Genomic DNA, 71108 nt, shown 5'->3' with positions numbered 1-71108 from the left:
AAATGGAGATGCTGGCCCTCTGCACTGACAGCTTTTTCACACTCTTGCTCTGGGATCTGAGAACACACTTAAGGGCTGCTGCACCAAGGGAAGAACGACGTTGGTGCTGAAGGTGTCCCCATCACTCCCTCCCCATTCTCTTGGCACCCAAAGGGGTCTTCTGGTCATGCTGGTCTCTTTACCCTGACTTCCTCCTAGGATGCACATGAGGCTCATTAGAAAGGTAGGAGGTATTCCAAGAGTTTCTGCATCCTCTTTCCAGTGGGAAGCAGAGGGCCTGAAGTCTGCTACATCCCAGCTGTGTGTCCTTGGGCAAATTACCTAGCCTCTCTGATTCTGTGTTTTCCACTATCAGTGTGGGTCAAAGGCCTTTGCTGAAGTTGGTTGTGAGTGCTGAATGCATTATTGCATGGGGATGTATCAGAGTGTTTATCAGGCCCCAGGGCTGGGTTGGGATAAAGCAGACTAGTAGCTAACCGTATTTCAGTAACTCATAGGGAAGTGGAGAAGGTTAAAGGGAGCAAATGAAGGCCCCAGAGAATTCTAAGAGCTCTTAGGGAGCAAAGAAATACAAATAAAACCACAAGGGCTTACCACGGATGTTTTATCAGATTGGTCAGAGTCTGATACACAGAAATTGCTATTCACAGCCAGGGAGAGATGATGACCCAAGTGGTCTGGAAACAGTTGTGTGTGACCTAATGAACGAGGACAGCGACTTCCCTCAAAGCCAGCCATGCCATGCCCACACTCACCAGCATACGAGAAGCTTACAATCAGCTGTCTCAGCAGATGCTTCTATTTAGAAGGAAATGAAAAAGCTATCCAGAAAGCATCAGCTTCATTCAAAGGTGCCACGTCTTCATTCACAGCGCCTAGAGTGCTGTTAATGTAATAGGGAGCTACGTACAGAGCCTGTGACCAACAAGGTGAGCCCGGGGCAACAGCACAAAGTAGGAGGTGGCGTGAAGGGAGTCAGTTAAGGGAATTATGTCTCAGGAAGTCCCTTGCCCTGTCCCCTTCCTGCATCCTCTGTCCGTCCCTTTTCTCTGCTTCCTGGCCACCATGCCAGAACTACTCTGTTCTTTGGGACGCTTCCCATCATAATGGACTGATGTCTCTGCACCAGCCTCCCCCCCCCCCCCGATAAATTTTCCTGCCAGATCTCTAGAACAACTATATTTAAAATTAAAGACAAAGATTAAAGGTACCACACACCTTTAATCCCAGCACTCAGAGGGCAGAGGCAGGCAGATCTCTTAGTTCCAGGACAGCCTGGTCTACAGAGTGAGTTCCAGGACAGTCAGGGCTACACAGAAAAAAAAAAAACTTTATCAAAAAACTAATGATAATGATGATGACAAAGGGACATTGAAAGTACTACAGAGGAAAAATAATTTTCCTTCAAAGAGGGCATAATATGACTAACATCTGACTAACACAGAAATAAAGAAGATAGGAAGCGGGCTGGAGAGATGGCTCAGTAGTTAAGAGCACCGACTGCTCTTCCAGAGGTCCTGAGTTCAATTCCCAGCAACCACATGGAGGCTCACAACCATCTGTAATGGGATCTGATGCCCTCTTCTAGGATGTCTGAAGACAGCTACAGTGTATTCACATATACTAGATAAATGAATAAACGAATAAATAAATGGATAAATATCTTTAAAAAAAGAAGATAGGAAGCAATAGAATAAAAGCTTTAAAGGCTGAAAATTTTTAATTTAAATGTATAATTTTATATCTAACAAAATATCCTTTAAGGTCTTGCAGAGACGCACACCATTATATAAAGGAGCAACAAACAAGATAATAGAAAACACAGAGCAGTAGTTTTTCTTTTTCTTTTTTAAAAGATGGGAGGTATTGTTTGTTCCATAGCCCAGGATGGCCCACGTCCTGTGCAGCCAGGCCTGCAGGCTTTCCCCAACAGCCTCTGAGAGTAGCAGCCATGTTCAAGAGTGGAGCATATAAAAAGGGAAGAGGGAACAAGAGTACATGAAAACAAAAATCAAAACGACAGAGAACACCAAGGCACTTGCTTTCACAGGCTTAATCCCAAGCACAGGAGCACTTCCATTAACTGTAAATGAATTAGGCTGGAAGGTAAACCAACCACGATGTCAACCATCCACATGAAAAAAGAGTGCATCTTTTACACAAGTGAAGTGCAAAGGTCCTAACAGAAAGCTCCCGTTCAGATATAATGATGCAAAAGTGGTTAACGCTGTCTTCACGCCATTTATGTCAATACAGAACATAGCTTTGGGCGTCTATTTTATGCCATTTACAAAAGAAAGGACAATTTTATCTGACTATTTAATAGGTTCAGAAAATATATTTAATGGATTGAGAGATCCATTCGTGGTTTTGAGAGCCCATCAAAAAAATAAAATCCCTCTATTGCAGGGACAGAGGAATGTCCTTTACTCTGATAAGGGCGCACACACAAACAGTCTGAACAGCAAGCAGTGTCCTTAATGGCCAAATTACCCAAGGTATTTTTTTCTTGAGTTAGAATCTTGCAATGTTCCTAAAATAGCCTCAAGCTCTCTATCCCCCTGCCTCAGCCTCTTGAGTGCTGAGATTACAGAGGTGTGCCAACATGCCCAACTCAAATATTGACCATGTTTCCACCCTGAAGATAGGAAAAAAAAATCCAAGAACTTCTATTTTGATAACGGTTCTATTCAACACAGCTTAGTAGCAACAAAAGCCTCATGAGGATTAGAAAACTAAGTGTCTGCGATGACATAAAGACCAAGCCCTAGAAAAGTCCAAGACATGCCAGAAATAGAGCCCATCACAACATGACAAAGGCACACATGAAAGCTCACACTAAAACAAACAAGCTTACTCTGAGATCGGAAACAAGGCAAGGACTCACGCTTGCCATTTCTGTTTAACTGGAAGTCTTAGCCGGGACAGTTAGGAACGAGGAGAAATAAGGGGCACATAAAAAGAAAGAAGCAAAGTTATCTCTGTTTGCAGATAATATGTAAAGAAAATCCTGAAGATTCCACACTGAGAAAAGTTAAATTGAAGACAAGAATCCCATAAGATTGAAGAATACAATATTAAGATATAAATATTGGTTGTATTTTATATCCACAAACATTAATCAAGTGGGAAGTTAAGGGGCTGGAAAGATGGCTCAGTGGCGAAGAGCATTTGCTGCCTTCCCAGACCCTACATTCTCAGCACCCACAGCAGAGGGCTCACAACCACCTGCAGCTCCAGGGACCCAGGGACCCAATGCCTCTGGACTCCTTAGACTCCTGAACGCGTGTGCACCTGTCCACATGCAGACACAGGCCTGTACATAATTAAAGATAATAAAACCTTAAAATAAGTCGGGCGTGGTGGCGCACACCTTTAATCCCAGCACTTGGGAGGCAGAGGCAGATGGATTTCTGAGTTCGAGGCCAGCCTGATCTACAGAGTGAGTTCCAGGACAGCAGGGCTACACAGAGAAACCCTGTCTTGAAAACAAAACAAAACAAAACAACCCCCCCCCAAAAAAACCTTAAAATAAAAACAAATAAGACACTTCCATTTATAGTAGCATCAAAACAATAAAACACTTTACTTGGAGAAATGTAACACACTGAAAGAAATTGAGAAAGACACTAAATAAAAGATATCCTTTTGTGGGATGAAAGGCAACAGAGTAACTAACTATAAAGTTAAGTAATTTTTTCCCACAACACCAATAGTGCTTTGTGTAGGAATAGCAAATGTCATCCTAGAATTCAAACAGGGTCTTGAAGGATCTTGAAAAGGATCCTGAAAAGCCGGCAATCCAGAGAAGAGGAAGAAAAGCTCTCTAGCTCTTTCTGGGTTTTAAATTACAGTGATCAATGGGCTAGAGAGGGAGCTCAGAGGTTAAGAACACTGGCTGTTCTTCACAGGACCCTCATGGGGTCTCACAACCCTCTGCGACTCTAGTCACATGGGATCCTATGTCCTCTTCTGGATTCCACAGACACTCCACTCTCATGCATCGAAATGCATGCAGGCAAACACCCATATACATAAAATAAAAGTAAATAAGTCTTTGAGAAAACCTAAGTCACGATTGTAATTGGTTCTGGGATAAATACAAACATGGAGCGCAATGGTAAAGAATAAAGGTCCCTCAAACAAGCCCGCAGGAGATGATCAAATAGTCTGTGAGGTCACCAGGACCACCCTAGCAGAAGGACTGGACTTCAAGAAGCAATGTACATGAATGTAATCCCAGCATTTTGGAGGTGGACGTGGGAGCATCAGGAGTTGCAGGTCATCCTAGGCTACCGAGCATGTTTGAAGTCAGCTTGGGACAAATAAAGAAGATAATCAAAGAAATGACCCTGGGGAGAGGTACAGCGTCGTGTGTCAGGATTGGGCTGGTCTTCTATCTTAACCACTCTCAGGAATGAACTTGAGATGGCTAGAGGCCTAAAACTATAGATGTCCCAGGGAGAGAGCACAGGCAACCAAAACAAGACCAGACAAACTTCAATCATCTAGAGAGGAATGCCCCCCCACCCCCAACTAGATGGCAGACAAGCACGTAGGACCCAGCATATAAAAAAGAACACTGCAACTCAGTAACTGCATCCTGAATGGCCCCATGTTAAAACGGACTAGTGCCCTTTCTCCAAATGAGCTTACAATGGCCAGCAGACACAAAGACGCATCTCAGTATCACTGTTTATCGGGAAATCAGAATCGAAGCCCTAAGAAAGAGTTACCTTACACCAGACACAATGACCACTGTCTAAAACTAGAATAAAGTGACACATATTGGTGAAGATGTGGCGAGGTTGCAAGGCTTCTCTATATTCAGTAGGGTCATACAAGGGTGAAAAATGCAATTAAAATTATAAATAGCAGGTATATATTCAAAGTAGGTTAAAGCGACAATTCAGTGATGTGTTTTCACACTCCTGTTTACTGCCCTGAAATTTACAATAAACAACATGTGTAAGCAATTAGTCCATTCACCGACAAAATGTGCTCTAAGCACAAATGGAAGGCTATTCAGCCTTTTTAGAAAGAAGGAACTCCTGTCATATGTTGCAATGTGGGTGAAACTTGAAGTCATTATGCTAAGACGTGAAATAAAACAGTCACAGGAAGGCAACTGCTGCCTGGATCCACTCCATCTCAGAAACAGGGAGCTGACTGCAAAGGAGAAATGAGGCGTTACTGTTTGAACGATCTGGAACTTCACTCCAGCAGCGTGGAGGAGGGCTAGAACTCTGCTGCTTGCTGTGTCTGTCTGGAGCAGCACTGTGCTGACCTAAGATGGTGACAGCAGAGGGGTGGCAGACAGCTCATTCAGTAAGGTGCCTGCTGCCCAAGCATGGGGACTTGCATTGAGGAATGGATACAAAAAGTGTGGTACATTTACACAATGGAGTACTACTCAGCTATTAAAAAGAATGAATTTATGAAATTCCTAGCCAAATGGATGGACCTGGAGGGCATCATCCTGAGTGAGGTAACACAATCACAAAAGAACTCAAATGATATGTACTCACTGATAAGTGAATATTAGCCCAGAAACTTAGTATACCCGAGATATAAGATACAATTTGCAAAACACATGAAACTGAAGAAGAAAGAAGACCAAAGTGTGGACACTTTGCCCCTTCTTAGAATTGGAAACAATCACCCATGGAAGGAGTTACAGAGACAAAGTTTGGAGCTGAGACAAAAGGATGGACCATCTAGAGACTGCCATATCCAGAGATCCATCCCATAATTAGCCTCTAAACGATGACACCATTGCATACACTAGCAAGATTTTGCTGAAAGGACCCTGATATAGCTGTCTCTTGTGAAACTAGGCCGAGGCCTAGCAAACACATAAGTAGATGCTCACAGTCAGCTATTGGATGGAGCACAGCGCCCCCAATGGAGGAGCTAGAGAAAGTATCCAAGGAGCTAAAGAGATCTGCAACCCTGTAGGTGCAACAACATTATGAACTAACCAGTACCCCGGAGCTCTTGACTCTAGCTGCATATGTATCAAAAGATGGCCTAGTCGGCCATCACTGGAAAGAGAGGCCCATTGGACACGCAAACTTTATATGCCCCAGTACAGGGGAACGCCAGGGCCAGAAAATGGGAATGGGTGGGTAGGGAAGTGGGGGGGAGGGTATGGGGGACTTTTGGGATAGCATTGGAAATGTAATTGAGGAAAATACGTAATAATAATAATAAAAAAGAAACCCCACCCCCATGGCGAAGCTGCACGAGGCAATGCATGCTCCCAGCGCTGGGAAGGCTGAAGCAGGAAGAGCCCGCCAGCCAACCAGTCTAGCCAAACCAGGGAGTTCCATGTTCAATTCTTAAAACGTAAGGTGGAGAGTGATTGAAGAGGAAACCAAGGGTGACCTCTGGCCTTCACGAATGCATGCACAACACACACAGACACACACACAGAGACAAACACAAAGATATACACATATACAGACACACAGATATACACACACATACACACACAGAGACACACAGTCACAGGCACACACAGACACACACAGACACACACACACTGAACCCCAAGCCTGGAACTCTGCTTAGTACCACAACTCTTTCATATATATATATATATATATATATATATATATATATATATATATATAAAAATTATAGGTATTTTCCTCATTTACATTTCCAATGCTATCCCAAAAGTCCCCCACTCCCCTACCCACTCACTCCCACTTTTTGGCCCTGGCATTCCCCTGTACTGGGGCATATAAAGTTTGCAAGTCCAATGGGCCTTTCTTTCCAGTGATGGCCGACTAGTCCATCTTTTGATACAACTTTTTTTTTAAACAAGAAATTAAAATCATCATAAAAGCAAAGGCAAGCTATGTAGACTCTCACCTGTGACCCAGCTTTCAGGAGGCAGAGGCAGGAGGATGCCATGTATTTCAGGCCAATCTGGAAGGTTATTGACCCAGACAACATTTAAAAACAAAGAAAAAAGGGAGAGAGAGAGAGAGAGAGAGAGAGAGAACACCTCTGAACATCAACCTGCAGTCCTGGCCCTCAGGTCAGCCTGTGGTCATTATGTGACTTTATTTAACATTTAAAGGAGAAAAAGAAAAGACAGATGGAAGGAAGGGGAGGAGAGAGGGAAGAGAGCAGCTTGGCTGGACGTGGTGAAGTGATGAACTACTTTTATAGTCAGCTATTTCTTCTTACATCTGGAACTTCAGCTTGTGAAGTATGGTACTAATGATAAAATGTACAAAAGCCTATTCCCATATACCAAGGGGAATATGAAACTGCCATTTAGGCTGGTGGGATGGCTCAACAGGTAAGGTATTTGCTGCCAAGCCGGACCACCTGAGTTTGATCCCTGAGAGCCTGGGCTGACTAGTTTGGGGCTTTTGGTTGATATTTTTGTCGACTTGACACTAGCTAGTTTTATCTGACTAGTGTCTCAATGACCTCAATTAAGAAGATGCCTCTATCCAGATTGCCTGTAGGCAAGTCTGCAGGGTGGCATGTTCTTGACTGGTGGGTAATGTGGGTGGGCCCAGGCACAGTGAGGGAGGCACCCCTGGACAGGTAGTCCTAGGTGGTACGAGAAAGCAAACTGAGCAAGCCAGGAGGATCAAGCCAGTAAGCAGCATTCCTTAATGGCTTCTTCCTGGGTTCCTACTCTGGCTTCCCTCATTTTGGGAGCATGACCTAAGACATATAAGCTAAAACAAACCCCTTCCTCCCCAAGTTGCTCTTGATAGTGGTTTCTTGTCCCAGCAATAGAAATCCTAAGACAGAAATTGGTACCTGGTTATAGGTTATTGCTGTTATTTATCGAAGTTATTTATCTATCTATTTATCTATTTATTTATGTATTTATTTATGTATTTATGTATGTATGTATGTATGTATTTATTTATTTGTCTATCTATTTATGGCACGGAGGGAGGATTGTGGAAAAACTCTTGAACGTTGGGCTGGAAAAGCCATTGATTGGCCAGAGCTTAATGAGTTATGGGAACGTGGAAGATAGTGGAGGCTTGCCTTGTGGAGCTCAAAAGGAAGTCTGAGAGTCCCTGAAAGACTCAGCTGAAGCATTTCAATATTTTCAATGAAGAATCTGTGGTTCTGGTCAGCTGGGGATTGCCTGTGATTAAGAAGATATAGCAGGCAGGTAGTGGTGGCGCACGCCTTTAATCTCAGTGCTTGGGAGGCAGAGGCAGGCAGAGTTCAAGGCCAACCTGGTCTGCTGAGTGAGTTCCAGGACAGCCAAGACTACCCAGAGAGACCATGTCTCAAAATGAGCGAACAAAAACTAAACAGAAAGAAAAGAAGACACCAGAGTCATTGAAGTGAAATCTTGTAGGAAATGTTTCCCCAGAGTCTGTACACAGATGCCTAAGTCTGAAACCTCAGGCTGGCAGCTGAAGTTGGTAATGTGTATGAGTTCTCCTGGTGATATTGGATCTGAAGGTATGTGGAGGTCATGGAGAGAAGCTGAGGTATGGGGCCTTGTGGCAGGATCAAAATCCCTGAAGAAAGCTAGAAGACACTATTGGTGAAAGTGCAGACCAGTTAGAGTGGAGACCCCAACATTTTTGAGATGCCAGGACCATGGGATGCCTACCAAGGACAGCAGCAGCTACCAGTTGGATCAAAGCCAGTAAGCTGCACTCCTCCATGGCCTCTACATCAGTTCCTGCCTCCAGGGTCCTGCCTTGAGTTCCTCTAACTTCCCTGGATGATAAACTACAAGCTATAAGGTAAAATAAATCCTTTCCCTGGGCTGGAGAGATAGCTCAGTACTTAAGAGCACTGGCTGCTCTTCCAGAGGTCCTGAGTTCAATTCCCAGCAACCATATGGTGGTTCACAACCATCTATAATGTGGCCTGATGCCCTCTTCTGGTGTCTAAAGAGAGTGACAGTGTACTAATATACATAAAATAAATGAATCTTTAAAAATACATAAATAAATAAATCCTCTCTCCTACAAGTTGCTCTTGTTTCATCTCAGCTAGAGCCCCTAAGACAGACTAACAAGGTACGAGAGAATCAACTGTTTAAAGTTGCCTCTGTCCTTCACATACACCATATGTTACACATACAGCCTCAAATAGGTAAATAAAAATGTAATAAAAACTTCAAAATGATGTAACTTATATTAGCAACAAAAGGACAGTCACCCAAGAATGGCTCAAAGGGTGTCAGAATCACAAAGATGACTAAGAGAAATAAAAAATAAGTGGCCAGATAGACCATGTTCATGGATGATGAGAGGTTCCAAGGAAGTTTCAGTATGCACAGTCTCCAGCTGCTTTCCTGGGATTATTTCAGTATTTGTGGCATCATTTAAAGAAGTGATGAACATAAAGAATTGCTACAAGGAAACCAAACTGTTGGATGGGAAAGAAAGAGATGCTACAAAGTAGCTAGCTTATAACTGCTGGTCTGTCAACAAAATCGCCCTTGCATTTGGGGGGTGAGGGAGGAGGCCTGGCATTTAAAATGATGGCAGAGCTGCCATGGGGCTTTATGCTACCTATAAGACCTATACTTGGGGAAACTGAGGCAGGAGAATAGGAATTTCTAGGTTAGCCTGAGCTACATAATAAGACTACCATTTCAAAACAGTAGCAAAGGCAGGTGTGGTGGCACTGCTTTTAATACCAGTACCAGGGAGGCAGAGGCAGGAGAATCTCTGTGAGTTCAAGGCTAGTCTGGTCTATGTGGCAAACTCCAGGACAATGAGGGTTACAGTGAGAGGTTCTGTCTCAAACAAAGGAACAAATTAAAAAAAAAAAACAAAACCAAAAACAACAACAAAAACAACAACAACAAAACCCAACAAAGGTGGCATAATCATACAAATAACGTAACCCTTGATCCCTACTTCACACAGTCAAATTCAAATCAAATCAAATTCAAATCAAATCGAAGTCAATTCCTGGGCCCGGGGCCATAGTTCAAGAGTAGAGAACTTGCCTGGCATGCGCGAAGCCCCTACCTTCAATCACTCAGTCCTGTCAGAAAATAAAAATCAATTTAGGACATACTATAAAAAAAGTAAAATAATAAATGATCCCGAAGAAAAGTGAGATGATGTTCTCCTGACCTTGTCGCCAGCCACACTTCCTGAACATACTTCTAACTCAGGAATGAAAGGGGAAAAAAGGGATATAGTGGATTTCATTAAGAAATTTTGTCCATCAAGAGGAGAGATGAAATGGCTCATGGAGTACAGTGCTTGCTAAACAAGTGCAAGGACCAGAGTTCAGGTCCCCAGCATCCATCTAGGAGCCAGCAATGGTACTGTGCATTGCAACCCTGTGTTGGGAGGCATAGAGTGGCTGCCAGCCCAGGCCCCATGGTGAGCTCCCGGTTCAGTGAGAGACCCTGTCTCACAAACAAGATGGAGAGTAATGGAGGAAGACACTCAGCAGTGAGTGACCTCTGGTCTCCACACGTGCATAGCACGCTGTTCAACACACAAGACAGAAAAGACAATTCTGAATGCAGGGAAGTCCTTGTTAGGGTTTCTCTACACAGAGTAGAGGCATGAACTGATGTGGCTTCTTTGAAATGTGCCACATGGGTCCCAGCACCTCTACCTCAAGGTTCTATGACAAGGAGCAACGTCCCCTTGTGGATCTAACCAGACCTATCCAAGTGTATTCACAGGATACATTCTACCTATCTCCTTGGGCAACCATGCATTCTTGGCTTTCCCACCTTGCCCCCACTAATGATCAAGGAGTGGAATCTACTTGATCCATCCAGGCTATGGTCACCTCAGTATAGGCCAGGTGGGAGCCACAGGGTTGAAAGTGAAAGACTGTGGAGCTTTTGAAAGTAAAATGTCCCTCTCCTAACGGGACAGACAAGAAATGAGGCAGGCACAGAGGGACTCCCCACAAGAGCCTCGCACAAGAGCCAGCAGGTCACCAGAAGGAGAAGTGTATCTGCTCAGGGACTTCCCAAGGGGGAACCAGAAGGGAGGGCTTCTAGGTCCCCCAGGCGTGAACTGTCCCACCTGCTGATGTTCTTCATGGGCTTTGACCTCTGGCTTTATCCTCCAGCCCTCTCCCTCCACATCATTCCAACAGTCCCACCTCGACTTGCTGAGAAAAGCCTAGTGCCCATCCCCATTTGCTCCTTCCCTGCTTGCTCTGGCTCCAGACACACCAGACATTCACAGTGGCTTTGTGGAACAGTTTGCCTTCACCTGACTTCCATCCCTCACACCTGGTCTTTCAGCCATGGGAACTTTCTGTGCTCCTTAGCTGACTGTCAGCCTCCTACTGGGTCTTCAAACTGAAGTTCAAGTGTCAAGGCTGTCTTTGATCTCTCCAAGGAGGGTGAGTCACATCTTCCTTTGGGGTCTGTCCCTCCACCACAGCCCATACATAGCTCCGGATGTTTCCATTCACCTTCTAAACAACAGCCCTGAAGGAACCACAGGGGCTCGGCTCCTGCTGAGCCCCCTGTGGTAAGTACTGCCTCCCATACAGCAGGCTGCAGACACATATTGCACAAATGACTAAATGACAAGGACCCTTTCTTTGGTGGTGAATCCATGCATCCTGTGCACTTCAGAGTTAAGTCTGGCTCTCTTTGGTTCTTGTTTCTTAAATTCAGATACTGTAGGATAAGACCATCAGTGCTCCAATGTTCCCTATCTCAGGACCTTAACATGCGCAGTTGTTCTGCCAAAACTCTCCCCAGAGTTCAACTTCAGTGTCACCTTCCAGAGAGACTGTCCATTTCATCTGAAGTGGGTCCACTCTGTGGTCTCTATCTTGTCTTTCTCACCCATCATTGGGCATATTAGGTCCCATTAGGTTGATAAATCACCAGCTTTGTTCACCGTAGCATCCCTGGTGACTGCAATGGGTACAGAATGCATTGCTAATGAGGGGACCAATGAATGAGGGAACCAGCCACTGAGCAGTCCCTGGAGACTCAGGTTTCCCATCAGCTTTGTCACTATCCCCAGGGGGCACCCTCCCCACACTCTTGGAGCAATCCCTGCTCCAAGGGTCTGCTTGAAAGGACTGTCCTCAGATTAATGACATGAGAGGGCATGCTCAGAGATAGTACACTGCAGGTTCTCAGCTGAGCAGTGTCTAAGTGGATAAATGAGACTAGCAGGCCTGGGACAGAAGGTGAATGTTCTAACTCTTGCTGGTCAAGGGTGTCTTTCTGCTCAACTCTACCTATCTGCTCAGCTGCTGTGTGCAAAGAGCAGGGTGGTAGGTGCAGGCACACTGCAGCTGTGTGCTTCCTGGTGCCTTGTGGTGATTTGGGTTACAGCTGAGGACATTAGACTCATGGTTTAGTGGGATGACGGCTAGACATGAAGAAAGTTCTGTCCCAGTATCTGTGTATATGCAGTCTCCATGAGCCAGAACCTTCTTTCTCCTGAACACCTCCACAGGAACAGCCCATCCCACTTGTGCAAACTCTAGCATGTTCACATTCTTGCCTAAGTGTGCAGCCTCTCTCTAGGGCTCTCAAACAAGGGCTGTTTTGAAGAATGGCTGTTTGAAGCTACAGCAGAAAGTTGGGGCCAAGGCAGCAAAAACCCAACACCACCCCCACCCCCCACCCTGTTCTCATCAGCCCACCCTGGCCTAATCTGAAGCATGAACCTTTAATCAGCACTGGAGAAAATGGGAGACTCCAGTCTTGGTTATCACACCAGACCTACTTAGCAGATCAAGAAACAGAGACCCAGAGAGGCCCAGGGCCACATCGATGGCTGCTCACTCAATGAAGAAGGTTGAGGTTTGAGGGGCAGCCAGGCCACATGCCTGCACTTGCCCCTCCTCCTGGGGACAGTTCTAGTGCTTTGATCCTCCCTGGGGACCCTAGGGACAGCAGGCCGAGGTCTTGGTACAGATGTCCTTAAGGGGCCCCAGCCAGGGAATATTCTCAGGTTGGTTCAGAAGTTCCAGGTTTACTCAGCGCTCATGTTTGAGTTGTCAAGAAAAGTCCCTTGGTCCCGCGGGCTAGGCTGGTGGGGGAGGGGAGGTGACACCTGCAAACTGCAGGCTGTGGGTGGGGCCTCTCCCAGCTCCTCCCTCCCCCCTTCATGTTTCTGGGGCTGTAGACCAGTTTTTGAAGCAAAGACTGCCAAGGTGAGACCACCTCTCTCAGGGCCTCCTTCTCTTCCCCTTCTAAGTGGCTCTCTGGGTGGCCCCTGAAAACCACTTTTTCTCTCTGAATCTCTGCATCCTCATCTGCAAGGGATGCAGCGCTGCCATCAGAGCCATTGCGGGACAGTGGCACACGCCTGTAATCCCAGTCCTCAAGAGGCTGAGGCAGGAGAATCACAGATTTGAGGCAGATTGGGTTGCATGGAGAGAGCTCCCTCTCAAACTGTCAGCAGCAGCAAACCCAACACCCAGAATTAAAAAAAAACAACAACAACAACAAAAAGACAGCTGCTACCCCTGCCTAGCCATGTGTGTGTCCCTGCAACCCTCCCCCAGTTGAAGACACTGACTGGCTATGGCTGCTCCTCGCCCCCATGCACAAAAGCCCACTCCTGGCTTTGGGAGAAAGCACACCCCATCTTCTTATGCCTATCTGATGCTGCTTGGCCCTAGAAGTGAGGAAATCACTTCCCCAGCAGGTAGCCTGCCTGTCTCTCTTCCATCTTCCACATGCTCTCCTTTCTGTCTCCCCTGCCAGTCAGGGATTCTATCGTTCTCTCTCTGAGGTCCACTGAAGAGTGGACACCGGGCCCTAGGGCAGGGCTACTGCAGAAAACACCCCACTGTGGGGATCACGTGGCTAAGTGCTGTCTGAGAAATGTCCTTAGACAATGTTCCAAGGCTGTGAGTTTTCCTATGGGACGGCATCCTGCCATATAGACTGGGTTCCAATTTCTGTTCTGACTCTCTTCATCACTCTTAACCAAAAGGCAGGTTTGTCCCCCACAGGGTCCACCCAGTATTGACATCTATGCACCGAGCTGCATGGGGCCATTGGCCTCACCTGGACTCTGAGGGTTCTGGGAGGTCCCCAAGTTCTCACAATTCACGACAGATAGGGCTGTTCTAGCCTTCCCTGTATTCTTGGTGGCTCTCAGTGGTTAGCCCTTCTCCTCCATGGGGCAGGGTACCTGGGTGTAGGAGCCCCTGAAGTCAATCTTGACATTCTGATGTCCTGGAGTTCTCATAAACAGCCTCACAAAGATAGAGCCACCTTGATCCCCATTTTACAGATGGAGAAAGTGAGGACCCAGGAGGCTCAAAGAAGCAGAGAGGCTTGCCCTGGTTCGCTGCTAGACTCGGAAATGCTACCATGTGCTCTAACTGCCTCAGAGAGCACAGACATTCTCTTAGGAACTACTCGTGACCCTCTAATGCATCTATGACCTGCTCTGGTCCTCTTGACACGTCCTAAGCACAGACATTATTTCCTATGCTATTAACCCATGTGCCGCCTTCTCCTATTCTGTTCTCTAGACTAGACTTCCAACAACCTCCGGGCTCCCCTCTCTTCTCATGGAAGAGGTGTTACCTCTTATCATCTGACCCAGGCCCTGGATTTGGGTGGTGACACCTGGTTGGACTGCCCACCTTGCCATATCATGACAAGACCCATAAGGAATGTCACTCTTCCCCTGTGGAGTCAGATTTCCTTCTCTGTGAAGTAGGCACCCCACCTGCCTGGAAGGATAGATGGAGTTAAAGTAATAAACTATACTGGCCGGTAGTACCTGATTTCCTCCCTACAAAACGGCCCCCTGGAAGCTTCCCAATGCCCCTGGCTACTGCCTATCACTGCCTGGCAGACTGTCTACCATCCAGAGTCTCTCTTTTTTTTTCTCCTCACCACTTCTTGCAGGCAGTTTTGCATAGGCAAGGGATTATGCTAGCCATGCTCCTGCCTCCATAACCCTCCAACATTCAGCAAGGGCATTCCTAGTCATTTTTAGTCAGTTGAACAAGGAACTCCAGCCCTGACTCTGCCCACACTAACTGCGTAGTGTTCTTTGCCTGTGTCCCACCACAGTGTTATGCAAAAGACAGAAAAAAGGCCCCCAGACTCAGGGAGAACAAGAACTAGAGTCTACTTACCTACTCCTTCAGGGTCTTTCTCAGAAAGCCATTCTTTAGGCTGGGGCACTTGGGTGGTCTCCTGGGCGTGGGAGTCACAGCGGGACTCGGAGTGGTGGTGGTGGGAGGTGAAGGTTTGAGGTGGGCAGGAGTTCAGTCAGGTGCAAGTCCAGAATCAGGGGAGTCACTGCTGAGATAGTCCTGAGGCTGAGGACCAGCCGGGCATCTGGGCAGAGCCTACACAGAGGAAGACAGTAGGGCTGGGGCAGCCAGACAGAGACAGGGCACGCCTGGGGCACGGGCTGAGGCCAGTTGGCTGCCCCAGGGATGGGCAGACTTGCGGTCAGACAAGCAAGTGACCGTGAGGCACACCACAGGAGAAGTGGGCAGACAGCTGTGTGCGACTGAAACACAGGGCCACCAGCGGAGGCTTCGGTGTCTATCTGAGGCCAGGCAAGGGGTGGGGAGGGGATGTGGTAAACAGTGCCCCGCCCAACCCAGCCAGATCCTCCAGAAGGGGCAAGAAAAACTAAGATGCCTGCAAGCAGGCACCCACGGCTCCCCAAAGGTCACCCTTAACACGATATTTGGGGTCTGACATCTTGCAGACAGATGACATCATCCCAAAGGCCTCACAGTCGTGTCCCAAGAGGCAGGCAGTGAAGTGGGACTTGCCACTTCTTGAAGATGTAGAAACCGAGACAGAGATGTGACAGTAGCACATCCCACCTGAAGCCCTTGGTATTTACCCTGAGCCCCTCAGCACAGATGGGACAGACTGAAGGTGGACGCCTACCTCATGACTGCTCTTTTACAGGTGTCTAACTGGTCCATTTTGTCTGTCCCTTGCCTGCCCCAGGGTCCTGATTCAGAATGACCCAGACACTCAGACTTTCTGCCTTAAGCACTGCTCATGACCATCCATTCCCCAGTCCCCAGCCTCAGCATTGTGGGAAGGAGGACATGCGCTGCTACCCTGGAGGAGAGAACCCTGCTGCTCCTGAGAGCCTTGCTGTGCCCCTTGTCCAGCCAGGAGGGCAAGGCAGCCACACACAGATAGAAATCCAAACAAATAGAGAAAATAAACTCTTTCTTTCTTTCTTTCTTTCTTTCTTTCTTTCTTTCTTTCTTTCTTTCTTTCTGTCTGTCTGTCTGTCTGTCTGTCTTTCTTTCTTTCTTTCTTTTTTTCTTTCTCTCTCTCTCTTTCTTTCTTTCTTTCCTCCCTTCTTTCTCTCTCTTCCTTCCTTTCTCCTCCCTCCCTCCCTTCCTTCCTTCCTTCCTTCCTTCCTTCCTTCCTTCCTTCCTTCCTTCCTTCCTCATAAAAAGGGCTTTATTATTGAAAGTTCAAATTAATTCTAAACAGTGAGGTTTCCATTCATTTTCTGACCATGCTGAGGCTATCACCATTCCTGTCAAACCATGGGTGACCTCCTGCCTCTGCCTCTTCCCTCGACAGTCCAAGGGTGGTCCCCATAGTTTAGGGCAGCTTTTAGAATCCCTTAAAATCTGCCTCCGAGACTCATCTCTTCAGAACTCACAAGCAGGTTCATAAGATCATGTCTATCCTGTGCAAACCGACACTCTAGCCGTCACTCAGACCTCATGCCTGCACCCGTGAGGCCAATGTTTAGTCAACCTTTGAGGCGAAACAACTTGTTGAAGACTCCATTGATGAGCAGTGAACTAGTCCAATCCCGTGCTCTGCCCAGGACCACTCTTGAGACAGTGCGTAGGTTCTCCTGCAGCTGTAGCATTTACCTTCTCAAGGTACTCCCACAGACCTAAAAGCAAGCTTTGTCTATGTTTCAACAATTTAAGCATAACATGAGCAGCAAGCCCTCATCCATGGTCAGCACAGGAGACGGCCAGTCCCATGAGTTCCTCCGATCATCAAATTGCTCACTTCCCACTTCTGGAGAGGGCATGACTTCAGTGCCCTTCCTGTCACGAACCTTCTAAGACTTCTACAGGGCTTACACATCTCCCAGCTGGGGACCCAGGGGAGAGACTTTCCCTTTGCCAGCCTCAGAGTCCTCTGCCCTGGGAGAAAAGGTAGGGGCTAAGAGGGATCCACAGCTGCTCTTGGGAACCAGGAAAGCATGGAGTCAGTGAGTGCTCCCATTCCTGAAACACAGCGCAGCTGGTGTGTGCACAGCAGTCCTCTCTGACCCGTGCAGTAGAAAAGAAACTCTTAAGACTGTTTTTTTGTTTTGTTTTTGTTTTTGTTTTTGTCTTGAAGCAAGTGAGAGGTACAGAAAAGGGGTGACAAATAGACTTTTGGAAGCCAGAAGACAAAAGCCAGGCAGCTCCTGCCCAGCAGCCCCAGAGAGAGGAAGTCAGAGCCATCTCCTTCTCACATTGCTCAGGTGCTCCGATGGCACTTGCCCACAGACCCTGAGTGACAGACAAGCCTGTTCCCATTTCACAGATGAAGAGATTGAGGCTCAGGGGAGCAAACTAGCTCCTGGGCTATGAGGCATTAGAGCTGATATTTGAACCTAAGAGGAGTGAGGTCAGACCAGAGTTGTTTGAGCTGTCTCCATGGTCGTGATGGGCTCAGATGTACACGCCGGCCGCCTTCGCCCTGACCAGTGTTTTCTGACCAGTGTTTTTGGAAAGGCTTGGGAGCAGCCCACATGACTGACTGGTTTAAGAGAAAGCCTCCCATTTTTTGTGGCTGTCTGGATCTTTCCTTTTCAAAGCTGTGTTTGGGGAACTTCCTACAGGGTCCCTCATGGTTGATCCATGAGTGTCTGCCCTGCAGACTGGTGGCTGTTGGTGTCTGCTCCAGGCTTGCCTGAGACCTCAGGATGAAGCTGGCTTTTCTTTCTCCTCCCCTGCCCTCTGCTCCGCTTTCCTTCCCACCAGCTCCCCACCCCCAACCGTCCTTCCTCCTGCTTTTTCCCCTTTATCTGATTTCCTTTCTTTTTCTCCTCTCTTGGTCTTCACAGTGAACCTTCTAAGGTCTTTCTTAGCCTGGAGTTTAAGAAAGCTCAAAGGCAGGATGGCAGAGGAGAAGTTGCTGATCTGCAGAGTTCCTGGTGTCAGTGAACTGTGCTGTCACAGAGACACTCGCCCCCTCCTCCTTCCGGAGGGCTGACCACTGAATCTTGCCACCAGCGTTTTCATGTTCCCTGTGTTGCAGATGAGTGAAGGAAGTTACAGAACTTGCCTAAGGTCACACCTTAGCCAATGGCAGAACTGGGATTTGAACTCCAGAGCCATGCTCCATCCAACTCACCGTTTCTGAGTGTGAATTAGCAGGAGGCAGCTCGGCATCCCACTCCCTCCCTCCCCACCCTTCCCTACCCCCTCTCCACACCCTCCCCACTCCCTCTCCACACCCTGCCCATCCCCTGTCCACTCATTCACTCCTCTGCAGACTCAGCCAGCCCCTTCTTCCTTCCCTCCATCCTTTCCCGTGAAGTGGGCCCTTGGGTACATCCTAATGAAGTGCCTTAGAAAGGTGTACAAAGGACAGCCCTCGTGGAGCCCATCTCTGGTAGAGAAGACAGACAGACTGACAGCATGACGTCATCACGTGAGGCAGGATGCACACGTGTGAAGATGGGAAAGAACAGAGAGCGTGGGGGATCATACAGCATGCTCACCTCTGGGCGCGGATTTGATTTGGATGAAACATGAGAATTCCTAGGGAGTTGGCAGAGGAGAAACTCCGATCTGATTTACATCAGCAAAAGAATAGCATTGAGATCTCAGCACTCGGAATACTGATGCAGGAGGACACCAAGTTCAAGACCACCCTGGCTACAAACTAAGATACTGACTCAAGGCAGGGGGCAGTGCCCTGGGGGACAGGGGGTGGGGAATACAGCCAGGGCTGCTTAGTCCTCTGGACTTAAGTGGATGATAAGGCGCTGATCCTGCCCAGCTGGGTGAAGGAGTATTGACCTCCAAAGTAGACGTGTGCTAAGGGGAGGGTCCCTCCTGCTCTGTAAAAGTCACCAAGAGTAGCTGTTAGCCCTGGAGAGATCTGTGAGGCCCTCGTGCCCTTCCTCAGCACTCCAAATAGCAGAGCTGGCCAAGTGGGGGAAGTGGCCACTGCGCTCTTCTGCCCAGGGGTCTTCTGAGAAGACATAACAGGATAAGCCCTCTCTAACCTACTTCCTCTTTTTAATTTTTTTAAAATTTATTTAAAGAACTCACTCACTGAGGAGGGATTTGCTTAACATATATTTTGGGCACTGTAAGTGTACGATTTGGTGGTTTTTTTTTTTTTTTTTTAGTAAACTTGATGAATTGGACACCCATGACTGCTGCTAAGTGGCTGGGACATTCCATCACCTAAATAGAACCCCTGTGTTTGATGTGGACCCCATGTGAGCTCACAGGTGCACCTGATATATCTGCCATACCTCCCAGCTCATTTTTCTTTTCTGGGAATGTCACATCTAGCCTCTTCCACTCTGCATAAGGTGGGACTTGGCTGTGTTGTAGTATGTGTTGGCACCTCATTCCTTTTCCCTGCTGAATAGTATTCCGCAACACAGACGTACTACACCAAGCATACATGGGTGGACATTTGGATGGATGGTGGTCTTTCCCACACACACCACCCCAATTTTGGATGATATAGCCTTCGTGCAAACAAGAATCCTCAGGCAGCCAGGTGGTGGTGGTGGCACACGCCTTTAATCCCAGCACTTGGGAGGCAGAGGCAGGGGGATTTCTGAGTTCGAGGCCAGCCTGGTCTACAGAGTGAGTTCCAGGACAGCCAGGGCTACACAGAGAAACCCTGTCTTGAAAAAAAGAAAAAAAAAAAAAGAATCCTCAGGCCTCCGGTGGGTATACCTGGGGCTAAACTGCCAGGCTGTGTCACAACTCTGTGTTTAACTTAGCTGGCCAGCCATCCCACAGTGGCTGCATTGTGTTAGGTACCTGTCAGCAAGCTAGAAGGGCTCACTCTGCCATGCCACTTGCTGATCCTGATGTTTTTCCTCCTTTTCCTGTGTGCATGCCATGTGTGTATGGGTGTGTGAAGGCCTTAGATGGTGTTAAAAGTCTTCCTCAATCACTCCACCTTGGGAGGGAGGGGGAAATCACCCCACCTTATTTATCAAGCCTGGGTCTCAACCCAGGGCTTGCCTCTGTGGCTCGTCATACTAGTCATACTAGTTAGCTTGCTCCGAGATCTGTCTCCTACTTCTGAGCCTGGAATAACAGGGAGCCCCCATGCCCACCTGCCATTTACACAGGGTCTAGGGTGCTGAACCCCAGTTCTCTTGCTTTTACAACAAGTACTTGGTGTTCCGACTGAAAATCAGCTGCCCACAGGCATGAAATTCCAGCTGCCATCAGATCTCTCCAGGTCTATCCCATACTGGCGACATGCAGTTTGAACACTGAAGACCTGTGGTAGGTCCTGAAACTGGGAGTTTATGTTCTCCAACTTTGTTATTTTCCCAGAGAAGATTTCAGCCATCCTTGCCCACTTGCAAACACAGCTTCTTCATTAAAAATAAAAGGGGGCATCAAGATTTGAGAGGCATTACATTCAGTCCATAGATTGCTTCTAGAAAGGCTGAAATCTTAGCAATGTTAACTGTATGAGTCCATGGGCGTGGGATGTCCTGCGGCTTACCCAAGTCTCCTTTAATACTTTCAGGGTGTCCTGCAGGGTTTGGAACACACCCGGCATTGCCTTGGTTCTCTCTATTGCTAAACCTTTACCTTTGAGGCTATGGCCTGCCGTGCTCACATGAGTGCACATGGACAGAAGCACACTGACACCTGCACACCACTGCTCTGCTAAACCAGTCATTGTGTCTAGTGATTGCTCCACAGATGTCTAGACTTGATGTATTTAGGATCATGGCATTGTTAACAAAGGTAGTATTACCTTTGGGGATTTTTTTTGGGGGGGTGTTGTTTTTTGTTTTTGTTTTTTGTTTTTAATTTATTTCTTTTTCCTGCTGAATTGTCTGGTTAAAAGTTTTGGTGCAAGGTTGAATAGAGGTGGTAAAGTGGGCGACCTTGCTCCTGACCTTAGGGGAAACTTTCAGGTTTTTTTTTTTGGGGGGGGGTTGTGAATGTGATCTTAGCTGTGAGTCTTTTGCTTATGGCCTTTACCAGGCTGAGGGAAGTCCCTTGCATTCCTACTTTGCATTAGGACAGATGCCCACGGGTTCCGTTCCGCTAGGTTCTATCAATGAGAGCGTGGATGGCAGTGATTAGCATTATTCTGAGCTACCCTTGCATTCCAGAGAGAACTCTACACAATGAGACATTGTCATCACTAGCAAACTCTTGATAGGACAGTGGGGAAAGAGGGGAGATTTGGGGGCTGAAGGTTGCAGTAGCTTCGGTCTACTTGGTCTGTTACTTTGGGGCCATCGTAAGACTGAGCATCATGGCAGAGAGGGGGTTATAGAACAAGCTGCTTGCTCTTGTGGGCCAGGAAGCAGAGGGAGACAGAAAGGGATGAGAGAGTGGGTAGATTCCTCAAGGCATACTCCTAGCGATCCACTTAGTCCAAGCAGACTCCACATGCAGGTGTCTACCACTTCCCCACAGTTCCATCCGATTATGAGTTCATGAGTGGGCGCTCTGTTGATGAGCTCAGAGCCTTCGTGAGCCAGTTGCTGTACAAAGCCAGGCAGCTTGCAACCAAGACCCACACCCTAACCACAGCAGCCGTGGGTTATACAGTCTGTTTAACGCAAGACTTCTTCTTTTTTTTCCCAGCACTTTGTTGTGGATTTTATGTCTGTGTTCATGAGGACGTTATCCTGTAGTTTTTTCGTGTTTTTGTTGTCGATGTTGTTTTTTAAATTTCCCCCATGGTGTCCTTGCCTGGAGTTAGCATCAGAGTGCGTTAGGAATCATTTTTCCTCTTCTCTGTAGAACAGTTTGAGGAGGAATAAGGGTAATGCTTTCAGGGTTTGGCAGAATCCCCATCGAAGTTCAGCTCCCTGTGTGTTCTTCGGTCCACTAAGGGGTTCTTTTTCTTTTTGACTCAGTTTTGGTGATGGGCGCTCACCGAAGTTTTATGTGCAAGAGGGGGCACTATTTCTTTTTCCATCTTTGATCTTATTTTAAGTTTCTGTCTCTTTTGCTTCGTCTAACTAAAGGTTTGTTATGTTTTCCTGATTTTTGTTCAAAGAAATAACTTGGTTTTGTTAATCCTCTCTGCTGTTTTTCCAGTTTTTATTTGTGTCCATTCTAGCAAGCATTAGTTAATCTCTTATGCAACCATTGGGTTTCAATTTCTTTTTCTAGTTCCTTAAGGAGTCCAGTTAGGAAGCTGAAAGGTGACTCAGCATTTAGGAGGGTGCACTGTTCTTGCAGAGTAGGGTTCAGTCCCAGTGGCCGTGTCAGACAGCTTGGAACTGCCTATAATTTCAGCAGCTGAGTAATCTGACATCCAGGCCCTCTTCAGGCAGCTGCACAAATGTATTCACACAATTAAAAAATTAAAATAAAAGGCCACGACTCCAGTGTTTGAGGCCCCGACAATCATGTAAAAGGATAGAGTTAGGTTCTTTATCTAAGTTGTTATTTGAATGAGTATATTTGCAGTTATCATTCTCTTGGGTTTTCAATATGTCCCTGAAAGTTTTGGTCTGGGGAGATTCTGGCTTTTCAGCGCCATGACAAAACAGCAGAGAGCTCAATATAAAAAGAAGAAAGGTTTATTTTGACTCAAGGTTTCAGAATTCTCACCATCCAGTTGCTTTTGAATTTTAGCAGGGGAATGTGTCATGAAAGAAGAGTGTGAAGGAAGAAACATGCTTTATCTCATTGTGGCCAAGAAGAGAAGCTAGAATTCTAATATCTCCCTCAAGAGTACACACCTTCAATGGCTTAAATGCCTCCTACTAGGTCCCACCTCCTAAAAGCTCTGCCACCTTGCAGCAGCATCAGAGGGTGAAGGTCAAGCCTTGAGTAGATGGGCCTTGGGGACATTCAAATCCTAACATTGGTTCGTTCTTGCTTGCTTTCTGATCTCTTTTGTGAGTTCTGCTGTGACCTGCTGGCTGATTAGGAGTGTGACTTTTAACTTCCATACAGCTGTATACTTGCCATTGATATCCAGATTTCTTTTCACTGTAGTCAGAAAAGACAGTGTAATCTCTCTCTCTCTCTCTCTCTCTCTCTCTCTCTCTCTCTCTCTCTCTCTCTTTCTCTCTCTCTCTCTCTCTCTCCCTCTCTCTCTCTCTCCCTCCTTTTTTTCCTTTTTCTGGACAGGGTTTTTCTTTGTAGTCCTGAGTCCTAGCTGTCCTGTAACTTGCTATATAGATCAGGCTAGCCTCTAACTCACAGAGGTCTACCTGCCTCTGCCTCCCCATTGCTGGAAGTAAAGTGGGTACCACCACACCTGGAAATTTCACTCTTCTTAAGTCCATTGTCTTAGTTACTTTTCTATTGCTGTGAAGAGACATGACTAGTTGCATGACCAAGGCAACTAGTAGAAGAGTGCATTGAAGCCGAAAGTTCCAGAGATTGAGTCCATAAGTACATCGGTGGGGAGCATGGCAGGAATAGGTGTGGAACCTGAGCAGCAGCTGAGAGCTCACATCTGATCAGAAAACACAGGCAGAGAGAGAGAGAGAGAGAGAGAGAGAGAGAGAGAGAGAGAGAGAGAGAGAGAGAGAGAGAGAGAGCTAACTGAGAACAGCATCGGCTTTTGAAACCCCACAGCCCACCTACCAGTGATAGGCCACACCTCCTAATTCCTCTGATCCTCCGCAAACAGTTCTACTCCCTGGTGACTCTATAGTTGGAAGAATGGCACTGAAGCTGCAAAGTATTATGATATAACACCTTGGGTTCCAATATTGGGTGAGTATGCATATGGATATTATACATTCACCATGAGTTTACATGTAACCTGTTTATCTTTTGAATTTTTTTTTCTTAAGCCTGTACATAGTATAACTACTCAGTGCTCTTGGGTTTTCTTTGCATAACATGTCCCCTTAAATTCTTTCACTTTAAACTATATGCATCTTGTAGACAACATATAGCTGGGTCATGCTTTTTGTTGTTCTTGTGTTTTTTTGTTTGTTTGTTTTTTTTTTTTTTTTTTTGAGGCAGGGTTCTCTTGTGGCTGTGATTGTTCTGGATTCTGTAGACCAGGCTGGCCTCAAACTCAGAGATCCATCTGCCTCTGCCTTCCAAGTGCTGGGATTAAAGGTGTGTGCTGCCACGTCCAGCTTGCGCATTTGTCTTTTAAATTGTATGGGAAACAAAGACTGTTGAGAAAAAACACAAAGTCTGCTGTAGTTGATCACACCTATAGCACTTGGGAAGCTGAGGCAGAAGGATTGTCCTAAGTTCAAGGACAGCCTGGGTGATGAATGAGTTCTAGACCAGAGTGAGCTGGAGGGAGCCTTCCATGGTGTTTGTGTAAGTTATATCTGTCTTCTGGCTTTCTTAAGGTTCAGATCTACTACTCTACTTCAACTTTAATTCTGGATGAATTTACCAACCAGTCATCAAACAGACCAGCATCTAGGAGTGCCGGCTCACTGGAGAGTCTACTGTGGGGAGAGGGTTTCAAAGCTCTGATGCACTTGTATCATCTTCTCAAATCACATCCATGTTGTTTCAGAGTCTGATATAAGCCGGGTATGAGGGAGGACAGCAGGATGAAAGAGAAGGGAGGTGGTGAGGATGGGGGTCTGGGGCGACCTGGAAAGAATGATACAGAGGGCAAGAGGGCAGAGGCTGAGTCCAGACTCAGCTCCTGAACAAGCCCCAGGCATGTGTGACTGCAATGGCCAATTCTGGGAATGATGAGGGCCTAGTGTGGGCGGACCTGCGGCTATGAGAATGAGAGGAAGTGGTAGAGCTGGGAGGGGCCTCCCACAGGGGTGGGACTCAGTAGTCATGTATGATGACTCCAGTGAGGAGGAGGAAGACCTGGGCTGAGGACTTGAGGCTCTTGGAGATCATCAGGCCAAGAGGGCCAGGGCTGATGAAAGGGAGAGGAGCCACAAAAGAATGCCAAGCTCCAGAAACCAGCCTGTGCTGTGGGCTAAAACTGTTACTACGGCTGCTCACCACCTCCTGGCCACAGACTTGCTTCCTTTTTAAAATGGCTGAAGTCCTCAGTGATCCTTGAGAGGACCTGCTGGAGGTTGTGGGGCTCAGCCTCTGTACTCTTGGTAATGCCATGTGGATAGGCCATTCCACCTAGGCAGGTCTGCCAACCAACCTTCACCATGAAGCTATCCTGGGCATCCTCAGGTCTAGCCTTCCTTGGCCATGCTCCCACCATTGGCTGTGAGAAACAGAAGTGTCTCCAAATATCTTAAGGTCCCCTGGACACCCAAATATCCCCCAGGCTAAAGACCACAGATTCTGGTGAGACTCACCCAGGGTAAGCATGCCGGTGTTAGAACAGCTAGAAGGCTGGAGGAGCAATGGAGGTGGGGCTAGGGTTCTGTGCACAGGGACCAGTACTTTACCTGCTCCTGGGGTCAGGCTCAAGGGTACCGAGGGGAGGGGTGGAACTGGCCCCAGAATGCTCGTGGCACTATCTTTGACACCTGCTTTCTGTCACCACAATAGCCTCACTTGTTAAGAATTACTGCTGTTTCTATGTATCTATAACACGTCCCCCAAAACCACAGCCACCACCTGAGCTAAGCCACCAGGATGCCTGCCAAGGTGACAAAAATGGACTCTCTTTGACCTCTGGGCCTCTTCTACCAAAATGTACTGTTCTCACTGCAGCTAGTGTTGTTTCTACAGAAGATGTGGGATCAGTGCTTGTCTGTGGCTGAGCTTCCAAAGCTTGCTCTGCATCTGCACACTGAGCATACATCCCTCTGGGGATCCCAGCCCCTCACCTTCTCTCTCCTCTCCTTGTCCATGCTTCTCTAGGCTCCTACACAAGGCTGCTGTGGTCCCTCCCCCTCGACACTGGGTGTTTGTGAGGCTTGTTCCTGTACTTCATTCATCCTGTGGTCAAAAGTCCCTTCGTTATCACGGTCCTCCCAGCTACCACCTGAGATCTAGGTGTTTCTCCAGCTCCTCTTCTGCCAGACCTGACTGGCGCCAAGGTCATGCAAGCCACACTGTGTGTCCCTGTGGTATCCTTGACTGCACTTGACTCCACTTCATTCGAACAGGGGCATTTTTCCTGTCCCATGTGGCAGTGCACCCATAGTGGCGCCTGGTACCAAAGTAGTTCCCAGCCCCATGTGTGGCCACCAGCTCCTTGCTACTAATCCCCTTGGCGTTCTGTGTCCTCATAGGTACTCAGCTTCCTCGGCCTCTGCCCAGAGGATGACCCTGCCATCTCCTGGAAGATGATTTCCTCTTTGTGTTTCCACTTAGATACCTACCACCTCCCCTGGGAAGTTCTCCTGCTCACCACATAAGGACGTTTATCCTCCTCCATGCTTACACTGCCCCATCTTGTTATGAACGTACCAAGCTCTCCTTGCTCATCCCTCTTGACCTCAAGGTCCAGTGGGCAGTGACCAGCCTCAGAGCCCAGGGCACAGAGCTAAGTCAGGAGAGTTGCAAGAATCAATGGAGGGTTAATACCCGTGGGTTCCTTTCTCAGCATCTTGGCTCCTTTTCAATTTACAAATGTTCCTGGCTCTTCCAGTTTTATCACCATTAGTGAAAGAACAGGCTCAACAATGGGCACCCCCAGCACCTCCCCACATGGACTCAGCTCAGAGTCTCCTACTTTGGGGAGATGGAGTCAGATGTTTAAAAAAAAATAGGAGGATGAGGAGACAAGGAAGAAAGAAAAACTTGTATGCTCCGCAAATAAGCACTGACTGCTTAAGCCCAATGGCTTGGTGACTTGAGTTTATGCCCAGAACCCACTGGGGAAGAGCGGAACTGACTCCAGGAAGCCATCCTTTGACCTCTGCCACTATGCAGTGGCACGTGATCATAATAAAGAAAAATTCATTAAAAAACTTTTTTTTTAGCTAGTTTTCAAAATGTGTATATGATGTGTGCAACACCCAAGTGACAGGGGCAGAGAGCATGCATTGAGCACTTACTGTATACCCGGTGCTAGTATCTTATTTATCCCCTCTGCAAACAGCTGTGAAAGGCAGAAACATCTTTGTAACAACAATGGACTCACCTCACAGATGAAGAGACTGAAGCATGGAGAATTTAATTGGCCTATGTTACCCACATACAAAGTTATGAAGCAGGGATTTGGGGCCTCTCATTTGGCTTCCAAGTTATATCTGCTAGCCACTACATTGTCACCATAGTAGGACAAACCTCCATCCCCCCAGTGGCAATGGTCTCAGACTCCTCCCTAACAAAGAGATGAGTAGTAGAGAAGAGAGATCCATCAGTGTTAAGGAGGAGCAGGTAAGAGGGGGACCAAGAAAGGACACAATGCAGGATAGTCAGCAGTTTCACTCTGCCCAGACAGAGTAAGCTAGTCCTTCATAATTCCTGCTTCATTTAAGGCCTATCAGATGATTCTGGGCCAGAAGGCTGTAGACATGAGGAATATAGGGGATTGTCCAGAAAGTCAGCTGTCTCTTCAAATTGTTTGAGTTTTAGAAGCTATGTTTTTGTGCTTCCTATGTATTCAGGTAATATTTAATTCGTTCTTGGATCTCTGACGGGGTTAAAGACTAGTTATAGTCTCATAATCAAATTTAAGTTGTTTAGAATTAAAGAAGATGATCTAGATTTGAAAGGATGTTTTTTCAGATGGTAATGGAAGTTAAAATCAAAACATAATTCAGGTATAGAATTATATACTCTCTAAGTTAGGATAGTTGATAGAGTAATTTATTAATGTCAACAAAATTGGTGGACTGGGTGTTATTAGTGTAGATCATGCCTTATCATTTACATAACTGTTATAATTATGTTCATTGTATATCTGAGAGAAAAGGCCCTTTTAATGGACAAAAAGGGGGAAATGTAGCTGCTTCTGTTATCAGGCTAATTAAGTTTCTCCAAAACCTGTTTGCAGTGTTCCACATGTAACACTGAGGTACCCTGCCCCTAGTGGGTTTTGATTGATAAATAAGGTTGCTGGTGGCCAATGACCGGGCAGGAAGACAGAGGCAGGACTTTTAGGATTTCTGGACAAGGGAATGAGGAAGAGTAGGAAGAGGGACAGCTGCCATGCCAGGGAAAGAAAGGAGACATCACACCTGAAAGGTGCAAAGGTCAGAGAGCATAGACATCATAAAGGTGCCGGGGACCAATGCCCATGAGGGCTACAGGTCTGGGTCTGGGGCAGCAAAGATGGAATAGGGATTTTGGTAAGTAATAACTCAGGGATATTGGAGGGGGCTGGATCAGCCATGTGGAGGTTAGGAAGTGGTCCAGCCATTGGCTGTTTAAGGCAACTTTTTTACCAATCAACTGGGAACAGTGTCCCTCAGTCTTACATGGGGGATACTGCAAACAGGCTTTTGGGAAACCTAATTAGCATGCAAGCAGAAGCAGCTACCTGAGTCCATCTTTATCTTGGGACCCTGACATGAGCTTTATGTTTAAGAAGTGGGAGAGATGGGGACAGGGCAGGAATCTTGTGTGATTGGCCAGCCTGGGCCAGGTGGCCTGGGCAGCTACAGTCTCTCAGGACAGTCCTATAATAATCCTTATTGCTATCATCTTCCGAGGGTACCCTGGTTCCCCCAGATGCTCACTGCGGCTCAGGTGCAGCCTCTTACCATAGATAATTCCATCACCTGGAGTGGTTTGTCCGGAACAGCTTGTAGCTCCTTTGAGGTGGTTTCAGTTTCTTGACATGAGGATGTTTGTCAGTCAGTTCTGTTTCACCTGGAGTTCAAGGTGACTCAGAAGAGTGACTCAAGGAGAAAGACATTAAGCCAGAGAGGAAAGCTGGAGTTTGCCATGCCAGGGACTGGAGCTCTTCTTTACCCTGTCTCACAGATGCTCAGGCGAGCCCCATGCATACAGAGAACATATCTCACAAACATCACGTGCCAGTCCTCCTGTGAACACCATCCCGTTGCTCAGGTATCTGTGTGTATACACGAATGCATACTCAGAGTCCACAGACATCGATCCCTACAGAGCATGGGGTTCATCATACATGATTGGCAGGCCAGCAGAGATGCATAGGCTCACACATCCTGGTCCACATACCTACATAAAAAATGCAGATGCTCCATCTACCCTGCCACACATGTGTACAAGAAAGTGGCAATGTGCAGAGGGGCACATGCGTACATTTTAATTATTTTTTAATATTTTAATTATTTTATTTATTAACATTCCATAAGTTGTCCGCCTTCCTCGTCCCCCTTCCCCGAGTTCATCATCCCATCTAACCTGCCACTCCCCCCCCCCCGTCCTGTGTACATTTTTACATAAGAACAGATATTTATGGAGCACCTACTCTATGCCCCGTGTTATGCTAGGAGCTGAGAATGGATCAGAGCATATCCCAATCATAATCTAGGTTGGGAGGACATGCACAGACAATGGCCAAATCCAAGAGAGCCCCCACATGTTTCTTCTGCACTCAGAGTCGACTCTGCTGTGTATCAAGCACACCCTATCAACCTCACCTGTGTCCTATGCACACATATGAGCATGCACAGCCCTCTCTCAGAAGCCATGTAGCACAATTGAGCACACTGAGCATATCACCACAGTCTTCCCAGCCACGCCCACCCCCCCCCCCACCCAGGATCCGGGGAGGACTGTGTGGCATGTACTGTACAGAGACCAGCACTATTTTGAGCTCCCCAGACCACCCAAGGACCCTGAGCCTCCATCAATTCCTTACAAGTATACAATAACCCTAGAGTTGAATACCAAGTGTTACATATAGGTCCATGACCATGTATGCACAGGCTTGCAAGCTTCTCAGTACCCTCCCCCCCCCACAGGGCCGCCTACTCTCCCTAGGCTCTGCCATGGTTCACAGACACTGAGTCTCCTGAGAATGGGTGCCCACAGGGAGGAGGGGATGTGGTGACTCTGCTTCCAGGCAACTGTGGTGAGTTTCGGCAGAGACTCCCTTCCTCATAGAGGCCCTGCTTTACTGAAAGCACTGGCTACCGTGGTTTCCCCACATCAAAAAGGTCAGACTCTCACAAGACTCTTTACTGAGAACTGTCAATCAACAAGCAGTTACTGTAGCTGTCGCTCACACTCTGGGGATAGATCAGGGTGAACAAACCCAGGCCAGGTCCTGTAGAAGTTTAGAGCAAGGATAGAGCCATGGCTAACCAGGAAAAGGAAAGAGGCTGTCTTAGTTAGGGTTTTACTGCTGTGGACAGACACCATGACCAAAGCAACTCTTATAAGGACAACATTTAATTGGGGCTTCTTACAGGTTCAGAGGTTCAGTTCATAATAATCCAGGCAGGCATGGTGCAGGTGGAGCTGAGAGTTCTACATCTTCATCTGAAGGTTGCTAGCAAAATACTGGCTTCCAGGCAGCTAGGATGAGGGCCTTAAAGCTCAAGCCCACAGTGACATACCAATTCCAACAAGGCCACACCTTCTAATAGTGCCAATCCCTGGGCTGTGCATATACAAACCATTGCAAGGCCAGACGGCAGGAATGCATGCCACCAGAAGACTGAAACAACCAAGTTCCTGATCATAATTGGGCTGCACTGTGAGTTGGTAATTGACAAGAAAGAGCCTGACCTCTGTGTTGTGACGGTTGACTGTCACTTGATAGTCAACATTAAAGGGAGTCAGGGACACAGAGCCACAGGGAGGCACAGCCTGAGGAGTTGGCATTTCTTCCTTCCTGGTAGACTAGATGGGGACAAGGCCAGAGCTTTGACGCCTAGGATAGACTGTGTCCAGTTGGATGAGTTGGTGGTGTGGTGTACCGACTTGTTCTTTCATTGAGGGAGCACCCACACTGTGGTGGCCTCCTTCCGAGACTAACAAAGAAGCGCAGGCTTGGAAGACCCAGAAAAGAGACATTGCACCAAGGCCTAGGAGCCTCCTGATGGTGGTGACATTTGAGCTGAAAGGCCACAAGACCATTGTCACAGTCCCAGGAAGAAGCATGTGTCCCACATGAACCATTTCCAGTTAGGTGTGTGTATGTGTGTGTGTGTGTGTGTGTGTGTGTGTGTGTGTGAGTGTGTGAGTGTGTGTGTGAGTGTGTGTGAGTGTGAGTGTGTGTGTGAGTGTGTGTGAGTGTGAGTGTGTGTGTGAGAGTGTGTGAGTGTGTGTGTGTGTGTGAGTGTGTGTGTGTGTGTGTGTGTGTATGTGTGTGTGTGTGTGTGTGTGTGGAAGCCAGAGAACAACTTGTGGGGGTTGGTTCTCACCTTCCACCATTTGGGTCCCAGGTTGCCAGGCTTGGAAGCAAGCCCCATTCCCCCTGGGCTGCCCAGCAGCCTCTGTGGAGTCCTTAAAGGAGCCAGAGCCGCTCATCAGGCTTTGCAAGGACCCACTCACGTCAAATGTCGTTAGTCTCATGAGAAAGCCAATGCGCACATACCTGCTCTGTTTTGTCTGCCCACTCCTTTGCCTTGAAGTGTCTGAAGCAGATTCAACCTGTAGATGGTTTTACGGGGTACCCACACCCATGGCATGCAACTGTCAATTTAGCTCTGCATTTAATTAATTGTTAATGTGGAACGTGATCGGTTCCACTAAAGTCCCTTCTGCTCCTCCCCATCACAGTCCTTCACACACAATCCAAGTGTTGTCTAATAAGGATGGCTTACCAACAATGTAAATCAATCAGCCAATCAACAAACAGTGGGTTTGGGTGAGGGGTAAATCTGAGGGGAGTCAGGGGGAGAAGTTGAGGATGAATAGGATCAAAATGTACTGTGGGTATGCATGCGTGATAGTCTCAAAGAGTTCATACAAATGGTATATTAAAAAGAGAGGGCCTCAGAGTAGCCTGGACAACACAGCGAGACCCCTTCTCAAGCAAAGAAGCAAATAATTAATAAATGATAAAAGATGGATGTGAGCATGGAGAGAAAAATTCTGTTTTCAAAGCCTCAGATGGAAAAACCATGGAGGCTGAGGCTGAGAGGGCGATGCTTTGGGTGCTGGGTGTGGGTGGGCAGTGGTGCATCTGGAGGAGCTGCCGAGGAGGAGTTGTCCCAGAGTTCTACAGCGATGGGAAGTTCAGGGTAAGTATACTAAATCCTGCTAGATGGCGTGTGTGTGTGCATGCGTGCGTGTGCATGCGTGTGTGTGCATGTGTGTGACTATGCATGTGTCTGTGTGCACGTGCATGTGTGTGTGTGCATGCATGCGTGTGCATGCGTGTGTGCATGCACGTGTGTGCATGCGTGTGTGTGCATGCGTGTGTGTGCATGCGTGTGTGTACATGCGTGCGTATGCATGTGTGCATGCGTGTGTGTGCATGCATGTGTGCATGCGTGTGTGTATATGCGTGCGTATGCATGCGTGCATTGTGTGTGCATGCATGTGTGCAAGCGCGTGTGCATGTGTGCGTGTGCATGTGTGTGCGTGCGTGTGTGTGTGCATGCATGCATGCATGCGTGTGTGTGCCTATGCATGTGTCTGTGTGCACGTGCATGTGTGTGTGTATGTGTGCATGTATGTGTGTGCATGCGTGTGCCTATGCATGTGTCTGTGTGCACGTGCATGTGTGTGTGTGTGCATGTATGTGTGTGCATGCGTGTGCCTATGCATGTGTCTGTGTGCACGTGCATGTGTGCGTGCGTGTGTGTGTGTGTGTGTGTGTGTGTGTGTGTGTGCGCGCGTGTGTGCATGTGGAAGCCTAAGGTTAATGTTGATGTTTTCTTTGTCCCTCTCCACCTTATATCCACTGAACCCGGAGCTTCCCAGTTCAATTAAACTGGCCGGCCAAGTGAGTACCAGGAAGCCCCCTGTCTCTGCATCCCCAGAGCTGGGTTAAAGGGGCCTGCCACTGTATCCAGATATTTTTGCATGGGTGTAGGGGACAAGACCTCAGGTCTTCAGACCCCTTCAGTCAGCACTTTACTGACTGAGCCATGTGACCACCCTGGAATCTATATTTTTAATGGTTAAAATGGTACATTTTCTGTTACATGAATTCAATCTTAATGAATGATAATTTCATGAGGCTCTGGGTTGTTTCTTTGTTTGTTTGTTTGTTTTGTTAATGTGACAGGAATTACTTGGGAAGACGGACCCTCAGCTGAGGAATCACCTCCATCAGGCTGCCCTATAGGTATGTTGTGTAGCAAGTTCTTGATTAGTGGTTGATGTGGGAGAGCTCAGCCCACTGTAGGTGGTACCACCCCTGGGTGGGTGGTTCTGAGTTGAAAGAGAAAGCAGTCTAAGCAAGCCATGAGGAGCAAGCCAGGAAGAGTCTCCTCCATGACTTTGGCTTCAGTTCCTGCCTCCAGATTCCTGCCCTGAGTTCCTGCCCTGGCTTCCCTTGGTGATGAACTGTGATGTGGAGGTATAAGCCAAATAGCCTTTTTGTCTCCAAACTACTACAGGTAGTAGTAGGTCCCCAGGACCTCATAAACCCACCAAGGCCACACTGTCTATACTCAAAGCACTCAGGAGATGGAGCACCAGGATCAAGTTCAAGGTTGTCCTTGGCTACGTAGGGAACTTGAGGCTTTTGTGTCCCTTCCCCAGAAGACTAATCTCTGCTTCAATCAGTCCTGTGGCTACAAAGAACATAACTACTCTGTGTGTGTGTGTGTGTGTGTGTGTGTGTGTACATGTGTAGGTATATGCTGGTGTTCAAATGTGTGTGCACAGGTCAAAGACCAAGGATTGATAGTAGATGTCTTCATCAGTTATTCTCCACTTGATTGATTGATTGATTGATTGATTGATTGATTGATTGACAGAGTCTCTTACTGAACCTGGAACTCATCCATTTGGCTAGGAAGGCTAACTATTGAGCACGTGCACACAGACACATGCATAGGCACACGCATCTGCCTGTCACTCCCCACCCCCACCCTGGATTTTTACATGGGTAAAATGAATGAATCATGCAGTCCTTACGCATGGCAAGCAAGCAAGCACCTTCTCAACTGAGCCACCTCCCTGGGTTCAGAACTGGCTTTTCAAGGTGAATTCTGATGCACATCTGCAATCCCAGGATTTGGGAGGCAGGAGCAAGAGCATGCTTCCAGCACAACCTGGCTCCATGGTAAGACCCTGAACCAAGATAAAATTAAGTACGTTTACTGGCTTGTTTTAAAAGGTTGGTTTTATGCATGTGTGGGTCAAGGGGATGAATTCCTTCAAAGTAGAAGGCTTGCGTTCTGGGACTTCTTTCATTCGCATAGACAGTTGAGCTTCGATAGGAACAGAAAGTGGTGGTTGTAGGAGTGTCAGAAGACTAGGTTTGTCACCTACAAGCCTGTGGAGCCCAAAGAAAGCACCCAGTAAGTCCAGTACTAGTTCTGGGAATGCTCTCAATGGTCAACTTTAACCACATGACTCCCTGTACAAAGCTACCACTGTACCAGGTAGAGAAGGGAATTCTCTGATTGGCTGAGCATGAGACACATGCAGGAGCGTTGGGGGGGGGGGGTTTCATCAGGCCCACAGAAGCCTGTGAACTGGGAGTTACAAGCTGGTCCCCAAGGAGGCCACTCTATCAAGAGGACAGACTGTGATGTGCTAGGGTAGGGTCCTGTGAAGCAGGGGCCACTGGAGACGTGGGGAGGCTGGACAGAGGGAGGCCCACCAGGGAGGCCAGGGTCTAACCCTGCATAATGTGGCAGGGTCACACTAGCTAAGGCTGTAAGAGTTCACAGGTCACAGAGTAGGAAGTGGTGAGCAGTGAGGGAGTGGGGTCTTGGTGTGGGGAGACCTGGCTGTGGATTGCTTCCTGTGTGCACAGCTGCATGCCGTATCTGTGTGCGTGCTCTCTCTCCATCCCTCTCCTTTCCCTGTGTGTGTGCACGCGATCATGGGTGTTCTTGTGTGTACTCACATGTGTGGGTGCCCCTGTATATTCCTGTGAAGGCCAGAGGTCAATATTGTCTTTTTCAATGGCTCTGCACCTGACCTTTGGAGGCAGGATCTCTTATTGAACCTGGAGCTTACTGGCTCCAAACCCAGCTGTCGGTGGCCCCGGGATCTTCCTGTTGCTGCTTCCCTCATACTGGGGTCACAGGTGCGTGGTGCCATCTGGAGTTCTACATGGGCCCTGAGGATCTGAAGTCAGGTTCTCTGGCTTGTTTAGCAAGCACTTTGCCCAAAGAGCTGTTTCCTAACCCCCTTGTTATACTTTTCCTGTTATTAGTCTCTAGGCCTAAAAAAAAAAAAGTTTTGAGTGTTTTATTTAATTAACTTTATTTTCAAAAGAAACTTCATCTCCCCAAGATGGAAAAATGGTATCTTTACCATAAATCGGAGGGAAGTGCAGACAACTGAAACAGAAACCCACACTCCCTGCTGTGGGCTGCTGTACCACCCTGTGGATGATCAGCAGAGGAGAACTGAGAGAGGGCTCAAGGAGAGAGAGCCAGAGAGCCACGGTGAGTTCTGCACTCACTCCACCAGAGGCCCAGTTCTGCTTCAAGACAGTTTTGGTGAGCAGCTACTATGTGTCAGGCTCCATGGTTCTGGGCTCCACGATTCTGTGGCAGTGTGGCCATAGTCAGAAGTCTCAGCACTGCAGCCCACCTTGGAGGAGAAGACCCACTGGAAGAGAAGGAGGAAGGGTCCATAGTGCCCATAATTGTGGTTGTCCATGTGCCATGAGCCTTGTGCCAGCTGGGCTGCTGACATGGCTGAACACTGGCTGTGAAGATGCCCAACAGATGCTGTGGGTGGCTCTGGGGTTTACACAAGGGCACTGAGAAGAGACAGTGGGAGACATCAGTCCATCCGTCATTCATTTACAAGTCACGGTGCCTGTCTCTGTAGGACCAGATTTAGAAAGGATTGTAATTAACTTAGTGGGCGAAGAGGTGGCAGAAGAGAAAGGAAGAGAGGAGGAAGAGGGGAAAGAAGAGGAAGAGGATGGGGGCGTAAAAGAAGAAAGAGGAAGGAGAAATCCAAAGGAGGAGGAAGAGACTGAAGTGGACCACATCCCCTTCCCTCCCCCCTCCCCACCCTGTGGCTGCAGGGAAGAAGGAGGCCCCTGGGTTGGTACTGTAATTTTTATTCTGACTGTAACATTCATTGCTTCCCTGAAAGTATAAACATGTGCACAGGTTCCAGGAACTAGGGCATGCCTAGTTGAAGGTAGCTTCAGAGTTCCTTGTTCCATCCGCTACAACACTGAAGATTGGGTTACCTTTGCAAAGGAATTTCTGTTTAAACAAAAGCACATGGCTTTAGACTCAGGAGGCAGGGTTTGACGATTAGATGATGCGTTCGAGGACTTTTCCCTCTCTGCCGCACCTCATTTGCCTTTATCTTCCATCTCGATACTGTCTCTTCATGACCACAGTGTGGACGACAAAGCACCATACATTACACGCAGAGTGGAAAGAAAACGGCAAAGGACTTTCTCCTGCTGCTTTTCCTGATTAGGGAGGACTGTCAGTGTGGCCTGTGGTCCCATGGTAGCAAAGGACAAAAAACCATGTAGAGTGACTTGGGCCTCGGTGGTCAGCTGGAAATCATGGCAGAACTGTAGCAAGGAGGGTAAGTCAGAGTAGCCAGAACTCATCAGAGGCCCAAGGGACAGACACAAAGGACAGTGTGCAATACAGATGTGTGCCCAGACCACAAAGTCATAACATTACAGAGTGGTGCTCTATATGAGGGCCTGGATCTGGGTCTGCATGGAAGGAGCTGGGACAGAGGACCTGGACCTATGAGAAGTTGGTGCTATGTAATGGCAGAGGGATTGGGGTGGTTCTGCAGTGGAGTTCTTGCCTGCTGTGAGGACCTCTGCTCATGACCCCAGCACTGTAAAGGAAAAACAGCCAAGAGTCACTCTGCACATAGCCTATGGCGAGATGGGGACATGTGCAGACACAGGGTGGTGACAGCGGGGCACATTTTATCCTGGACTTGTGCTGTCTTTGGGATTAAGGGTGCCATTTTCCTTGAGCATAATTTACTGCTCAACTCCCGCACTGCCCAGACGCACTCAGTCGGACATCAAGAATAAGCTTAGCAGATGCTTTTAAAGAGTTTTGTGTGCAAGAGCCACTCCAGGGGCTCACTGAAGTGGTGATGTATTTAATTCTCACCACGGGCTCGTGAGACAGGTGTCAATTACAGATGCATATGTGAGCTCAGATAAGTTGCAGACTGGCCCGGTGCCAGACAGTTGGGTTTAGGGTATCCTGAATGTCTGTGCTGTTCTCCAGAGCAGGAGCATTGTCAGAGACAAGCAGAAGCTGGGCTGCACCTACTTGGGCCGCAGTTGGGGAGTTCCAGGAACGCAGGCTGGTGCTGAGACAGTGCGGGCCACCAGGGGGCAGCAGGGACTGAGGCACGGCCCTTCCCTTCCCCTCCCTCTGGACACAGGAGTTGCTGGGCATCACTTGCTCCTGCCTTCATTTTTCCCGCGTTTCACCCCAGAGTGGTGTCACGCCATGTCCACGGTCCCACGGACACTGACGTCTCTTGAGCTCAGTGTGGTATCACCGCAAATCCGCGACGTCACCGGCGCTGTGAACCCACAGCGCGCAGTGCACCCGCGGTGAACAGAACCGTGCCCTGTGGTCTGGGATTTTTTTTTTTGGTTTTGACTTAATGACTTAAGTGGGAAATTTATGTCAGGAAAGTTGAACAGGCTACGCGCGCTCCGCGGCAGCCCACGAGGCCGGAACCAGAATAAGCGCAAACAGCGTTTTCTTCCACCAAGTTAAAGCATCATCGTGGCTTCCAGGGCATCCAGCACAGCGGGGGCTGCTGGGAAAATCCCAGCTCACAACACCTTGGTGGCTGCGCCCGCCACGCGCAGGAACCCTCTACAGACATCACACCAACCCTTGGGTCCTTTCTTTTTTCATTTTTCTAGATCTTTCCCTGTCCTCTCTTAGTGGAGGCTGTTGACAAAAACACACAGAAACAAAGCTTAGATGCCAATAAACTTAAATAAAATTGTTCATTTTAAGTGAAAATTTCAACTCCTCAGTCAAACCAGCTGCATTCCAAGGAACCTGGCTAAGTACTGGGAAGCATTTCCTGTGTGGTTTGAATCTGGTGTGTCCCCCTGGGAAACTTGACTGGATGTGAATGCTTGTGGAGAGGGATTAAGAGGAGGAAATTAGTCACTGTGGTATTTAGAGAGGCCTTTGGGAGGGGATCAGGGTTAGGTAAACTCATTAGAGCAGGCCCTGGAATCATAAGGACTATACACAGAAACCAGACTCACGCTCACACCACACACATATACAAGTACACATGCATATACACACATACATGAACACACACATATACAAACACCACACACATACTCGAGCACACACACATATACTCATGCCACACACAAACCCCACACATAATAGAAGCACACACTCACACCACACACATACATGAACACACACACACCACACACATATACAAGCACACACACATCACACATATACATGAGCACACACACACTTACCATATGCATACATGAGCATGCTTGTACACACACACATACATGAACACACACTCACACCACACACATACATGAGCACACACATACTCACCACATGCATACACGAGTGTGCTTGCACATACACACACACACACACAAGCACACATACACCACACACATACATGAACACACACTCACACCACATACATACACAGGCATACACATATCACACATATACATGAGCACACACACACACCACACACATACATGAGCACACACACATGTTCTCCTATGGGGTGCCCTGACTCCCCTGAGGGCTCCATCAGCAAGGCCATCTCTAGATTCCACCTCCTGACCTCAGAATTATGAACTGAAAAAAGCCTCTTTTCTTTATAACTCACTTGTGCGTGGTACAGGGTGAGAGCACAGGAAGCAGTCTCGGCAGCTTCTATCTCAGCACACGGCTCTGTGGGGCAGAGCCGTTGTACACAGTCACTTGCTTACAAAGCTCCTTCCTCGGATTGAGCTTTGAGCCAGTGTCCTATGGTTTGGCTATAAAATGTGCACCCACAGCTCGTGTTTTGAACACCTGGTTCCCAGGTGGTGACATTGTTCCAGGACATGGTGGAACCTTTTGGACACTGGGCCTTTCTAGCAGAAGAGTGACACCAGTGGGCCTTGAAGGCGATGGCCACCTCCAGTTCCTTTCACTAGGGTACGGACAAACCCCAGTGCAAGTTCTTTCCCCAGCAGAGAGCCACTGAGGCCACCATGCTATCCCCACCATGGTGGAAGGAATACACTGAACTATGAGCCAAAACAGGTCTGTCCTATAGGCTGATTCTCTGGGTCTTTCACCAGTTGCGAAATATAACTAGCACATACATTTCTCCATGAGTCCTGATTCTTATTCTGCAAATTCGAAATAAAATTTTGATTTGTGCTCACGATCTGAGAAAATTTAATAATTGTCTCTCTGAGAGAAGTTGCTTGATAAGTAATTTTAATAGAATGAAGAGATGGGACTGGTGAGGGTTGGAATTCCCAACAGGTAGCCTTAGGTAGTGAGTATGGGAGCCAGGACGGCACAGGCTGGCACCTCCTATGTTAATGATGGCAGACAGGAGGCAAGGTAACAGCAGGGCAGGGAATCCCAAGTTCCTCGGGCTTGTACCTTAGTTCCCTCAGTCACCCAGGAGATGGGGAGAGGGTGGTAATGGAGCCAGGGCTACCACATAGATCTTAGCAGCTTCCTGGGTTGGAAATGATGGGAGCGGGTATAAGCAGTGGAAGGGGGTGGAAGGTGGAGGACCAGTGAAGAAATCCTGGGCTAATCCAGAGGTCAGAGCTTGAAGGTCAAGTGCCGGACTGGGAAGCTGCGTTTATTGAACAGGATCTCACTGTCAAAGCCTAGGCTAGCCTCAAACTCCCTGGCTGTCAGCCACTGTTAAAGACAGGCACCACCAGCTGAAGGGAGGTACTTTACAGAGGAAGTTCTAAAGGCACAGCGGGAAGAATTTCCTGGGACAGTCAGTTCATTCCTGTGGGAGTCACTTCCCTCCAGGATACAAATCTGAGCAATGGGGATTTTAAACCCAGACTTCTCCTTCAGCCAGGCAGGAGGGATGCCCACAGGAGGTAGATCTTGGATGGCTCCGTTTCCTCTCCTCCCCTGCTTAGGGGCTGTGGTAAGACTGCTCTGGGAAGCTGGGTGTAGTAGCACACACCTGTGATCCCAGCACTCAGGAGACCGAGTGATGCTAGAGGCCCGTCTGAGCCACACTGAGACCTTGTCTTTGAAAAGACTGTTCTGAGATGTGAAAGTCTGAGGCTGGCTTCTACTGGACCACCTCTCAAGAGGCAGAACTAAGGCAGAATACCAGTATCCAACTGCACACCAGTCCCCATCATGCCAGGACCCTTCTCTCTGATGCTGTGACCACACCAGATCCCTGTGCCTCAAACTTCAGACATGAGCCATCTGCTGCATGTTCTGAGTTCTTCCAGGCTTTTTTGCAGATACCACGGGCTCATCTCAAAAGTGGCCTCCTTCAAGCCTCCCTAAGTGACCTGTCTCTGTCTTTCCTTCTGAACATCATATTCAAGTTCTCTGCTGGCCTGGCAGGTTGCCACACCCCAAATCCCCTGCCTAAGATGTGGGGCCTACTGATGTCAATGCCTTGACACATTCAACAACACTTAGCAGCCAGTGTCACGCCCTCTGCGTGCTAAGGAGCATCCAACACCTCTAGCACTCTGCCTAAAGGAGAGGGAAAGAGGAGGACCCCTCCCCTGAGCAGGCACACATGGGCACAAGCTGTGGTAGCAGGAGGGTAAGGATGAGAGATGGAGTAGCCACAGCTCTGCCCCATTCCCAAGTCATTCCCTTAAACCAACTGCTGGGGCCTTGTCTCCCCACTTCCCCAACCCCCTGCCTGCACATTTCAGCTTTCGTGCACTGTGGGCTCGGCGTGTGTATAGTAAAGGAAACCTGACAAGATAAAGACTTTATTGACATAAAGCTCCATGTGACCTGTCCTGTCCTCCTTGCAAACAGACTAGGTGTTGCAACAGTGGGGACGTGAGCAGACAGTGCTGAGCCCGGTCCCATCTTCCAGAACACAGTCAGACTCACTCACTCACCAAAGTCTGCCATCTGCTATCCCTACCACCTGACCACCAACCAGGACCAGCCCCACAGTTCCCTCGAGGTATCGCCTTGACTGCCAGTTATCGTGCCCGCTGGGCCCTGCCACCCGGCAACTGTGTTTGTTTATCTTCCACATCCCAGGAGCCCTGGCTTCTGGTCATATGTGGGTAACTGGCAGTGACTTTGGGCAATCAAGTTTGTGTCCTTGTTGCTTTCTACAACTGAGCGGAGGACAGCAGGCTCTGCCTCTAGTCCCAGTCCTGGCTGTTCAATGAATGGCCTCTGTGGGGCAATACCTGTCCTCTCTCAAAATTTCCACTAATTTTTAGGGCCTCCCATGCCACTGCCAGGCCATCTGTGAGTTTCTAGGCCCAGCTTCCAGCTGGGAGCGTCCAGCAGCTATGGCAGGACCGCTGAGAGCCTTGAGTGACAGGTCTATTCGGTGGACAAAATGGGACTGAGTAGGTAGGACAACATCAGCTAGGAAAGCCCAGGACTTAGGAACGTCAGCACTGCTGTGGGACCAAGCACAGTGAGCCCCTGTATCCCTTGGGAGGGAGGAGAGCCCAGGCCAGTGGAAGAGGAGACAGCCAGGCTCCGAGCGTCCAGGGTCAGGCCAAGTTTACATCTTCAATTCACCATTCTCTGGATTTCTGGGAAACCTGCCAGCTGGGCTGTCTCCCAGGAAGTACTTCCCTGGCTTGGAGGAACCCTGGCCTCAGCACAGACCTCAGCAACAACAGCACACTCACTCACCTAAGAAACAGCAATGCCCAGGGCGCCCACAGGCACCTCGGTCGTCTGGCTGGGAACAGGAGAGTGACCAGGGCCCTTGCCCTCCCCTGACAAGTTTGAGGGTGTCTTGGGTGCTGACATGAGGTTGGCTTCTGGTGGTATTCCCTCAGGACAGCTTTCCAAGGCCCCCGAGAGGCTCCCCAGGGATGGTGATCTGTCATCGTAGCAGCAGCCACAGCCAGGGCTAGCAACGATGGGGCTCTGGCCACCTTCCTCCTGGCTGTGGTGTTGCTTCAGGTGGCCACACAAGTGGCAAGTGAGGGACGAGTACACAATACCAAAGCCCAGGTCATCCCCAAAGGGCTTGGGCACCTGATCTGCAGGAGGAGGGGCCTTCACCCAGTCACCTCCTTTGAGCCCCAGCTCCAGACCAAGGCATTCTGGGGGGCTTTTGGGTGGGTCTGAGTTCAGAGGACTGGGTGACAGCTCCGTGTCTAGTCCGAAAGTAAATAAGGGCACGGAGCTAGGGGACTGGTTAGGAACAGGATTCTGGAAGGGCTTGTAGCCTCCATGCCCATCGTCAGTCCCCGCTGCTGCTGTGTCCCCGCGGATGCCATTGCTGCTGAGCAGGCTCGAGAAGGCCTTGTAACCGGGGTCTCCAGAAGGCCTGACACCAGGCACCCCAGGATCCTGGGCGGCACCCTGCTTCACTGCCTGCACAAACTCCTGGTAGCCACCGGCAGGGGCTGGGGTGGAGCCAGCAGCTGCCCCATGCTGCAGGACACTCATGTGAAGGATCTGCTCCCAGCTCTCCACTGGCTGCATTGGTGGCCCTGAAGAATGGGGGTCAGCCGGGCTTGGAGGCTCCTCTTCTTCCAGATGATCAGCCTGCTGCTGCTCTGGAGCCAGCTCTCCAGGATTTGGGGCCGGGCTACAGCAGTCACTAAAACTCCGGTAGGCAGGATTGTCTGCAAGGACAAGTGGGACCTGCGTGCAAGCCAGAGTAGGTGCACTCTGGGCTGGGCTGCCTGAAAGAGGGCCTGGGTGTGAAGGCTGCTCTGTGACCTGGCATGTGGCCTCCTCACTGGGCCCCATGGGGAGGCAGGCCCAGGATACAGAAGCCTGCCCACTTCCTGAAGGCAGAGGGGAGCATGACTCTGCCAAGGCTGACTGGCCAAGGCCCCCATTCTCAGCCTCCAACAAGTCGGAAAACAGGTTCTCAGTGAGCCGAGCCATGATGTCTGCCTGGCTCTCCTGGAAGCCGCAGCCTCCGCTGTTCTCAGGTGACATGCTCAGGTCCTCTTTGACTATCTCATCTTCTTCCTCCTCCACATTCTGTACTGGGGCCTCAAACAGCTCCATACAGCGCACCACACTGACACTAACATTCTCTGGCCAGAGGACGGTCCTGCTGACCTCCATGGGACACCAGCCTGCCTTTCCAGGACTCTGGAGAGACTTGGTTGGGGCAGCCTTCGGGAAGTCTGTCTTCTTCTTTACTCTGTGCTTCAGCAAGCAAGGCAGCAGCTTGTCTAGACAAGTTTTCCAGTGCCTGCAGAGGTAAAGCTGAGGGTTAAGTTTTGCCACATTTAAAAAACTATTCATCCTTTAGAATCCCACACGGAATCACCCTGTATTGATATTGGGGTGTTATAGATGTGGTTCTGACTCTTAAAATCAACACTTAGCCTGTTCTTGCTGCAGAATGGAGACTCAGCCACCCATGATTGCCCCCTTCTCCCCCCTTGGGGCCAGGAAGAGAGAAGGCAATTGTGTGTGGGGGGGGGGGGCAAGGAAGGGGAATTGATTGCCACCAGCCGAGTAACTATCACATTCTCACACAAACCCACAAAAACTATGACCCAAGTTCAAGTTCAGATACATACGGGTACTTGGTTGACTCCTGGCTTCGGGTCTGCTTATCCCAGAGGGGCACCTAAAATAGACAGCCAATCAGTGGGGGTGGGGGGTGCCAGCACAACCCAGTCACAGAAGGCTCAGTGTTTTCACAGACAGCAACCATGCCTAGAGAGCTGAGATCCACACAGGCCCCACAGAGCTCTGGGAGTCTCAGCCTCTGCCCTCCCTGCCCCCCACACCAGTGAAAGGGCATCAGAGATAGCAAATGCCCTCAGATGCTCCAGCTTGCCGGTGCCATCTTGGACTCTCTGATCTGGACACAGGACTTCACTGTGACTAGCAGAACATGGCAGGAATAATACCAAGCCCACACAGATGTGGGCATGGGCTTTGTTACCACCCGTGCACCACCCTGCTTACCCCTGGCCGTTTGCTCCTCGCACCCACCCACCCTACCCATGGCTGGGAGTCACACTATGCAACGCCTGTACCCTCTTACCTGTGCATCCTGAATGATGATGGCCACCAAGGGACTGCGTGCTGGGGTGGGAATCTGGTCCCACCATATCTTCTTAATCCTGAGGGTGGAAAGGAAGTAGGTTGGTCTCCGAATGTACAGTGGCCAAGGTGCTCTTCCAAGTGTCCTGGCCGTCACTCCTCCCAGGGCACGAAGGCCACACTGATCCCATTTTGGATATGGAACAATCTTGGTCCTAACTGTCCATCACCACTACCATTCTGAATTGGGAGAGGTGCCCAGGGAGAGCCTGATGCTGGCAGGGCTGCTTGACCTATCCACACTACCAAAGCCTCAAGCTATACAGCAAGGATCCCGCTCCCTCAAAAGTCCCTTTTGACCATGCTGGCTTTAACAGGCTTGAGAGGTCAGGGGCCGTGTGGAAGCGGGCATTTCCTTTCTTCCTGGGCTAACTGGCCCCTATGACTTTCACTCTTCCGTCTTCCCATAGTATTTTCTGAGCATCAAGGTACTAGGGCCACAGGGACTAAGCCAGAAAAACAGCCAGTGGAGAAGCCCCTGTGGGTCGCCTTCAAGAGAAACAAGAAGCAAATGCAGGCATGATCACATGACACTCATTCACCACCATAAGTGCTGATGAGCAAAAACCACAGCCAGGGATGGTGACCGGAAATCATCCCTGCCACTCAGGAGACAGGGCAGGAAGAGTCAAAGTGCCAGACCTTCCTGAGCTGAGGAGAGTTGGAGACCAGCCTAGGTAACTTGGCAAGACCCTGTCTCCAAGCAAAAGTAAGCAGGAGGCTAGAGTGGAGCTCAGAGATAGGGTGGCATGTGTAAGACCCTGGGTTTCAAAACAATTAAAAAGACAAACAAGAAGACCACAATGTATAAGAGAGGAAGGTAGGAGAGAGAAGCAGAGTTGGGGGTTGCAGGGAACAGCCCAGAAAAGTGAAGGGGCAGAACGTTTAGGGTGGGGGCATGGCTAAGACTCTATGGAAGAACGTGCCATGTGCCTTTGAGAACTGCGGGCTGCGGGGTGCAGGGGCATCACGTGGGAGAAGGGAAGGGCAACAGGACACAGAGAAACTCTGCATCAGAACAGCAGTGCCTAGCCCCGGGTGACTGACGAGGTTATGAGTGGCAAGCCACGGAGAGGAGAGGCTCTGGCACTCCCTGCACTTAGCCAGGCGGCGGGTACCGGGTACCTGCACAGCCCTAATTCGAAGTGACTTCTAATCTCACTTCTAAAAGAACATGGCTCTGGGTCTGAGACTCCAAGGTAGAACTCACCAGAAGTGAATCTTCCCCCTCTACCGGCTCTGCCCAGACTCCTCTGGAGGTCTTGTTCTCATGGTCACTCTGAGCCCACAGAGGAGCCCAGGTAGCTGACCAGCTACCTGCCAGCAAGCGCCACTTCCGGGTCTCACTCAAACCCTACTATATTCACAGCATCTGCTCAAATTCCTCTGCTCCTACCACATGCCCAGTGCCGGGACCATACCATGGGCATTGAGAGGGACAGAGCTCCCATCTTCTCTATGCCCCAAACAACCCCTCCCTAGCCCCAAGCCAGCTCCTTCTCTCCAGAGCAGCCACCATTACTGTCCCCCAACCTAGCTCTCTTTATTCCAGAGCACAGCCACTGTGGAGAAGCCTCCAGCCACAGGCTGCCCTGCCCTGCCCTTCGAGGCAGACTTCCAGCCTTTTCTCAGCCAGCACAATGACTGTGACCTCTGAGAGCACTGCTGAAGGGCCAGCCAGAGACACCAGCCAAAGCAGGAACTCACTTGGTAATGCTGAAGTAACAGAACAGGCAAAACAACGGGATGCAGAGGCAGGAGATGGTGACCCCCAGTGGAAGGCGCTGTATCAGGGGCAGCTGGAAGTCTGCAAGGAGAAAAACAGTCATGAATGGGGAGGCCGCCCTGTGTCATGTGCAGTCCGCGTCCACACTGGGGGTTCCCCTGGGACCCTTGGTTACCTGGCTACAGATAGCCCTCCCACCTGTCTCCCCAACTCTCCCTCTTACACACCAAGTCCTTATCACACCCATCCCTGTCCCTGTCCTCACTGGCCCTGATCCAAGTCCAGATCACAACAGCGTGAAGCTGCCTCGCTTGTTTTCCCAAAGCTCAGAGGTCAAGTGCCCTGGAGGGCTCAAGTTCAAAGCCAGCCTCTACTAGGTCCTTGCTGAGTGACCGAAGGCCAGTTGGTTGCTCCCCTGGGCTTCTCTGTTCAGCAGGGCTAGAAATGGACTTTTCTCACAGGCTAAGAGGGCCACATGGTTTAAAAGATCACACATTCAGAACAAGCCCTGGAATATCTTCCTTGTTCACGGCCACTGAGATTTCTCTGACGTCATCCTCTCCCACCTGCTCCTCCACCCCTGCCCTCTGCCTCCTTTCCTTCCTGGCATTTGCTTTTATCTGGAGCTAACTGGTTTCTTTGTTTTCATGTGTGGGTTTTAATCGATTGTTAATCTTTTGCTCGAGATGGCGTATGTCAGGATCTGAGGAGCACAGGCGAGCTAGCCTTTCACACAGCTTCAGATGCTCTGTTTTCACAGTCTGCACAGGCTAGCCGGCCACCGGCTTCTCCTAATTGCTCCATCAGGATTACGCATGCGTGCTACTGCGCAAGGCTTTTACGTGGGCTCTGGGGATTTAAACTCCGGGCCTCGGCGCACTGACCCATCTCCTGCGTTTCTGCTTTTGACACGCCAGCTACACTGCTCCAGGATTCCCGTGAGCTCTCCTCACCACCGCAGCCCCCAAGGTCACTCAGTCACAGATTTTCATTACTTGCTGAAAAAAACAATGTGCGCTGTACATCACGCCTGCTCTGGACAAGCCCTTTTCCTCCTCAGCGGTACCACCGAGTCAACCTCACACAACCTTCCCCAGTCCTGACTATCCAGCTACTGCATACTGTATAGAAAGAAGACTCAGTCATTCTGTGGCCCTGAACAGTGACAACCACAGAAATCTGTGTGTTAGTGCAGCCCTCGGATCACCACACCACAGCCACAGGGATGTATAGTTAGAGGCATCCTAGAACGGAAAACGCCACGGTCAGCCAGAGGGAATTTCTGAACAGAGAATATACACGGCTGTAGAGATCCTCACAGCCTACGACCCTGATACTCACGGTTGTACCACGTGATGCTAGGACTCCACTCACTCCAGGTGCCAGTGAGTATCTGGGATCTGACCCTCACACGCGCCGTATAGTAGACCCCTGACATCAGGATGTTGATCGGGAAGCTCAGCCTGGGTTCCTTGTAGGTCACATTATAGACTATGAACTGAAGGAAGACAGGGACATATGAATACAGAGCTGGCAGACACGTGTGTCGGTTCCCAGCCTGGCTGCTGCCCTGGGTACTCCCTCAGTGCTGGAAATGGGATCATTCCCACATCCCTGCCACTGCTAAGGGGAGAATGAGATGGAGGTTGTCAGCCCTCCCCTGACTTCTCCAATGACTGGTAGCAACTATTATCTGGACAAGTGGGTTAAGCTGGGTTTGAACATATCATAAAGTAAGACTACGCTGTGTGAGATTGAGTAAGTGACCTCAGAGGGGTCACTCTGGTTCCCGGTCATCCCAGCAGAGGGAATGCTAGGAAGGAGGGGAGGAAGACAAGCATAGCAGGAAATGACCTCTGCCTGTTTCTAAAGCAGGGACCAGGCAGCCACTATCGGCACCTGACTTCGTCTATCTGATGACACCTGCTGTGTAGAAATTATTTTTTGGGGGGGGAAGGAAGGTAGAAGGATTTTGTTTGTTATTGTTGTTGTTTGAAAGGGTCTATGTAACCCAGGCTAGTCAAGAACTTCCCATCCCCCTGCCTCAATCTCTTGAGAGCTGTGATTGCAGGCATGGGCCACTAAACCCAGCTCAATTCTACTCCTATCTATGCACTTACGACGGGTCGCCATGAACAACACACAATAGCAAATGTGACCAAGAGTGAAGTGACTACTCTGCCACACATAATCTCATGTGTCTCTGGCTGGGAAGCAGGTGTGGCCCAAAAGCCCCCTTTCTGAGTTAAGATGGCAGGGATGAGTCTTCTTCCTGATGCTGTGGTCTGGACTCAGACTGTTCCCTCAGGTCCATGTGGTAAAGGCTTGCTTCCTAGAGTGGAGCTACTGTGAAATGGCGGAACCTAGTGTGTGGACAGGGAGTCAGGAGAATGTTCTCAGGGAATATTACGAAAGTGGACATATGCTCGTGTGTGCCTGTCTGTCTGTCTATCTGTCTGTGTCTGCTTCCTGGCCACCATGAGCTGAGCAGCTCTGCTCCACCATGCTTCTGCTACGACGCTTGGCCTCAACACTATACCCAGAGTAATGGGGCCATGAGACCACAGACTGATCTCTAGGAAACCAGGCATTCAAGTAGACGTTTCCTCCTACCGCTGATTTTTCTCGGCACTTTGTCTAAGCTACAGAACACTGGCCAACACAGCTACACACTGCAAATTCAGGGCCAGGAAGGGGACGGACATGCCTGGGGCAGAGCCTGGCCGAGAGTGAGCTCTCTAGTTCACTATACCCCCTCCCAAGCACCCTACTCCAAAGACGGAGCATCCTTCCCAGCCTGTGCCCAGGCAAGGGCAGGGATCCGTGGCGCCCACTCACTTCTGCAGGGTTGTCCTCTCTGGAGATGTTGACCATGGAGATGAGGTCTTTGTACAGTAAGTTGTTCGATGGGTACAGGTTATTCCAGGTCAGCAGCCATTCGTCGGACACATTGGTGTGGAGTGTGAGGTTGTCTGGAGCTAGGGGCTTCACTGGGGAGGAAGGGCACCTGGGTGAGAGGCTTGATCCCTGAGATCTGTTTTGCTTTGATGTCCCTATTAACAACTTCACCTCCTTGAACTCCTGACCCTCCTTCCTAGACTCCTGAATGCTGGGATTCCAGGAGTGTGCCGACTCACCGGGCTCATCACTTCTGAGGCAATCATACACATGAGACCACGATAGCAGAGTGTACGTTAAGGTCAATGTGACGATGACTTTAAACTCATTCAAGGGTTAATTCTAGTATCTTGTAGGTGCCCAGTGGCCTGAGCAGCAGTTCTAACCACAGACCGAAAACCATGAGCTCTTGTCTCAGATATGTGGTCTTCAATTCTGCCTCTGGCACTGAGAAGCTGTGTGACTTGAGGCAAACTGCTTGCCTTCTCTGATCTACAAAATAAGAATAATCAGTTTCTTTTGGAAACTGATGTTCAGATGAGGAATGCGATTTGCCCTTGGTCACAGAGCAACAAATTCTTGCTTTCAACTCCTGTTATCACTACACTTGCATGGAGATTTGGCTCAGTGGTAGAGCATTTGCCTAGCATCTGGGGAGTCCTGGGTTCCGTCCTCAATAATACAAACAAACAAACAAACAAACAAAAACACAAAACAAAACAAAGCTATGTGGAGCAAGTTTGTGGTAGAGACCGGTGCAGGGACTCCAGGTAGAGTAAGGGCATATGACAAACCAGCAGCTGACCTGCAGTCAATGTGTACCCCACCTCCCGCACTGGAGCACCCAGGCAAGTCTTACCATTACCACTGGGGCTGAAGGAGCCCTGCCACAGCTGTCTGTGCTCAGCCCACAGTTCCATCTGGTATCTGTCTGATTGGACCGGCCTATTCATTTCCATGTGGCACACACACACAGTGCTGGCACTGTTCCTCGGGATGCATGTGAGGTTTCTGCAGACATAGAAACTCTGTTACAGAACGACCACCCATAGTTACCGACTCCCCTGGGACCCCCACAACTTCCCAGGTTACCCCCGACCTGACAGGAAGACCAAAGCAATCAGGACCACGAGAGGAAATGACTTGGTTAGCATCTCGCTGGCCACAGACCTTGCCTACTTCATTCTGGACACTGCTATTCTGGCTGTGGTTCTCAGACCCATGACTTAGTTCACCCCAGGATGGAGCATAAAGTAATTCATGGTGTTCCAGCATCCCTTGGTTTACAGGGGACTGTGATAAGCCCTAGCACACTTCCCCCACAGGCTCCTGCCCTGTACACATCAGGATATAATTTTGCCAAAGGACCACTTAGACAGGCCACCCACAACTCACAGACCACACCAAGGGCCAAAGCTCCATTTCTATAAAATGCCAGATAGGAAGCTGAAGGCTTTTGACAAAAATATAGTTTCTGTCTACAACAAACTGCGGATGTAGCTCCAAAGCAGCCATAGACAAGACATAAATGAATGCAATGGCGTATGCTAATAAAATGTTATTCATAAAAGCAGTAGTCTGCCTGCTGTGGTTGGGCACATCTTTTATTCCAGCACAGGCAGAGGTAGGCAGATCTCTGTGAGTGTGAGCCCAGTCTGGTCTACATAGCATGTTTCAAGACAACCAGGGCTACGTAGAGAGACCTTATCTTAACAAAACAAAACAAAACACACACACACACACACAAACACACACACACACACACACACACACACACACACACACACACACACACAAAACAAGTAGTGGCTAGTTGACGTGAGGTCCACAATTTGTCAGTGCCTGGTCTGTGCCAATGTGCAAAAGTCCCGCTCACTTGTCTTGAGGCAATAGGAGGATGGAGGACCACCCCACAGGCATTAGGGCAGTGTTGTGCATCTCTGGATGCTCCTGAGCACTGGATCTGCAGACTTGGTTTTGCCCTAGGCACAGTACTCACAGAGCACCTAGATGCCAGGGAATGCCCCAGAGCAATCCCTGGACGCCAACCTGGCACCTTCACCACAAATTCCACTTAGTCTTGTCCCATGGTTGAGCATGCTCAGGGGTCACCAGTCAAATGGTCGCATGGTTCTCTCTGTCTAACACGTGGATCTTGAGGATTAAACTCAAGCCCTCAGATACATGCCTTTATTGTCTGAGCCATCTTGCCAACTGTATTTGTGATTTCTTTGAGACAGGATGTAGCTCTAGCCCTGGCTAACTTAGGTGCAAAAGTTAGAGAAATGCTGATCCAGTCCAACATTGAAACCATAGGACACAGGGACAGTGATCCAGAGTCTCAGAGTGTCCTCCGTATCCTGGGGGTGGGGTTGGGAGTGGGGGTGGGGAGGGGTTGGAGGGCTGGTAACAGAACGCAGGGTCATCCATCAGACAAACACTCTACCACTGAGCTGCACCCGCAGGCCTTTCACTTTTTAGTTTTGAGACAGAATCTCACTAAATTGCCCAGGTGGGCCTTGAACTCATGATCCTCCTACCTCACCATCTGCACCACCAAGCTCCAAGTTCTGCTCAACTGTAGTATCACGCTGGATACATTATCCCAGACCTGGCTCCGCCTCAGACACCACTCAGTAAGCTGCCACAAGCATACAGCACAACATAGACTGGCGTTCACCTGGAATAGCAAAGGCCTGGACAGACCTTGGGGTGCTGCCTCCCTACCCCACTTACTCAGAGAACTCGAAGAACATCAGCCTGTAGTGTAGGCAGAGCTGAGAACTGCAGTCCACAGCGCTATCCAGGAACCACTCACACGTGGAAGTGCGGATGTAGTCAGAGAAGCAGGTGGGCTCACCCAGGACCTTGATGCTCCCTGCAGAGACAGAACGGCCAGATCAGTGGTGGCATGGTCAGGGGCTCCCACCACTAAGGTCAGAGGGAGGCTAGTGCATCAGGATCATGACACACATGCCTGCACACGCACACACCTACCTAGGTGCCACTCTCCCTCAGAAGCACCACGTTAAAGCACAGGGAGGAAGGGGCAGTGTCCTACAGTGTTGTCCACCGCGCCCCACCCCCCATCCCGCCCCCCACTCCCACATCTCCTTCCCTACCTCCCTTCTCCACTGAGGCAAGAGATTGACTCTGCAATCTGTACGGCTCAGGCTCAGGCTCTGACCCTTTGGTACCCAAGAGGCTTAGCCAATGGAAGAGCAGGAAAGAGGGAAGGGAAGGAGGAGGGGACAGACACTTACCCATCAGCTCCCTGCCAGGAATTCAGATGTGGTGTGTGTGTGAGTATGTGTGTGTGTGTGTGTGTGTGTGTGTGTGTGTGTAACAGCCAGTGAGTGTGGGACCCTCAAGAGCTTTTTGACCCAAGCCCTACATGGCCACTGTCCAGACAAAGTCACAATACACATGCCAGCGGGTGTGGTCCACCATGCAGGAAGTTTTCATACAGCAAACAAAATTCTAACCTCCTGAACCCTCTCCTTCAACAGCTACCCTGGGTTTTCCCGTCATACAGAATAATCCACCCTTGTCTGGGCTTGGGGTAGAATTTGTGTGTCCATTTGGTTTTTTTTTTTTTTGTTTTTTTCTTTTGTTTTGTTTTTTTACAGTAACTTGTAGCCCAGGCTGGGCTCAAACTCACAATCCTCCTGCCTCAGTCTCCCAAGTGCTAGGCTGACAGGTGTAAGCCACACCTGGCCACATGGATGAGAAACCTTCAGGTCAATTCCCACGTGTCTTCATGCTGACCTTCTAGATTGATCTAGAAACTCTCTTTCCAGATCACTGAGCGACCCTGGCCTTCACTCAATTCCTCTGATCAGACTCTGCAAGGTCTTCTGACTCAATGACCCTGCGACACGTCCTCCCAACCCATGCCAGGCAGGCCCTCCCTGGGGGCCTCACCAAAGACACACCACAGACACTGTGTGCCCTCCCCTGCCTTCCTCTAAGTTGACACCAGTGTCCCTGTGCACCCTGCTTTAAAGTGCAATGCCCTCTCCCTCTCCACCCCTCCCCCAAGCCTCCCTTACTCAGTCCTGAGCTGCGTTTTCCCACCATCTTTTGATAACCTTTGGCATATAACTCAAATTATTTTCTACTCAATTCCCGGACAGCCCCAATTTCCAATTTGAATTAGTGTCAATGAAAATAACTTAGTCATGGTGATTTGTCATCGGCTGCTTCCTCCCCCCTCCCCCCCAATCCCCACAAGAGCTTTGTTCTATTCCGTGAGGACTGCAGGACCTTGACATGTCATTAGTGGTTGATGAATGAATGAGTGACTTACCAGATCCAGTCACCAACAGCAAAATCAGACAGCCCACAGAGGTCAGGAACTTGGTGCAAAGCCGCCCCATTGGGGACACAAAAGGTGCCTGCAGAAAGAAGAGTGGGCAGATGCTGATCCTGGGTCAGCGGGGTCCATTTCATTTGTGTCATGGCCTCCCTCCCCCATGTCTCTGTGCCCTCTGCACACAGAGCACGCGAGCATACCTCTATTCGCCTGTCCCAGGAGAGCTGTGGCATACATTCATAACTTTCTCAAGTTCAAATCCTGGCTCCCTCCCATACCAGCTGTGAACCTGAGCAAGCTGTACCCAGGGCCTCAGTTTCCCTGTCTGCTAAGTGGCCATCCACTGACAGCCCCATCTTAGAGGTTCTGGAAGCTTAAATGAACACACAAATTCAGTAGGCTTGCCTGGTATGTTCCAGGTCCTGGGTTCCAACCCCCAGCATTCGGGAGGAAGAGGATCAAAGCAAAGAAAAGAAATTGGGAGGGAGGATGGGAGAGAGAGAAGCCCTGCAAATGGGGAGCTGTGTGCTACTCTATGAACAGCAGTGGGTCAGTCCCAAGTGCCTTCCCAAAGCAATGGGTCAGTCCCCAGTGCCCCACCCGCAGCAGTGGGACAATCCCCAGTGACCCCTGCAGCAATGGGTCAGACCCCAGTACCCCCCCCCTGCAGCAATGGGTCAGTCCTCAGTGACCCCCCTGCAATGGGTCAGTCCTCAGTCCCCCGCTCCCCTCATTATCTGGAGGCTGTATCTAAATGGGTCAGTCCCAGACCCATTTTGCCTCCGAGCAGCTGTGAGTCTACAGCTGGGTTCTTCAGCCTCTGGAGTTCTGCCTCCTTCTGCTTCGTGGACCTGTCTGTCAGGCTGGGCCCGGCAGAGCTGCAGAGAGGAAGTAATGCCCAAGGTGGACACCCAGTCATACACGCATCCAGTTCCAGCCACCAGTGTCTCATGCCATGAACAATCCTGCAGTGTCAGGATACCTGGCTCACCTGCACAAGGTCCTGGGCTCCCTCTCCAGCAACTTCAAAAAAAAAGCATGTGCAAGCCCCGAGTCCTAGGTTACAGGAACAAGACCAGCAGGCGCCAGAACCAGCAAGCACGCAGATCCAAAATCAGAAGCCAGGTCCCTCTGCTTCTCCTCAGCTTCGAGAAGTCCAGCCAGAACCTAACAATGAAATAAAATGAGCCATGAAAATAACCCTTGTACCTGTCAACTTCAAATGTCAACAGCCTGTGTGACGCACTGAAGCCTGGCTAAGCTGTGGGAAGGCCAAGAAAGGGCTTCGAGCCTCTTGCCCTCTTGTTTCTCTCTTGGTTTCTTGCCTTCTTGCTCCCACTCTGTCCCCTCACCCCTTCCCCTCTCCCCATTCCCTTCCCCCTCTCTCTTCATGTGCTCATGGCCTGCCTCTACCCCTCTACTTCTCTCTTCTCTCTCTCTCTGCCTCTACTACCTTCTTAGCTTCCTTCCCCATGCCCTTAATAAACTCTATTCTAGACTAAGAAAGAGAGAGAGAGAGAGAGAGAGAGAGAGAGAGAGAGAGAGAAGAAGAAGGGAGGGAGGGGGGAGGGAGGGAGGGAGGGAGGAAGAGGTGGCTGATGGCAGAGCAATTGTTTAGGAACAGTGGTCTTCATGGTCCTATTAACAGAATCCGAGCCCCAGGACCAGGGGGTGACATCGCCCAAGTGGAACCTGTGCATCTCTTGGAGAACACTCTGGTGGCCTGATGTCCCGGAGGACCTCTGCCCTCTGGCAATCCTCACTAGCACTGCTATTAACGCCATGCTAAGTTTTCTTCTGATCATCTCTCCCTCTGTCCCTTCCCACCACTTAACCCAGCTTTATCATGGAGGTACAGTCAGTTCCCTCATTTTCAGATGAAGGGACAAAGGCACAGGGAGGTTGAGTGACTTGCCGGAGGTTGCACAGCTGTATAGGTGGCCCTGGGATTTGAATTTGTTCTCATGGTGGAGCCCCTGACTTCCAGAAGCCCAAATCCTTACTGTCAGAAGGGTCACAGACTCATGTGAGCATGGGTACAAGCCAAGCCCTCGTGAGCAAGGCAGACACTTTGTTTTCCATTCCATTTTAGGGGTCCTCTGACCCCCAGGTGTGGACACAGTAGTAAAGACCCCCTCCTATAGGGAATGACATCCATCAAGGGTCTTTAATAGGCTCAGTTTTGAAAACTCATTCTGGAGCTGCAAGATGTCTTGGGCTGCTGATGTGGACTGGGCCACCCTCCACACTCTGTGGCTGGAGTCATTCCTACAAGAGGAATGAGGCCAGGTACCATCACTTCCCTCAACAGCCCAGACCACACCAGCTCCACCCGGGGCCACGTACCTCCAGCTCCTCAGAGCAGCCTAGCTAACAGAATCATGTCCAGGCACCTGCAACAGGGGAATGTTAAAAGACTCTGTACACACTGCTCTTAAAATCATATGTTAGAATTGGGTGCTTGGGCCATGAGGGTAGGCAGGAGGCCCAAGACTGCTGGTGAAGGAGTCACAAGGGGTCCCGTGCTGAGGGATGTCCTTGGTCTCTATTGTGTCCCACATGCCTGAAGCCTAGATATGAGCAAGTCTCTAAGGAAATGGAGATGCCAGGAGTGACCTGAGAACCAGTACCAGGGCCAGTACCCTGCCTGTAACTCTCTACAAATGTGTAAGAAAGCAACACAGGGAGGAGCTGAGGAGATGCTCAGTGGGAAAAGCACTTGCTACATAGTTATAAGGACTCAATCCATGTCTGGTACAGGGAGGTGGGGGCAGCAGTGTGGTGGGGGAAAGCTGGGTGGAAATCTCCTCCCTAGAGCTGAGGGAGTCCTCTCTACTTCTCTATTGTTTTTAAAACTGCACTAAATCCTCAATTATTTGGAAATAAAATTAAATTGAGAGAGAAAGAAAAAACAAATTCCAAGTCCCCTGTGATGTCGCCTCTGGGACTCCACTCACCCTCCCGAGGACCCACAAGCCTCCAGGACGCCATCTCCCTTCTCATTGACAGCCCCAAAACACTCCAGTGAGCCACATCTGGCCCTCATCATGTGCTGAGGGTTCTCCTGGCCCTGTTACCAGAGCAATCACCCCTGCCTCAGCTGGGCACAGCCTCCACCCTGACTCAGGAGCTAAACAAAAATGTCTCTGGCTCCAGCACTGGTGGTGGAGAGAGAGAGAGACTAGGAAAAGAACAAAGAATGGGGCTGAGGACATGGCTCGATGGTAAAACTCATGCTGGAACTTAGGGCCCTAAGTTCCATCCCCAGCCATGCAAAGGGAAAGAATAAAAACAAGACCAGAAGAAGCAACCAACATACAAATGGCTAATAGCGTTAATACACAAAGACCCTACAAGCCCGCGTGCCACTGCTTTGAGAAAAAGAAGTGTACGAATGGCTTAACAAAAAAGTTGGGACAGAAGGAAGACGTGGAACCCCTTTAGGATGCTCCTGGTTTTTTAAGAAATGGAAGTGTAAGGGATAACCTGTGGCCAGGCATGGCGGTAAATGCCTGTAATCCCAGCATCTCGGGGGTGGAGGCAGGGGGATTCTACATTCAAGGACAGCCAGCATAACACAGTGAGACCCTTAATGCCTCCCTGAAGAAGGCACTGGTCATTTAAATCATGCATTTGTCACCAGAGTTAAGGGTCTGTTCTCATGAGCGTTAGCCTAAAGAAGCCAGGTTCGTGTCTGCCCTCGTCATTACTTTGTCCCTAGTGCCCAGAACACGGCCTGGTATATTATGGAGTGGGTGTTCAGTAACCATCTGTTACAGGGTGAGCGGTGAAAATTAGCCAAGAACAAATTCAACAATCTAAGCACGGACCTTTGGCTGAGCCTCTGCCTACACAGCTGTACATGACGGCAACTGCTACCCTGGCTTAACTCGCAGATGCCCTACGAGGCAGGTGCCTTTCCACAGACAAGGATGCTGAAGCACAAAATTGGAAGGATGCCTGCTGTGGTCCCATTGCTAGGATGGGACCCACAATCTGTGGGCTTGACCACCGTGCTGCTTCTTGAAATGCACTCTAAACACAGGGCAAATGGAAATATGACAAGCTGTACGTGCAGAGGGAGAAAGGTCAAGGGTCAACGGGGTGTGGTCGCTTCTGAATCGATGGACCCTAGATTCCAGTCTAAGTAGGCCTGCAACTTCCTTCCGTCTTCAAGACAGCTGGGCTGGGCTGGCTGGGAGCCAAGGACACATTGCTCTTAGGCAGCAGCCACTGGGGTTCCCAGAAACGGTGGCCACGTCAACAGCCCCAGCTCAGATAGGGAGGCAGGGCAGGCCAGGGAGGGGCTGGCACAGCCTACTCCTATAGTGGAGAGAGAAGCCCATAGATGTCACCTGCCTTTCTGTGTACTCTTTCTTGTCACAAGTACTTCAAAGCACCTACTGTGTGCCACCTCCCACAGCTGTAAATACCTCTGTTCACATCCTTTCTTGCTCTTTCTTTCTCTAGTACAGGGGACTGAGCCCAAGGTCCGGTGCATGCTAAGCAAGCACTCTCAGCTAAGGCCCAGTCATGTGTATGTGAATATGTATTATTTTGAGACAGGGCCTTACTACATGACCGAGTCTGGCTTTGAAGTTCATTTTGTAACCCAGGCAAGGCTTAAAATTGGGATCCTCTGTCTTACTCTTGATGAGCTACAGGCACGCACCACCAGCTGGCTACAAGCCTTGATTCTTTTAACAAGTGCCCGAGGGAGACAAGAAGATACTGGAGAGTTTGAAGTCAACATGAGATTTTGGGGATGATGCTATAGCCGGCTGATGCTGTGTAGGATCTAGGAGCCAGGGATGAATGTCAGGCCAGGTAGCAGGCCACTGCACACGGCCAGCAAAAGGCTCCAAGCTCACACTAGAGTAAAGAGAGAATGGGGGACAAAGGATTGAGGCCCTCCCCATCGGGAATCGCTAACACAAAGGCCGGCTGTGGTGGCACAGGGCTTCGGCCCCAGCCTCAGAAGCAGAAGCAGGCAGATTGCTGTGAGCCAAGTCAGCTCTCTGTGAAGGCAGCGCAATTCCACGCCCGTGATGCAGCCTGAAAACTCTCAAGGAGGCCAGGAGGGAAGGGCACTGACCCACTAGGCAGTAGGGAGGGCCTGGCATGCTTCCTGTCTGCAGCTGAGTGCTTGGCTGGGCTGAGATGCGGGTGTGGTTGGCAATAACAGAGAGGTTGGCAAGTCCAGGTGGCAGCACCATCTACCAGTCTGGAGAGACTGGGGCTGTCTGGGGGCAATAGGGAGCCACTGAGGACTCTAAAGAAGTGGAAGAAGCAGGCCCTGTTGGTACTGGAGAAAGAGCAGGGCTCTGCAGACCTGATGTCTGGTGCAGAGATGAGTGTCCTCAGGCACCTTGCCACTGAAGAGCCACAGGAATGGCATGAACTGTGGACACTATTCCAAGGCCCCAGGGGCGATGTTCTAGTGGCTTGGAGACAGTTGAGCTTGCTTGAGAGAGAGGCTAAAGCCCAGGAGGCTGTGTGATGCCTAGAGCCTCTTCAGAAGGGACAGGGGTATCCTGGGCTCCCTTTGTGGGCCAGGGCTCCAAGCCCCTGAAAAGGAAAACCATTGTGGAGACAAAGTTACCAAATGCAAGTGTTACTTGACACTTGAGAACACACAAGGCGGCAGTGCCCTCAGGGAGGCCTTCAGGTAGTTCCATGGGATCCCTGAAGCCCAGCCTATGGAAAATTCTGGAAGCCCAAGAGAGCATCTAGGTCCAGCTCCTCTCAGCACCTACTCTGGCTGATTATCCCTGCAGAGCCCTTTTCCTCGTGAACTCCGATGGTACCTCTGTGCCACACTGGCCCTGTTGCACGGCAGCCCACAGCAGCCAGGACGACCACTGCATCACCGCTGTATCACCCTGTCTGGACATCTGGAGTGGGAATGAAGGGTTTCCATGGAGACACGTTGATGCATGATGCCCCATCCTCTCCTAGAACTTTCTGTCTCTGGCCTACAGCAAGGCTTTGGGCAGAGGCCAGCCAGCTGTGATCAAGCATCGCTGTGGTAATTACTTACTGTTCCAGAAACAGGATGCAAGGCTCCTGAGCACTGATTAAATACTATCTAGTGTGGACTGGACTCCACCAGACTCCTGCCAGAGATCTGCAGAAGCCAGCACCATCGCTTCTGCACGTACCCAGTTCTCCCACCTCTCGAGAGGTGGGGACAGCTTCCCTCCCTCTTAGGGACCCCCCTGAACTCTGACACCAATGGAGAAGATTGTCAATATAGGTGTATCAGCCCCACTTTAGAGATGGAGCAACCTGGCCCAGAGAGGTTCTGAACCTGACTAAGGATGCACAGTAAGTTGGTGACTGCTGTGGCTGAGATCTGAACCCAGGCCTTGGATTGTGTAATTCTTGGTCTGATGCCTGGCAGAGAGGTTCAAGGAGTGGTTGAACCAAGGTTCAGACTCTTCCATTGTCTTCATAGCCTTCAACAGGAAACTTGTCTAGTGGTGACTGGGACTTTCTGCCCCTCCCTGACACCCTCCGCAGTCAACACTGGGTGCCAGCTACAGACAAATGTAGTGAGGGCAAGGGGCACTCGTCTACATTCTTCCTGCTGTCTCGACCCTGTATTGTTGTGAGCCTTGGCAGTGAGGGCCTCCCAAGTGGGCAGGGACCCCAGAGTACCTAAGATATAGGTCACGACTCTCAGAAAAAGTGCAGCTCCACCTCGACAGCCCAAGACCTGCAGGCTGAGGTCCTCCTCTCAGAATGCAATTTCCTTCTCTGGGAAGTGGGAACAGATTTCCTTGTTTCAGTGGGCAGTTCCAAGAAAACAAGGAAACTGACCATGGTCTGGGACAGGGTTCACAGAGTAGTGAGAAAGGCTTGCTTCTATCCACTCAGAAAAGTCTAAGATAAAAAAAAACAAAAAACAAACAAACAAACAAAAAAACCCACAAGGATACACAAGGATAGTTGCCATGACAACAGGAATAAGTCTCAGGGGCGCAAGCTTCCTTCCCACTGTGAAACATGGGCTTAGAAGCACGGGATCTCCAATTCCACGGCACACAGCCTGGGATGGGGCATGAATCTCAGGGTGAGCAGTCAGGACCATGTCCTGGGGAGATGGGGTGGCCTGCTATGGAGGTGCAGGCTGCATTACTAGCCAGGGTTTTGTTTGCAGGGAGCTGACAAAAAGGCTGTTGGGGTGGGGATGCCCTGAAGCTAGCCACGAGGCCAGCCTGAGACAGGAGTTCAAGGCCAGCCTAAACCCCATGGTTAGAGTTATCTCATAGAAATGGGCAAAGTGAAGAATAACACATGATTCTCCAGGGTCAGCCTACAAAGCCCACAGAGCAAGGTGCTTGGCCTGTGGGGTCCCTAAGTCCCTTTAGTGTTGCCTAGGTCCCTCAAGCATTTACACAGGCCTCTTACACTCCACAGTCACCCCACCATGCCTGAGAACCCCAGGCTGACCTAAGAGATTGCCTGCTCTCTCCATCTGTAAACAACCTTGCCTAGCCTGTGCCTGACTTTATGCCCGACAATAAAGAAATAACTAATAAATAATTAGATTAAGCTTGTGGTCCCCATGTGGCTGCCATCATTAGCTGGTATCCAGTGGGAAGGAGCAGACCTGAGATGCTAGGAGACCCCAGAAAGAGGAAAAGAACGGCACAAGGGGGTCCCCACTCCAGAACTGGCCCCACCGGGGAAAGTCCATCCTCTTTGTTCCTATGACTACTACCACGGCCCAATACTGGGTACCATGGTGATGGGATGGGAGGTGGGTTGGAGATGCTTCCTCACCTGCTCATCAAGGAGCCAGAGAAGATTCTAGAATGTCTACAGCCCTCACTACCATCTTCCACGCTGGGCAGATGAGGAGCCTATATTCTGTCCTTGTCAGCCTATATTCCCCTATCAGGTCCCCACGTACACCTTGGGCAGACCGGCTCGCTGGGTCACCTACACTGTCTCCTTCACTTCCCACTCTCCTTCCCCAGCTCAGACCTCCTCACCACTGCTGCTCCACCGCCCTGGGCGAGTCCACTCCCACATCAGTCTACCTTCCACAGTTTCACCAGCCCTTTCCCTCCCACTCGATGAGCTTTGCTAGTTCTGTGCTAATTCTCCACGGAAGGTCCCTCAGGGTCCATGTCTCATATCCACACAGGAGGAGGCAGCCAGACTGGAGTCATATGCTATCTCATAACATTCATCCCGGCCAGGTGCTTTCCCACTATCGGGCCTTGGCCTGTGTGAGCCTCACTGCCTGCAATACCAGCCAAGGAGCTTACACCTGAGGAGGGACACATCTATGATGCCTGCAATGCCTGACTTCTTCAGTATCGCATTTACTTTCCTGTCATGCTAGGGACCCAACCCAGGCCCATAAGCACACACTGGAGATAAGTGCTCTACCACAGAGCTACATCCCTACCACAGGCAGGCAGGGCAAGCCGTAGCCCACTGTATGACCAGCAAAGCAACATGCTCAGAATCCTGGTTCCTGAGCAGAATGCAGTGCTAGTCTGCTGGAAGCAAACTGACACGAAGTCACCAGGGGAAAAGCAAGTGTGACTGGCAGAGAATAGGGCAGTTCAAGTGTGACAGGGAGGAACTCAGGCGGATTCACATAGAGGGAGGGGAGGTGACAGCCAAGGTCTGTTGTGCCTGCTGGCTGTGCGTCTCACTACTCGGCTTCAAAATCTAGGACAAGACCCAGAGACACCAAAGGAGAGCGTTGAGTCGGGGTGTCTGTGTGGGGGTGGGGCAGAGCCCACACAAACAGAAAGCAGCTGGTGAGTTAGAGGGCTCACACCAACAGCTGAGTTTTCTAGGGCTTCGCTCTCAATAGAAAACACACGTTTTAAAAACACAGGCTTATTTGCTACGTCATCCACATTGGCCTTGAACTCAGGCCCCTCCTGCCTCAGCCTACCAAGTTCTAGGATTACAGGTATATGTGGTGAACTTCAACTGCATATTTCATTGGTGCTTGAGATAGCTCGGTAGTTAAAGTGCTTGAGATGCAAACATGAGGACTAAAGTTTGGGCCCCAGGACCCATGTGAAGGCTGGGTGGATGGAGTAACCCTCCTATAATCCCAACACCAGGAAAGCAGAGACAGAGGATCCCCAAGTCAGGCCAGGTAGAGAGACTAAACTCTGGGGGATAAGCCTGACTGTGCATACAAGGTGGATTTGCACATGCATGTTTGCATACACACACACACATCCTTCAAATACATCAGAACAAACATCCAGGAAGACCAAACCAAACCAATTGTTAAACTCTTTTTGAAAGGGCAATAAATTTTCTACCACTGAGACAGAAGCCACACGTGCCTACCACAACAGCCTGAACAGCCAGAGTTAGAATCCAGCAACAGAGATAACAGAAAATTCCACCCACCTCAAAACCCTTCAAAACCACACACCACTTCCAAAAGCTCCTGCAGCAGACACAAGAAATGAGCACATCTCTGGCAGTGACAGATCGATGGCCAGCTCAGACTTAGTTAGCCAAAAGTACACTGGAAAACAAGAACGACTGAAAACAACTGTAACCTCAACCTAGACATTTCAGATGGGAAGACACACTGAAGAGAGAGACGGCAGGCTTCAGCTCAACCACTGCTCTCACAAACTACGACTACGAACGGCATGAGATACGATGCACTCCAGAATGATACAAGGAGGCGAAAGTCTCCCTCGGTTCTAACAGGACCCCAAATCAAGTCAAGTCTGAAGACAGACTGAACTCAGAAGCCGCCAAAGGTAGAGGGAGCGCCTAGAATGACTGTAGCAGAACAGCCTGAACTCGAGGACTAGAGTGGAGGGACAGTCGGTACCTCCCAGGGGGCTGAACTAAAGCCAGGAGCTTGAGGTCCCTGGAAAGCCAGTCTCAGAGATCATCCCCAGAGTGAGCACACAGTAGGACCTTGTTTTCCCAGAGGCAATTGGGCAAGAGACTGGGGCTCTGTGGTTGAGAGCCGTGGCCCTTGCTCTCCTCCTCCCAAGGCCTCACTTCCTCTTTTAAAAAGGCAGACACCCCTCTGGCCACTCCAGGAAACCTCAGGCAGCCCAAGTTCTCCAAAATGGACCTGTGAACAATGCTTCCCGGATCCAACCAAGACACTCTGGTGCTTTTAAACTCTCCTCTTCAGTCGGGGAGCTTGGGCAGAAATGAAGCGTGTGGGTGAGTGGTGTCAGAGTGTCACGTGGCTGGTCTCTACACTAGTCTGTTTTCTTCCTTGGGGACAGGAGCTCAACCCAACCAACGCTTGGGCCCTTATGTACGTGACCTTCCTCCCCTCCCTTCAGACCTTCCTTACTCTCTGAAACTGCAAGGAAGGGGTTCACCTAACAATAACCTGCAAACTGATTGCATGGAGTCCTGGCAGTTTTCCCAAGATTACTGGGCAGAGCACAGTCAAGTAAAGAGGTGACCTTGTGGTAGCTCACCTTGTGACCGAATTTCATTCTTTATAACCAGTGGTGAAGATGGGAGGTTTGACATGTGACCCTAAATAAGTGACTGAACTTCTATGTCACTTCATCCAGAAAACTTGAGTGTCTTACAGCCCTTGCCTCCCAGGGCTTAAACAAACTAAGATAATACAGGTGTCAGCCCCCACCCCCACCCCTGACTTCTACTCCTGTCCCTCCCTGGTCCCTCAGTCCCAACCAATCCCACTGTTTCCTTGATGTGGGTAAAACACAAGGAACCTGTTCTCTGCCCAGAGCCTTTGTATCTGCTCTCTCTACTTGGGGTCTCAACTCCAAGGCTAAGTCCTTGGAGTCACCTCCTCCTCAGGACTTCCTGAGGGGGAGGGGGGGCTCTTTACTGCTGTGTCACTCAGGGTTTTGACCCCGGCCTATTGGTTGGCGCCCAACACACATGATTATTGCCCTTCATTCTATAACTACTTCTGGGGACTGGAGGGCCTCAGTCCCAGAGCCCCCCACCTTCCCACGAACCTCATGAAACTGAAGTCCCTCAGCTGGGCCCCCAACTTTAAGCTTCGCCATCTCCAAGAGGCAGTGGGCCCCAACGGCAGTGTGAGTCACTGGTGGCAGCACTTAGAACTGCTTGACATCAGCGCTTCTTAGAAAGACTGTGCTCAAGAGACTGAACGCAGGCTGGGCGGGGGGAGCCCTGTGTCATCACCCCAAGAGGCTCCTGCTGACCTTTGTTCCTCCCCTGCCTGGTCCTGTCGCTGACCAGTAGTGCCTGTGAGACCCCAGAAGGTTAGACACACTATCTTACCTCACTGTACGGGATGCTACTCATGACCCATCTGGGTTGGCATCACCCTTCAGTCAGCAGCAAGGGTGGTCTACAGCATGACCCCTGTCTACTCTTCGGGACAGCGGAGCATGGCTGTGAATCTGGTGTGAGAGTCTTCTCCTCTCAGGGAGTCTGAACTACAAGGACTTTGTCAAACACCTCATCTTTGGCCTGATACAGCACCTGGCACTCCTCGTCCCTCAGAGCCAAGAAGCGCTAGGGGCAGCTTGGCAAAGCAATGCCATCCTAAGTGGGAGGAGACAATCAACTGCCTTGCCTGTCCATGAGCAATGGTTTAGAAAAGCCATTTCATGAACATTTTCATCCCAGATACCTCTGACAAACGGGAGGTGTGGGGATGTGGAGTGATTTTTCTTGAGATCCAAACAGATCCGAACGCAGATCTGCCCCCCTGCCTCCCATCTTCAGTTCTAGCCCCATTCCCTGCCTCTGGTTCTGAGAACTGGAACAACGGACTCTGATCCATGCTGGGTGTCTGAATCTGGGTCACTGTGAGTCTGTGCCCACCCAGGCAAGCCTCATGAAGCTGGGAATCCAGCCATACACAGCTAGGCTGGTCTCCATCCAGGCTGGTCTCAGAGGCTCAACCCGAGGAATACCCAACAGTGTCCTGTCACGGCAGGCACACTCACGGTGGTGCCCCTGCCTCTGTCAGTCTCTGATGAAGGAACACACAAGGAACAAATCAAGCCTTTGCTTGGTCAGGAGCTCTGGCTTTCAACCTCCACGCCTCACTTGCCATGTGGGCCTCCTGTGCCATGGGGACCGTGGCAAGCTCCTTTGTACACATGCCAAGTGTGAGTGTGTACCCCAGCTAGGTCCCAGCCCCAGCCCCCAAAGGCAGAAAAGTAGGGTGTGGCGTGGGTGAATGCAAGCATTCTCTTCTTTCATCCCCGATTGTGGCAGTCATTGTGCCTGCCTCAGGGACAGTCTCCCTGGCCACCTGGCCCTCCCCAGTCTGGGATGGCACTGTATTAAGACCCCAGCACAGCCCAAATACTGCAAACCCTCAGATGGTCACAACCTTGCCCAATTACCAGTGTGTGATCATTTGGGCGACTCACTTGGGTTTCCCCATCCTTACCCTGAAGATCCAGGAGCAGGGCCAGGACTACGAATCCTTCCTACGACTTCCCTGAGCCTCAAAGCAAGGAATTCAGGGGCTCCTGCAGCGCTGTCTCCCTTTCCACATATCTAGCCCCTCTTATGTCAGCGAGGTGGCACACGGAGCCGTCCCACCTTCTAGTTTTTGCCCATGCTGTACCCACAGTTCAGCATGCCTTCTCTTGTCTCTGATTCTCGACCTGCCAAAGTGTTCTCCCACACCCCAAACTGACTCAGGAGCTGTACTGCCCAAGGAAGAGGTGCCCTGCTTGCCCAATACACTCCCTGTCTTGTGTGTCTATCCCTCAGTCAGAGAGCACAGCCTAAAACAGCAAGCAGAGCACAGACGAGCTGGGGAACACACACACAGTGGTCACCTCCCCTCTCTGCCTCAATGTCCCCTTAAGCGGTCATGACTTCCCTGGCTGATTCCTAGAGGCCTTACCAGGACTGTGGAATCCCATTACTCTCTTCTGGCCAAACATATTCTCAAGTCTCAGTTTCCCCATAAGACTTTAGGATGGGACAAATGTCCCAGCAAATGCCCCCAGACTCTCAAAAGACCACCTGTAGAAGGAAGGCCACATTGAGCCTCACACCTCCCAAAGGGCTGGAGAAGGGCAGGACCCAGGAGTGCTGGCTTGGGGGCAGACGGAATCACAGACTAGCTGGCTTATACAACGTCCAGTTTGCCACAATAGTCAGGTTTCTGGGTTACTGAACCGGAACCTGGGAGGAGCCTGGTAGTCCGGGCTTCTACACAAAGATCCCTAGGACGTCTTTGTGGGGACCGGACCGCCGAGGCTCCCTGAGTTCTAGCGCGTGAGTTGTCTACTTGCTTGACCCGCGCCCGAAGGCAGCCGACCCTGGCTGAGCGAGGAGCCCAGCAGCCCCATGCCCACCCCAGGTTCCGCGGGCTCTGGTTTCAGGCCAGATCGGTTCTGTAGCCACCACTGCCCGGTCCCCAGGCTTCCCCACCGCCCGTTCCTACCTGCGAGTTCAGGCTCCACGCGCCGCGCGGGGCTTTCCTGCGAGAAGGACCTCGCCCCGCTTCCTACGCCGCCTGGTGTCCCTTATTTACATGCGACGCCCCACCCCGTGCACGGTCATTTACATGCCCCGCCCCTCACCCAGCTCATTTTCACCCGCAGTCCTCCGGACTTTGCCTGATCGCTGGCTTATTTGCATGCCCCACCCCACGCGTCCGCAGCTGTCCAGAGCTCCAGCTTTTAAGTCCCACGACTGCGGGACTCGAATCTTTGCCCTTTCCCTACAGACCAGCTTGGCTTGTGTTTGCGGCTGTTGCTCATTTTCCCAATGTTTACTCAGCGTCTGTGCCAGAAAGCAAAACAACTCATCAATTAAGAGCGAGTGTCTCCTGCTAGGTTCAGGCAGGAACCTTGCTGCTACTACCAAGAGGGAGTCATGCGCAACTATCCCTTTTCAGATGAAGAAGCTGAGGCATGGATCTGTTAGGAAACTTGCTTAAGGGTTGATGAGATGGCCCGCAAGCCTGAGAGTGCAAGATCTATCCCTAGAAACCACGCAAAAGTGAAAAGAAAGAACTGACATCACGAAGTTGTTCTCTCGCCCACAGCAGCGCAACTGTGACCAGCCTTGCCTTTGCTAGCTAAGCCATCCCATGGGCTTGCCATCCTGTTTTGAGCATTATGGATTGGGTTGGCTTAGTTTTTTGCTTCTTGTGACAGGATCTTGCTATACAGCTTTGGCTGTCATATTGTAGCACAGTCTGAACTTGAAGTCACAGTAATCCTGTCTCAGCCTCCCAAGTAGGATTGCAGATACAAGCCACCACATCTTGCTGTCTTCTGAGTCTGCAAGCCATCTTTTGATCCCTCCTGGCTGGCCACTTGTCTTCATGTGACTGGATTGTATGACCCTTGCCCAGGGGAGAGGGGACTATGTGAGATACATCGATATGTGACAGAAACAGGCTGGCCTGTGATGGTGCTTGGGACCAGCCCTGCTTGGCTCAGGTGCTCAGAGAAGCTCAGCAGAACTAGGCCGAGAAAGCAGCTGGGCTGGAGCCTGCGTGCCTGGTTGTGAAATCAGAATCTAGACAGTGCTGACAGACCGGAAAGCAGCAGGAAGGCCAGCACACATGTGGTCAGGGAAGGCATTTGAAAATGTTCAGGGGCACAATGATGGGAATTCTTAGCACTCCTCTTTCAAAAAACCTTTCTATGTATCTAAGTTGATGTCAGGACAGAGCCAAGGATACTGGCCAAGAAGACAGACAATAGCAGGAAGCTTATATTCCCTCCACAGTCCCAGACTTCCTAAGTGACCACTCTGTTTGGCCCAAGAGTGGGCTGGGAGCCCCAGATAATCCAGGCTCTTCTTCCAGTTTAAGGGCTTCCCGAGCTTGCCTCCTTCCAAGCTTGGAGCGCATTCCAGCACAGCGGATGGAGCTGCCTTTGAGCTTACCTCAGTGTTTAAGAGTAGACTATTTTTGAAACAGATGTAGTGTGATAGAATAATTAGTGCTGTGGGGAAAGCTCTGTTGGGTCCCCTCAGTAGACCCGAGTTTGAACCCCAGTCCCCATGTTAAAAAGCTGAGAGTGGAGCTTGGAAGACTACACAGTAGATAAGAGCCCTTGTTACACCAACCTGGACCCCAACATCTGAGGAAAAAGTTGGGTTTGCCTGTAATTCTGCACTCTGGGAAAAGGACACAGGAGGACTGCAGGGGCTTTCTCGTTGCCAGTCTAGCCCAAGCTCAGTGAGATACTCTTTCCCAAGGGAATAAGGTGGAGAGTGGTACACCAGGACACCCAGTGCATACACGGACATGCTCATATACCACACACACATACACACACACACACACACACACACACACATCCCCCACACAAGCCAGGCATAGTAGCATATACTTGTAACTCCAGTAGTGAGCAAGCAGAGACCCCTGGGACCTGCCAGCTAGCCAACTCCAACTAATCAGTGAGGCCTATGTCCCTGTCTTAACCAAGATGAGGGAGGGGAAGTAGTTCAGACTACTACCAGAATTCCTGACTAGTGTGTGTGAGACCCGGAGTCCAATCTCCAGCACTACATGATCTCAGTGGGGTGACACATTCATGTAATACCGGTACAGGATCGAAGATGGAGGGAAAACGGAGGCAGATGAAGTTCAAGGTCATCCACAACAAGTGTCCTCTGGTGGCCTTTAACTGCCGATGGCCCCTCAGGTCTCCCAGGCCTCTGCTTCCCTCTGCTGTGGAATGTATGAAGGGTCCATCCCTGTAAAGCTCAACCATGCCTGCTGTAATCCCTGAGTGCAGCGGCCATGTCCTGTCCAGAACACAGCGTTTCACAGCACCCAACCTCCGGCTCTTAAGGTCTTTCCAGATCCTCTTCCCCAGTGTTCTGCCAGGCTTGGGGGTGGGGACAGAGATGACCTGCTTAGGGCTGAGCCCTGGACAGTCATTTATGCTCACACTTGGAGCAGTTATGAGTCTGTGTTAGCTGCTGCCTGCTGCAGGAAGAAGCTTTGCTGACCTAGGCTGAGAGCAGCCCTGGGAGGTGGCTACAAACATGGGTTGATGTATTCATTTATGTATTTACTTATATAGTTATTTATGCATTTATTTATTAAGCAGTTAGACAACACATCTGTTTGATTGTACTTCATCTGCTCTGGCATTTGCCACTGTTGAGTTTTGGATTTTATCCACTTTTTTCCTATACTCGATGCTCCTTCTTTCTAAATTGCTGTTGGTTTATCTTACTTGCAGCCTGCAGTAGCACCTCCCCCACTTAATTCTTCGGGACAAGGTCTTGCCGTGCTGTTCTTGTATCTTGCACCTCTGCCTCAAACAGCCACCACTTCTCGGAGTTTGCTGTCGTTGAGTTTTTAGAATTTGAAAAAAATTTATTTTTACATGTGTAAATGTTTTGCCTGCATGTATGAAGTATGTCCACCACATGCGTGTTTTTGGTTTCCAGAGTTTGGCTTTATTTCTGCAGTACAGAAATCATTTGGAGCTTTTTGGAGTAGACATCACTGAAATTAAGGCTCTGTCAAATCAATACTGCATTGCAGTTGGTCCATTGAAGAAGCCATATCTGGGATAAAGGATGCTTCTATATTTTTACCTGCTTTACTTAAGGTTCCTTCCCCCTTCTCAGCAATTGTTGTAGGTTAAAATACCACATACTGGCTTCCTCCAACTCCCTAAGTCTGAAGTTTGGCTAAAAGGTTATATACCCTCAGAAATAAAACATGTGGCTCTTCTATTGGCCTTGCTGTAATACTTGACATAACAAAACAGAGAAAACATTGAACCTCTTCAGAAACCAAAGGACACTCAATTTAGACTCCCAATTTCAGGATGGCACAAATTGTATAGATTCAGCTCTTGGGCAAGGTCACACAATCGCAAAGGCCACACTGATTAAAAGATACAAGTACTGTACCAAGTTCTCTGTATTGATATCAATATTTTTTTAGAATAGCTCCTTCACTAGAAAAAAAAATGCAGTCTGGTTAAACGGAATAGAACCAACCAATTCTGAATTCCACGAAAACAAGTTAATACGTGATATTAGAAAAGTGAAGGAGCATTCACTGGTATAGCACTCTTCTATCTCCATTTCGATCATAAAAGCAGGGCTTACAATATTGATTTCATACAATATACATTATTTGCTAAATTTTAAGTTTGTCCTAGTTATTACATAATCTGTACTGCTGTTAGTCTTCTCCATAAATGTCATTCTTCTTGTGCTTCATTTCTTCAAAGTCAAACTCAGATCCTGTCATCCTCTTGTAGATATCTTTAATGTCATCACAGGTTGTCTCAAAGTGTGAGGTAGCATCATAGGCATGGGAAATGAAGATCTATCTGTCCCCAAATCTTTAGGCACAAAGAGGTCACTGATGCTGACAAATTCCTGTTCAATTGGTTCCAAGAGCTCCAAAGCCAGTCTGATTTCTTTCTCTGGTTCCTTGGTCTCCAAGGTTGTACTTACAATGGCAATATACTTGCCCTTTGCTGTCACATTATGTGCAAAGGAGATCATGAAGACATAGATATCTGACTTGCGGTTGACTTGCTTCTGTGGAATGACGATCTGGCAGGATTTAGCATCATTGGTGTTCTTGATAGGGTGGCTAAGGATACAGATCACTCTGACTACCTGGCCCACTTTTTCAACCCGATCTTTTACATAGCTGGGATCACAGATGAGCTATTTACAGCGAGCAATCTCTCCTTCAGATTTTACACTAACCACTTTTCCATTTTGCACAATGATTTCTTCAACTGGTTTATTCAACATGTAGGTACCTCCATATATCGCACTTAACCTTGCAAATCCTTGCAGCAATTCTCCAAGACCATTAAGCGGATAGAGGTATGGGCTTTTACCATATCTTGCCAAAGACTCGCTGCAACGTTTAATTCTGTTAATGGTTTCACAACACGGCTGATCTAAGTAGCCACCTGTTCTGTACAGCGCAAGAGAATGGCCAGTAAAG

The 71108-nt window shown here is 49.5% G+C and overlaps 2 protein-coding genes and 1 pseudogene across 4 annotated transcripts in view; all 3 read right to left on the bottom strand.

Annotated features, from left to right (window-relative positions):
* Window positions 1-15673, bottom strand: part of Il21r (interleukin 21 receptor) — a 31146-nt gene extending 15473 nt beyond the window's left edge. Inside the window, exon 1 of one of the 2 annotated variants that reach the window (XM_006508097.4) lies at window positions 15073-15673. The gene's annotated coding sequence lies outside the window, so the exon portion shown is untranslated. The remainder of the gene's footprint in view (window positions 1-15072) is intronic. The other variant, NM_021887.2, reaches the window with a different exon arrangement.
* A 23777-nt stretch (window positions 15674-39450) lies between these two features.
* On the bottom strand, window positions 39451-66654 carry Il4ra (interleukin 4 receptor, alpha). Of its 2 annotated transcripts, NM_001363983.1 has the most exons (12): window positions 66597-66654; window positions 54198-54373; window positions 53201-53288; window positions 51628-51769; window positions 49751-49902; window positions 48832-48983; window positions 47335-47491; window positions 46878-46991; window positions 45975-46074; window positions 44209-44287; window positions 43736-43785; window positions 39451-43401 (listed from the first exon to the last, which is right to left on the bottom strand). In NM_001363983.1, the coding sequence occupies exons 8-12, from the start codon at window positions 46879-46881 to the stop codon at window positions 41871-41873; spliced, it is 1764 nt and encodes a 587-aa protein (NP_001350912.1). In that variant the 5' UTR covers window positions 46882-46991; window positions 47335-47491; window positions 48832-48983; window positions 49751-49902; window positions 51628-51769; window positions 53201-53288; window positions 54198-54373; window positions 66597-66654; the 3' UTR covers window positions 39451-41870. The 2 variants fall into 2 exon arrangements, with proteins under 2 accessions (NP_001350912.1, NP_001008700.1); NM_001008700.4 differs by lacking the exon at window positions 46878-46991.
* Window positions 70326-71108, bottom strand: part of Gm4973 (predicted gene 4973) — a 1331-nt pseudogene continuing 548 nt past the window's right edge.

The sequence above is a fragment of the Mus musculus genome, chromosome 7, assembly GCF_000001635.26.
Source record: "Mus musculus strain C57BL/6J chromosome 7, GRCm38.p6 C57BL/6J".
NCBI lineage: Eukaryota > Metazoa > Chordata > Mammalia > Rodentia > Muridae > Mus > Mus musculus.
This window is presented reverse-complemented; position numbering and strand designations above follow the sequence as displayed.

Excerpts from the sequence above, each read along its gene's own strand:
- Il4ra (NM_001008700.4), bottom strand. The coding sequence starts at position 53,270 with ATGGGGCGGCTTTGCACCAAGTTCCTGACCTCTGTGGGCTGTCTGATT. Across the intron at positions 44,288-45,974 it reads TGTTACTTCAGCATTACCAA|GATTAAGAAGATATGGTGGG; the intron begins GTGAGTTCCTGC and ends TTCCACCCTCAG. Across the intron at positions 43,402-43,735 it reads CAGGAGTCAACCAAGTACCC|GCACTGGAAAACTTGTCTAG; the intron begins GTATGTATCTGA and ends TTACCTCTGCAG.